The sequence below is a fragment of the Bombina bombina genome, chromosome 7, assembly GCF_027579735.1.
Source record: "Bombina bombina isolate aBomBom1 chromosome 7, aBomBom1.pri, whole genome shotgun sequence".
In the NCBI taxonomy this organism is placed as follows: Eukaryota; Metazoa; Chordata; class Amphibia; order Anura; family Bombinatoridae; genus Bombina; species Bombina bombina.
In genome coordinates, this window is record NC_069505.1 from 523,637,433 (window position 1) to 523,709,521 (window position 72,089).

A 72,089-nucleotide genomic window follows, 5' to 3' on the forward strand; every position below is an offset into this window, starting at 1 on the left:
TTTTCCAATAAATTCAGTTCTTTTTTGTTCCACTTAAATGCTAGTTATTTGGGTGGGGATTGCTGAAATCACTTCTTCTCCGCTACATAGCAGCCCCTTGTCTGGGGGAGGAAGGTATCTCTGGCAGAGCTACCTAGTCGGGGTAGCCGGAGTCTGCCCTGAATACTGGTGCTGTCGGGCATCAGTGGTGGCTAAAGGCTGTGGTCACTTGCCAGCTACATAGCTGCAGTCAGCAGGGAGGAAGCAGGATCCGTTTGGCAGAGCTACCCAGCCGGGGTAATCAGGGTATCCGTCACATTTTCTGGCAGCGGTGGGATCTGCTCACGATTCCTGCTGACAGAGGAGAAGGGCCACAGTAGCCGGTAACTATGGAAGCCAAGTTTCTAAGGAGAGTACTGGACGGTCCTATTTACCTATAGGTCAAGCTGGAACAGAGGGACCTGATCCGCCCGAACCTCTGGTGGGAGGCTCTTTAACAGGAGCGGGACGATGGAAAGGTACTCCCCATGAATGACATGAGGTTCCGGGTTCAGCTGACCTTGCGAGTGCCTTTCCTGGCAAAACAGCCAATGAAGGAATGGCTATCTGTCCTACATAGACTGTTCCAGACAGAGATGTGGGTGGAGGACGGCTACCGGGTCCTCCGATGGCTCGCTATGCAAGTGCAGCCATGGCTGGAGGATGGCTCCCCCACGAGGGCTTTGGCGACCCTGGATTGCTATTTACAAAAAGGACAGAGGACCCACACTTTGGGAGCGAGACGGACCAGGGTCTGGAGGATATCGCTGGGCTCTAAGAGAAACTGCTGGATCTCTTGGAGGAATCCTGGCTACTAGACGATCTGGATTTTATAAGTGACCAGGAAGAGGCACTGGTCAAGGAATACCAGAGGCTGCTAGATCTCATCAAGCAGCGTGCCAAGGCTAAACAGATCTGGGGTGCAGCTGCTAGATCTCGTTAAGCAGCGTGCCGAGGCTAAACAGATCTGGGGTGCAGCACTCTGGGATTCATGGAGCTCAACCTTGGAGGAGTGGCAACAAATAAAAAAGGCCCGATCAGCAGTCTGGCTCCGAGCTTATGGTCTTGGACCAGGGAGCCACCCCAGCAGTAGCACTGGCAACAGGGCAGAGAGCCGTCGGCCACTGCCCAGCACCTGCAACAGGAAACCAGGGAGTGGAGGTCACCGACCTCTCTCCCCACCCACAGGACCCCTTCCCGGGAGAGGAGACAGTCAGTCTCTCTCCCCAGTGGCAGAGCCAAGTGCAGGGAGAGGAGACAGTCAGTCTTTCTCCTCAGCGGCAAAGCAATCCCCTGGGAGCGGAGGTAGTCATCCTCCCTCCCCGTAAGCAGAACCCCTTCCTTGGAGAGGAGACAGTTGGTCTCTCTACCCAGCTGCAGAGCCAGGAGCAGGGAGAGGAGACAGTTGGTCTCTCTCCCCAGTGGCAGAGCCATCCCCTTGGAGCAGAGGTAGTCAGCCTCCCTCCCCTTACACAGAACCCCTTGCAGGGAGAGATGAATGTCAATAACTCTCCCCAGCGGCAGAACACCTTCCTGGATGAGGAGACCATCAGTCTCTCTCCCCAGCGGCAGAGCTAGGAGCAGCGATAGGAGACAGTTGGTCTCTCTCCCCAGTGGCAGAGCCATCCCCTTGGAGCAGAGGTAGTCAGCCTCCCTCCCCTTACACAGAACCCCTTGCAGGGAGAGATGAATGTCAATAACTCTCCCCAGCGGCAGAACACCTTCCTGGATGAGGAGACCATCAGTCTCTCTCCCCAGCGGCAGAGCCAGGAGCAGGGAGAGGAGACAGTTGGTCTCTCTCCCCAGTGGCAGAGCCATCCCCTTGGAGCAGAGGTAGTCAGCCTCCCTCCCCTTACACAGAACCCCTTGCAGGGAGAGATGAATGTCAATAACTCTCCCCAGCGGCAGAACACCTTCCTGGATGAGGAGACCATCAGTCTCTCTCCCCAGCGGCAGAGCTAGGAGCAGCGATAGGAGACAGTCGGTCTCTCTCCCCAGTGGCAGAGCCATCCCCTGGGAGCAGAGGTAGTCGTCCTCCCTCCCCGTAAGCAGAACCCCTTCCTGTGAGGAGAGACAGTTGGTCACTCTCCCCAGCAGCAGAGCCATCCCCTGGGAGCAGAGGTAGTCAGCCTCCCTCCCCTTACACAGAACCCCTTGCAGGCAGCATCCCTTCCAGGGAGCGGAGACAGACAGCCTCCCTCCCCAGCAGCAGCACCCCTTCCAGGGAGTGGAGACAGCCGGTCTCCCTCCCTAGCGGCAGCACAGTTTCTCAGGGAGCGAGGTAGCCAGTCTCCCTCCCCAGCAACAGATCCCCTTCCCAGGAGGAGAGACAGCCCGTCTCTCTCCCTAGTAGCTGGGCATGATCTCTACCCTTTTTCCGCCCAGGAGGATTTCCAACAGGGGGCAGATATGACATTGGACCCAGGGGAGACCCGACCCTGCAGTTTGCCCCAAAAGGAGCAACCTCACCCTCCGGTCTGGGGTGGGAATACAGCCGGGAAAACGGATAACCGGATATGGCTTCGTTTGTGGGTGGGTCAGCCGGTACTCAACCGAGTGTCACAGAGGGAGGCAGTGTGGCCATTGAACTTAAAGACACTGGAACTTGTGGGAGAACAACTGTTTGGGACTTTGCCCAGGGTGCAGGGGATAAATGCCAGCAGGAACCCCCCAGGATGCCCCCAGCCTAGGAGAGATGGGATAATCTTCCCCAGCAACCAAGAAGTGGAGGGCCACCGTCGGACAGCCCCAGGCCAACCCGTTAAAGGTCAAGCCGGGTCTGCCAAACTGGAGGGGGGGAGATTTCACATATACCAGACTGCCAAGGCTGCTGTCACGGACACTGGAGTGCAAGGGATAAAACCCTACTACCTCACCCATGTTGTTCCTCAGCGGTTTTGGGCTCCTCAGAGCAACTGCGATCTCTAGGAGTCTTTGTTTGCTAGTTTATGTGTTCCTACTTTGTCAGAGAGGAACTGGTCTCTGACCGTAAAAACCCTCCTAGGCTGTCTGGGCTCCTGGAACTCACAGTCGGCCGCCTCACAACGGACACCTGCCAAACCCCTCTCAGGCTGGCCGGGCTCCTGGAACTCCCAGTCGGCCACAGAACAGCAGGACACCCGCTAACTTTACCCCTGGTCGCTCCAGCGGCCCTTTGCCCCAGAGCTCCGCTCTTTTGGGGATTGGTAGCCCCTAGGGAGGACAAGAGGTGGGGGAATTACCGAAGTGGAGCTCCTTTGGGAACCGGGGTTTTTGGACACCCCTAACCCCATAACTTACCTAACCTACCCGTAACGAATCATGCCGCTTTTTGGACTGTGGCATCTGGGAACTGAGGCGCCGGTCTGTCTGGAGGGGCAGGAATGGCGGAAAAATTGTGGGATTGTCCAGTGTCTTATCAAGATCAGCTTTGTGTATAAAATGAGTGTGTGTTTTCCAATAAATTCGGTTCTTCTTTGTTCCACCTAAATGCTAGTTGTCTAGTTGTTTGGGTGGGGATTGCTGAAATCACTTCTCCGCTACATAGCGGCCCCTTGTATGGGGGAGGAAGGATCCTCTGGTAGAGCTACCTAGTCGGGGTAGCCAGAGTCTGCCACAGGGTAGGAACCTGAATACTGGTGCTGTCGGGCATCAGGGGTGGCTAAAGGCTGTGGTCACTTGCCAGCTACATAGCTGCAGTCGGCAGGGAGGAAGCAGGACCCGTTTGGTGGAGCTACCCAGTCGGGGTATCCGTCACAACCACCTTCTTGCTCAAACCCATCACAGCCGCCTTCGTAGCTGCCCCAATCCGGAAAGAGTGTGAACCAAACTCAGAAGGAGTCAAACCCAACCTTTCCAATACTTTAACTAGTACTGCTCTAAATTGAAATTGCTACAAGAAACTCCCTTTTAGATGAATTAACAACGGAAACTCCCTTTTAGATGAATTAACAACGTGCCTCCCTGTGTGGCCGTGCTTTCATGAACTGAACTAAACATTTGCAGGAACAAACCGCACGACCACTCGGGAAAAGAACAACACTCTTACCTTTCCCACACTGATCAGTTTTAGTTCTCGTTAGTGACCAAGAGGTCACAAAAAAGAGTACACTTGAAAGCACTCACTCCCTCATCAAATCATAAAGGTGTGGCGTGTTGTGTGTGAAAAAAATGACACGTTAAAAACATAAACACTTTAATAGGATTTATTAAAAACTGGGTATATTTAAAAACACTGAAGAACTGATAGGTAGTATTGTGTAATTCGTCTGAGAGTATCTGACAGACCTTGTAATATTTATAGTTAGTCAGTAATTATGGTTGGCGTCTCACATAAGTAGAGTTAACCAATAAATAGGGAGTATAAATTTGTGGGTACTGAGTTGCGTACTGTTAACCCTGAAGAGTTAATTGTATATAGTTAACGCAGTGCTACCTCTTGTTGTATATCTACTCCTATATAATTGGTTATTAACCGCTGCTCATAGGTTGAGTCTAAATCAAAATATAGAGAAGTGAATGTTCAGTCTTATAGGTTGTCCTGTATAGGTATAGGTTACCCCTATGGAATGAAAATGGTATGTCTGAAGTCTGGTTATTCTTCAGGATTGGAATGTTCCTATGTTATACCATAATGTTATATTCCTCTGTATAGGGGAAATTCAATATACTTGGGTATATATGATTGGGAATAATTACTTAAAAAGCTTGCTCCTATTAGGACTAGTAGTAATGATAGTAATCACTGTAATGGTTATTAGTATCCTTAAACTGACATGGTCCCTGTCCGGAGGTATTGCCTATCTTAAAGTCATTAGCTGGGTTCTACAAGAATCAATAACCTTAAAGGGTATTGCATTAGTCAATAACTGTGATAAGTAATATACACAGAAAGCTTAGTAACACCATAGTAATTCTATAAGGTATGTAAATAAATGTTTTCTGTGATTTAATCTGATCCTAATCATATATTTGATTAAGGATCGTTGTTTGTTTAGCTAAATTGACAATGCTAGGATCGTATAAAATATAAATCTTGTTTTCCAGTATCAATGCCCCCAGTGGTAGTCTATCAAATAATGTAACCACAGAGTATTGTTTGTCAGTTAGTGATGCCGTACAAGATAAATTATATACTATCAAGTAAAATTAGCTTTTGGTTTTAATCTCATTCGTGCAATCCCCAGTCATCCAATAGCGTTATTATAAAAATCCCCAGTATAGTCTGTTAGTAAATTGTAACAGTACATTTACAGCCTATGACCGCAACCATATTATAGTTATAACCTATAACGCAACACTGTTGCTATTTTCAGAGGTGGTTAGACAGACCCAAAAGGGCAGCGGTAACAGCTGTAACCGCTCTCAGAGACGTCAGGTCTCAATATATGGAGTGGTACTCCAAAGATCGTATGGCTGACTAGCTAATCTGAGTATACGTTGATCGTCAGCTCAGATATCATATTTACATAACTAACAGTTCCAGATTTCTAAAAACAGAGGGACCCAATTCCCCCTTCTCCTGACATGTTTCGCCGGACGAATTACACAATACTACCTATCAGTTCTTCAGTGTTTTTAAATATACCCAGTTTTTAATAAATCCTATTAAAGTGTTTATGTTTTTAACGTGTCATTTTTTTCACACACAACACGCCACACCTTTATGATTTGATGAGGGAGTGAGTGCTTTCAAGTGTACTCTTTTTTGTGACCTCTTGGTCACTAACTAGTCATTGTGTTAAGTACATAGCACCCCTTGGGCAGTAAATAATAAATATAAGGCTACTTTTTGATTATTATTAGCCCATCCCTCTTTACCTTAGTAGTGCCATCACACTCTTTCCTTTTGCAGTTTTAGTTCTCCTCATAAATATTTCCACTTTGGATTTAGCCACCAACACATCCACTACCCCCAAACCTCCTGCTCGCACTCACCAATTCCGAAATACGGAATGCCCCTAAAAAAGGCCAACAAGAAGGCTGTGCGGAACAGGCAGGTTTCAAAAGGGGATGAACAAACCTCATACAAAACATTCAAAATCCCCCCCAACAGAGAAAATGTAATGGGTCTTTTATGATCCACATACCTTCCCTTCTTTTTCAAACCTTTCACAACTTGTCTCACCCAAAAAACTTTAGTCACGTCGCCCAGACCTAACAATTTAAACCTAAATCCCAAGGCCGACAATCTCTTATCCAAGGCCGAAGCAGACAAGCCAATACGTCCCCAATGCCACAACCATTCCAACAAACAACCAAAAAGGTCATCAGCCATCTCACAAACACCCTTATCGGACAACCACACCTTCCATTCTTGCCATATTCTCGAATAAGCCCCAAGTACCTGGAGCTAAAGAAGACTTTATCAATTCAGCCAATCCTCCATCCCAAGCTTCCATAACTGCTCCAGGCACTGGCGTCCCACTGTGTCTGCCTGTGGCGCTAACTCTCGAAACCGCTGCCCTCACCAACACATTCATACACAAACACTGTAGTACCAATAACCTCAACAACCTCAACAATGGAGGTGAGGAAGCTGAAAGACTATTCAAAGCAGATACCTCCCCCCCCATGTTATCCGTATGAAAAAGCACCAACCTATTCCCTAATTCCTCCTCCCAAACAAAAAGAGCCACTACAATTGGGAACAGTTCCAGGAAAACAAGATTCCGATGCCTCCGGCCAAGTTGTGGCACAGCAATGACCCTGAAAATATGCACCAAAACCAAACCCCCCAGCAACATTGGTCATCAGTTCCAGTTCCTCATTTGATACCCTGGTACTTTGGATCGAATTTGACGCATAGAACTAATTCAAAAACATCTCCCAAACCCTCAAATCGTCTTTATGTTCCTTGGATAACCTCACAAAATGATGGGACTTAACTACCTTAGCCGTGGCCAAGGATAAACTCCTACAGAACACCCTCCCAATAGGAATAATCCTGCATGCAAAATTAAGTTTACCCAAAAGTGATTGGATGTCTCTCAAAGTCACCTTGGACACCCCTAAGAATCGCCAAATTATTACCACTAAATCAGATACCTTGTCCTGGGAAAGCCTACACTCCATTCTCTCAGAATCAATGGTAATCCCTAGAAAATTCAAAGCCATCACCGGGCCTTCAGATTTTTCATGAGCAATTGGGACACCAAATTCCTTTGCCACCCGATAACAAACATCCCTCAAAGTTAGACAAACTTCAGACCCTGCCGGGCCAACAAACAAAAAATCTTTGAGGTAGTGAACCATCGATTTAAAACCCGCCTGAACCCTCACCACCCATTCCAAAAACATGCTGAAACACTCAAACAGGGAGCACCAGATTGAGCATCCCATGGGCAGGCGAAGGTCCACATAATAGTGACCATTGAAATAGCAGCCCAACAGGTGTTGAGATGATGGGTGAAGCCTACTCCTCTGGGATGCCATCATTCACTGAACCCCCTTTAGAGAAAGATAGATAGTGAATCATTCTAAACTTTCCTGCTTCCTTTTTGGGAACCACACCCAGCGGAGAAATCCGCAGATGGGGAAAAGGGGGTTGCTCAAAAGGACTTGCCTTACGCCCTAGTGCTACCTCTTTATCAAGTTTTTCCTACACCAACCGGACCACTGTCTAGCTGATTTTAAATTACCCTTAAACTGCCCAATCCCACCAGTAGACGGAATCCTGAAATCAAACTCAAACCCATGAAGTAACAGCAAAGCCTTATCCTTACACCCTTGAGCCACCATTCCGTCCTGCTTACCTTCACCGGGGTTGCCCACTTTGTCAGGTAACTCACTGTTCCCACTGGGCTTCCCCTTACGGAAGCATTTAGTGAAGAGGTGTGAACCCCCACACCCGGAACACTCATGCCTAAATTTACATGAATATTCCCATTTGCAAATTCTTTCATTGAAGGCGAAACAGAAACCTTTCTTAATTGTTGCCAACAGAAGAGATGATAGGGAGCGCCCCACCTGACCAATGGGCTGACGGCCTAAGCCCGAAAGGGATGTGAAGTCCTGAGAGGTGTCATAATCTTTAGCCACAGCCCCATATCCCTATCGTCCCACTTCATATCCGGCTTGACCAATAGGCGTTGCCGAAACTGTTCATCGTAGGCTCACCAGGCCATATGTTCTCTGAGCCGCAGCTATCTCTTCGAAATAGCAAAAAAGAGCTGCACCCTGGTCCGAGAATTTGCTATCCAACACACTGGCAATATAACAAATGCCTGGAACCAATTGGTGAAGGTCTTAGGCAACTTCCTGTATCGTCTTTTGAGCTCTTCCTCTTCTTTTTTAGCCGAGTCCTTTTTTGAATCCTCAAAAATTTCAAAAGACTGATCCAAGGGTAATAATGAGAAAAGCTGAACTTTCTTTTAAATATCTTTTCTCTTAATTCGGTCGTCAAATGCATGCCCAACGGGCCAATAGAGCATAGACAAGACCGTGACAATGCGGTGTCCGCTATTTTAAGGGTCTGGTCCTCCGGCCGTTTTCTCCACACCACCACCACCAGCCCCCAACTTGCTGCCTGTCCCTCCAACTGACCCAGCCCCATTAAAACCCTGACTCGTTGCCACAAGCCCCCCAGGTATGCTATCACCCACTGAACTTGCAAAAGGAACCCATGCTCTAGCTACTGTTGGGACCCTCTTGACCCCAGTACCCTCAAGTTTTTTTAACAAGTCACACAAGCCTGCCACGATCGCTCCATACATAGGGTCCCCCACACTCACACACCCCTAAACCACAGTCAAATTATGTCAGGTCACCTGCACAAGCCACTCCTTCTTGCGGTTGCTGGACCATGGAGGCCTCAGCCGTTGACCTGGACACTCACTGGAACCTGCCCCTGCGTGGTTCCGTAATCCCGCGATTTCGGCTACCAACACCGGCAGCAGCACCTCTTCCCGTTGTCCTTGGCTGATGCTGTTGCCTAACCTGAGCCTGTAACAAATGAACATGTGAAACTCCCCCAATTGGAGGAAAAAAACCTTACACGCCCAAATCCCCCTGATAGGCTGGGAGCTTTCAACCGTGGCACCCCTATCCCTTTTCAGAGTCGTAGCGCCAGCTCCCTCCGACCAAACGACCTCTGAACCATAAATAAAAAGAGAGAAGCGCTCAACCTGGGAACAAACAATAGCATAATAGCTTGTTCTATGGCTAGTTACCACCCAAGAAGCAGCCTCTTTTTGCTCAACATGTGCCTTTCACAGAGAAGAACTTTCCTGAAGCATATCAGTCTGATCTTGACTTCACAGTACAGTACAGCCCCGAAATACCAGGCAATCCCTCTCTGAACGAGAGAAACAGCAAAACCCCCGACGTACGTTTCTGGCTATTGTGGGCCCCGTTAGTGAGGTGCAGCCATACCCCTCTAGGCACACTGAGCAATGGGTCCACGTCTGGATTCCTGCACCATATCTCACGATCCTTGCAGGCACAGAGAATCCCCTTCCATGACGTCACCACCAAATCCAGTATCTTGAAGGCCATAATTACTTTCAGACCATGACGCCCCTTCCCCAAGGTCTGAAAAAGAAAAATCAACCCGTAAAGGGGCCTCTATTCATATTCCCACCAACTTTTGAATTGTTAAAACCCCCTTCCCTTAAACCAGAGGCAAACAATCCACTTTTAGATGGCTCTTCCCCTGGATCTCTGCTCCCTCTAAGCGTGCCCCCGGCCTAAGCTGTGGGAGTGGGAGGGACATATTCATCCCCAGAGGAATCCAAAAATAAAGTCATCTCCCCCATATCCTCCCACAAATCCATCTCCTCCCCTGCCCCAGATAGTGTGGCCCCCAAGATAACTGTTCCCACAGAAGCCCAGGGTACTCACATTCAGAATAGCACTTAACAAGTGCCAAACACACAGGCTGGACTGTTAGTAGTGGCCCAGCTCACTATATCAGGCTGTTGAGATGATACCCTGGGCTTCTGTGGGAACTGTTATCTTGGGGGCCCACTATCTTTGGTTTGTCTGCACTAGGAGGCGCCCTTTTCTATTTTCTCTTTATTCTAGATTACTCTACGGACTGATGCCTCCCTGAGCTGCACTAACATCCGCCATGATAAGGGGCTGAGCGGAGCGGGAAAAGCACGCTGCAACAAATGCTAGATGCTGCAACAAATGCAAATTTGTTCAGTGATCTGCTGCTTTTCTCTCTCAACCCCTTATATAGTGCCTACTTACACTCCACCTTTTCCTTAATTTTTTAATTGGTTTCATGCCCTATCTTCCAGAGAGCCTTACATTTCCCTCCCTTCCTGCCTACCTGGGTAGATCACTGCCTACCTAAGTATAGCCCCTAGGTTTTATGCCCTAACTTTCCCAGAGCCTTAAACTCCCCTCCCTGCCTGCCTGCCTGCCTGCCAACCTAACTGGGTAGAGCCTCCAGGTTCAATGCCCTACCTTGCCCGGAGCCTTAGGCTCCCCTTCCTGCCTGCCTAACTGGGTAGAGCCCCTTGGTTTCATGCCCTAATTTCCCCGGAGCCTTAAATTACCCTCCCTTCCTGCCTACCTCGTTAGAGTCCTGCCTACCCGGGTAGAGCCCCCTAGTTTCATGCACTACTTTCCTGGAGCCTTAAGCTCCCCTCCCTGCCTGCCTGCCTGCCTGCCTGGGTAGAACCCCCTTGTTTTCTGCCCTATCTTCCCCAGAGCTTAAAGATTCCCTCCCTTCCAGTCTACCTGGGTAGAGCCCTGTCTACCTAAGTATAGCCCCTGGTTTAATGCCCTAACTTTCCCAGAGCCTTAGGCTCTCCTCTCTACCTACCTGGCACGAGCCCCTTGGTTTAATGCCCTACCTACCCCGGATCCTTAAATTCCCATCCCTGTCTGTCTACCTAGGTAGAGCCCCTTGGTTTCATTCTGTACCTTCCCCAGAGCCTTAAGCTCCCCTCCCTGAATACCTACATGGGTAGAGCCCCTTGGTTTCATGTCCTACATTTCCCAGAACCTTAAGCTCCCCTGCCTGCCTGCCTACCTGGGTAGAACCCCATGGTTCAGTGCCCTATCTTCCCTGGAGCATTAAGCTCCCCTTGCTGCCTTCCTACCTGGGTAGAGCCCTTTGGTTTCATGCCCTAACTTCCCCGGAGCATTAAGCTCCTTAGGATTTCCTCACTGCCTGCCCGGGTTGTGCCTCCTGTTTCCTTGCCCTAACTTCCCTGGAGCCTTCCTGCCTACCTGGGAAGAGCCCCCTGGTTTCATGCCCTTCCTTCCCCATAGCCTTACGCTCCCATCCCTTCCAGCCTTACCTGGGTAGAAGCCCTGCCTTCCTGGGTAGACCCCCCCTGCTTTCATGCTCTACCTTCCCCAGAGCCTTAAGCTCCCCTCTCTGCCTTCCTACCCGGTTAGAGCCCTGCCTACCTTTGCAGAGACCCCTGGTTTCATGCATTATCTTCCCAAATGCCTTAGGCTCCCCCCTGCCTGCCTGCCTAACTGGCTAAAACCCCTGATGTAATGCCCTACCTTTTCTATGAGCTTTAAAGGGACAGTGTACACCAATTTTCATATAACTGCATGTAATAGACACTACAGATGCTGATATACAAATCCAGTATAAAACTGCTTAAAAACTTACTTAGAAGCTCTCAGTTTAGCTCTGTTGAAAAGGTAGCTGGAAAGCCCACTGCAAGTGGGAAATAAGACACTCCCCCTCCCCCTTCTTTTGTATATGAAAAGACCCTTTATACAAACAGCAGCAAGCTAGGGTATGTAGCTGACGGTATTCTCCTAAAACTTTGGGGCTTGGTTAGGAGTCTGAAAATCAGAGCAATGTTATTTAAAAATAAGCAAAACTATAATTTAAAAAACAAAACAAAAACGTTATGGGCTATATAAATAGATCATCTACATAACATTTATGCAAAGAAAAACGAGTGTATAATGTCCCTTTAAGCTTCCCTTTCTGCCTTCCTACCTGTGTAGAGCCTCCTGGTTTAATGCCCTATCTTTACCAGAGCCTTAAAGGGACACTGAACCCAATTTTTTTCTTTCGGGATTCAGATAGAGCATGCAATTTTAATCAACTTTCTAATTTACTCCTATTATCAATTTTTCTTCGTTCTCTTGCTTTCTTTATTTGAAAAAGAAGGCATCTAAGCTATTTATTTTTGGTTCAGAACAATGGAAAGCACTTGTTTATTGGTGGGTGAATTTACCTACCAATTAGCAAGGACAACACAGTTTGTTCAACAAAAATGGGCCGGCATCTAAACTTACATTCTTGCATTTCAAATAAAGATACCAAGAGAATGAAGACAATTTGATAATAAGAGTCAATTAGAAAGTTGATTAAAATGTCATGCTCTATCTGAATCACAAAAGAAAAAATTTGGGTTCAGTGTCCCTTTAAGCTTCCCTCCCTTCTGGCCTACCTGGGTAGAGCCTTGCCTGCCTGGATAGAGCCCCCTATTTTCATGCACTACATTTCCCAGAGCCTTAATCTTCCCTCTCTGCCTGCTTACCTGAGTAGAGTCCCCTGATTCCATGCTCCCTGTTTTATGTCCTACCTTCCCCGGAGCCAGAACTCCACTCTCTGCCTGCTTACTTGAGTAGAGTCCCCTGGTTCCATGCTCTAACTTCCTCAGAGACTAAAGCTCCCCTCCCTGGCTTCCTACCTGGGTAGAGCCTCCTGGTTCAATGCCCTACCGTCCCCTGAGCCTGAAGCTCATCTCCCTGCCTGCTTACCCATGGTTTCATGCTCTACCTTCCCCAGAGCCTTAAGCTCCCCTCCGTGCCTACCTTCACTGTAGCATTAAGCTCCCCTCTCTGCCTTCCTACCTGGGTATAGCCCTGCCTACCTGGGTAGAGCACACTGGTTTCTTTCCTTACCTTCTACTGAGCCTTAAGCTCCGCTCCCTGCCTGCCTTCCTGGATAGAGCCCCCTGGTTCATGCCCAAACTTCCCCGGAGCCTTAAGCTCCCCTCCCTTCCTGCTTACCAGGGTAGAGCCCCCTAATTTAATGTCCTACCTTTCTATGAGCCTTAAGCTCCCCTCACTGCCTGCCTACCTGTGTAGAGCCCCCTGGTGCATGCCCTACCTTTCCCAGAGCCCTAAGCTCCCCTCCCTCCCTACCTGGGTAGAGCCCCCTGATTTCATGCCCTACCTTCCCTGGAGCCTTAAGCACGCCTACCTGGGTAGAGCCCCTTGGTTTTATGCCCTTCTTTACCTGGAGCCTTAAGCTCCCCTCCCTGCCTACCTTGGTATAGCCCCCTGGTTTAATGCCAAACCTTCTCCAGAGCCTTAAGCCCCCCTCCCTTCCTGCCTACTTGAGTAGAGCCTTGACTATCTGGGTAGAGCCCCCAGATTTCATGCCCTACCTTCCCCAGAGCTTTAAGCTCCCCTCCCTTCCTGGCTACCTGGGTAGAGCCCCTTGGTTTCATGCCCTACCTTTCCCAGAGTCTTAATGTCCCCTCCCTACCTGCCTAACTAGGTAGAGTCCCCTAGTTCATAACTTTTGGTATGCAGCTGATCAATTGTCAGTGAGCTGGGACACTGAGATTCCAGCAGACAATTTTAGGCATATCTTATAATAATCTTATAATAATAATCAAAATAAATAAGGAGCTTGTCAGTCTTGTCTACACTAGGGGGCACCCTTCTTTTGTTCTTTATATTTTAGTTTCATAGCCTACCTTCCCCAGAGCCTTAAGCTCCCATCCCTTCATGCCTATCATGGTAGAGCCCCCTGGTTTCATGCCCTATTTTCCCCAGAGCCTTAAATTCCCCTCCCTACCTGGGTAGAGCCTTGTCTATCTGGGTAGAGCCCCCAGATTTCATGCCCTACCTTCCCTAGAGCTTTAAGCTCCCCTCCCTTCCTGCCTATCTGGGTAGAGCCCCTTGGTTTCATGCCCTACCATTCCCAGAGCCTTAAGGTCTCCTCCCTTCATGCCTATCATGGTAGAGCCCCCTGGTTTCATGCCCTATCTTCCCCAGAACCCTCCCTACCTGCCTACCTACCTGGGTAGAGCCTCCATGTTCAATGTCCTACCTTGCCCGGAGCCTTAGGCTCCCCTCCCTGCCTTCCTAACTGGGTAGAGCCTCCTGGTTTCATACCCTACTTTCCCCGGAGCCTTAAGTTACCCTCCCTTCCTGCCTACCCAGGTAGAGCCCCCTAGTTTCATGCACTACTTTACCTGGAGCCTTAAGCTCCCCTCCCTGCCTTCCTACCTGGGTAGAGCCCTTTGGTTTCATGCCCTAACTTCCCTGGAGCATTAAGCTCCCCTCTCTGCCAGCCTACCTGAGTAGGGCCCTTCCTACCTGGTTAGAGCCTACTGTTTCCTCACCCTACCTTCCCCGGATCCTTAGAATTTCCTCCCTGCCTGGGCTGTTCCTCCTGTTTCCTCGCCCTAACTTCACTAGAGCCTTCCTTCCTATCTGGGAAGAGCCCCCTGGTTTCATGCTCTATCTTCCCCAGAGCCTTAATTTCCCACCCCTTCCGGCCTTACCTGAGTAGAAGCCCTGCCTACCTGTGTAGACCCCCCTGCTTTCAAGCTCTACCTTCCCCTATGTGCCTTCCTACCTGGGTAAAGCCCCCTGATTTAATGCCCTATCTTTACCAGAGCCTTAAACTCCCTTCCAGCCTACCTGGGTAGAGATCCCTGCTTTCATATCCTACATTCCCCGGGGCCAGAAGCTCCCCTCCCTGCTTGCTTACCTGAGTAGAGCCCCTTGTTTCCATGCTCTACCTTCCCTGGAGAATAAAGCTCCCCTCACTGGCTTCCTACCTGGGTAGAGCCTCTTGGTTCAATGCGGTTCAATGCCCTACCTTCCCCAGAGCCTTAAAGGGACACTGAACCCAATTTTTTTCTTTTGTGATACAGATAGAGCATGAAATTTTAAGCAACTTTCTAATTTACTCCTTATTATCAAATTGTCTTCATTCTCTTGGTATCTTTATTTAAAATGCAAGAATGTAAGTTTAGATGCCGGCCCATTTTTGGTGAACAACCTGGGTTGTTCGTGCTGATTGGTGGATAAATTCATTCACCAATAAAAAAAGTGCTTTCCAGAGTTCTGAACCAAAAAAAAAAAAAAGCTGATGCCTTCATTTCAAATAAAGATAGCAAGAGAACGAAGAAAAATTGATAATAGGAGTAAATTAGAAAGTTGCTTAAAATTGCTGCTCTATCTGAATCACGAAAGAAAAAATTTGGGTTCAGTGTCCCTTTAAGCTTCCCTCCCTGCCTGCTTACCTGGAGCCTCCTGGTTCAATGCCCTACCTTCCCCAGAGCCTGAAGCTCATCTCCCTGCCTACCTTCAGTGGAGCCTTAAGATCCCCTCTCTGCCTTCCTACCTAGGTATAGCCCTGCCTACCTGGGTAGAGCACACTGGTTTCTTGCCTTGCCTTCCACAGAGCCTTAAGCTCCACTCCCTGCCTACCTGGTTAGAGACCCCTGGTTTCATGTTCTACCTTCCCAGGATCTTAAGCTCCCCTCTCTGCCTGCCAGAGCCCCTGGTTCATGTCCTAACTTCCCTAGAGCCTAAAGCTCCCCTCCCTTCCTGCTTACCAGGATAGAGCCCCCTAATTTAATGTCCTACCTTCCTATGAGCCTTAAAGTGAATGTAAATTTTGATGCTAAAGTGCCCGGTTTTTAAAACTGAGTAAAAACAGGGGCACTTTAATTCATCAAAATTTACATTTCACTCCTGTTGTGACAAAAAAACTTACCTTTTAAACTTCACAGCAGCTTCAGCTTCCTCCGGTCTCACAAGTTATTTCTGATGTCAGAAATGATTGATAGGTCATCCTCCAATCACAGCTTCCCCCCGGGGGATTCAGTGTCTGATTCACTGCTGTGATTGGAGGAAGCCGGATTCCTCATTTTAGACCCAGGAAGAGGCTTTGAAACAGGTGGAGGAAGCTGGAACTGCTGTGAAGATTAAAAGGTAAGTTTTTTTTCACAACAGGAGTGAAATGAAAATTTTGATGAATTAAAGTGCCCCTGTTTTTAATCGAAGTTTTAAAAACCGGGCACTTTAGCATCAAAATTTACATTCACTTTAAGCTCCTCTCGTGGCCTGCCTACCTGGATAAAGCCCCCTAGTTTCATGTCCCACATTCCCTGTAGCCTTAATCTTCCCTCCCTGCATGCCTACCTGGGTAGACCCACCTGGATTAATGCCTAAACGTCCGCAGAGCCTTAAGCTCCCCTCCTTGCCTGCCTAACTCGATAGAGCCCCCTTGGTTTTATGCCCTATCTTCCCCTGAGCCTTTAGCTCCCCTCCTGCTTACCTGGGTAGGACCCTGCCTATCTGGGTAGAGCAATCTGGTTTCATGTTATATCTTACCCACAAGCCTTATGCTCCCCTCCCTTCCTGCCTACCTGTGTAGAGCCCTCTGATTCAGTGCCCTATCTTCCCCGGATCATTAAGCTCCCCTTACTGCCTTCCTACCTGAGTAAAGCCCTTTGGTTTCATGCCCTAACTTCCCTGGAGCATTAAATTCCCCTCTCTGCCAACCTACCTGGTTAAAGCCTACTGGTTCCTCACCCTATCTTCTCCGGATCCTTAGGATTTCCTCCCTGCCTGTGCCTCCTGTTTCCTCGCACTATCTTTCCTGGAGCCTTCCTGTTTACCTTGGTAGAGCCCTGCCAATCTGGGAAGAGCCCCCTGGTTTCATGCCCTACCTTTCTCAGAGACTTAAGATCCCCTTCACATGTCATCCTGGTTTCATGCTCTATCTTCCCCAGAGCCTTAATTTCCTATCCCTTCTGCTCTTACCTGGGTAGACTCCCCCTGCTTTCATGCTCTACCTTTCCAAGAGCCTTAAGCTCCACTCTCTGCCTTACTTCACGGGTAGAGCCGCATGGTTTCATGCCTTCCTTCCCCAGACCTAAGCTCCCCTCCCTGCATGCCTACCTTTTGAGAGCCCCCTGGTTTCATGCCCTATCTTTCCAAAAGCTCCCCCCTGCCTGACTACCTGGGTAAAGCCCCTTGATTTAATGCCCTACCTTCCTATGAGTTTTAAGCTTCCCTTCCTGCCTTCCTACCCTGGTTTAATGCCCTATCTTCACCAGAGCCTTAAGCTCCCCTCCCTTCCGGCCTACCTGGGTAGAGCCCCCTGCTTTCATGCACTACTTTCCCGGAGCCTTAGACTTCCCTCCCTACCTGCCTACCCGTGTAGAGCTTTAAACTCCCCTCCCTGGTTTCATGTCCTACATTCCCCAGAGCCTTAAGCTCCCCTCCCTGCCTGCCTACCTACCTGGGTAGAGCCTCCTGGTTTCATGCCCTTTTATCCACAGAGCCTTAAGCTCCCATCCCTGCCTGCCTACCGACCTGGGAATAGCCCCCTGGTTCCATTCACTAGCTTTCATTGCCTGCCTAACTGGATAGAACCTGCTGCTTTGATGTCATACCTTCCCAGGAGCCTTCAGCTCCCCTCACTTCCTGCCTACCTAGGAAGAGCCCTGCCTATCTGGATAGAGCCCCCTGGTTTTATGCCCTACCTTACCTGGAGCATTAAACTCCCCTCCCTGCCTGCCTGGGTAGAGCCCCCTATTTTCATGCCCTACCTTCCCCGGAGCCTTAAACTCTTTTTTCTATCTGCCTACATGGGTAGAGCCCCTTGGTTTCATTCCGAACCTTCCCCAGAGCCTTAAGCTCCCCTCCCTGTCTACCTGGATAGGGCCCCCTTATTCATGCCCTTATAATCCACAAAGCCTTAGACTCCACTCCCTGCATGCTTAACCAGTTGCAGCCCCCTTGTTTTATTCCCTACCATCCCTGGAGCTTTAAAGGGTTACTAACTTTAAACAAATTTAGTATAAAAACAACACATAAGTTACATGTATAAAATAAAACTTACTGACCTATAACTTTTGCAAATCGAAGCCGCATAACCTTAGAAAATGCATCTTTATTTTTTGACAATTACGTCAGGATATCCAGCCCACAGTTTTCGGCACTACGTGTATGGAATTTACAACCAATCCGATTAGCTGTTTATGCATGTCATTATGACACAAATTAGTCCTCATTCGCATGCGCACACAATCAGCTGAAATAGGGAATGCACATTTGCAATTATTGAAGCCGAAATTACCAGCAGCTAGATTGGAATAACGCTTGCGCATTTAAGACCGAAATCTATACAATCGGTTCTCCAGGCTTTCTATGTAGAATCATAATACTATTAGCCTGCATGTCCTTATTCGAAATTAATCTCATGCAGGGAGTGATGTTGCGCAATCTTGTGCATGCACAGTGAGAATTTTAGGCGCCATATTCCAACTGCAGTTGTCGGCCAAGATTGGATAGGAGAGAAAGATACCCACGGAGTGGGTTTGGAAAAAATTAATTTTCGGAATGAAGATTACGACGATACGGTAAAGATCTCCTAATGAGATCCTATTGAGAAGATGCTTATTTTGGATAGCTAGTTCGTAACAAGCATCGTTAAATCTTACATAGTGTCCCTTTAAGCTCCTCTTCCTTCCTGCCTACTGGGTAGAGCCCTCTGGTTTCATGCCCTACCTTCCCTGGAGCCTTAAAGGGACACTAAACCCAATTTTTTTCTTTCATGATTCAGATAGAGCATGATATTTTAAGCAACTTTCTAATTTACTCCTATTATCAAATTTTCTTCATTCTCTTGGTATCTTTATTTGAAATGCAAGAATGTAAGTTTAGATGCCGGCCCATTTTTGGTGAACAACCTGGGTTGTTCTTGCCGATTGGTGGATAAATTCATCCACCAATAAAAAGTGCTTTCCAGAGTTCTGAACCAAACAAAAAGCTTAGATGCCTTCTTTTTCAAATAAAGATAGCAAGAGAACGAAGAAAAATTGATAATAGGAGTAAATTAGAAAGTTGCTTAAAATTGCTGCTCTATCTGAATCACAAAAGAACATTTTTGGGTTCAGTGTGCCTTTAAGCTCCCCTCCCTTCCTATCTGGGTAGAGCTCCCTGGTTTCATGCCCTACCTTCCCCAGAGATTCAAACTCCCCTACCTCCCTGTCTACCCTGGTTCAATGCCCTACCTTCTCCGGAGCCTTAGGCTACACTTCCCTTCCTATCTAAATGCTCTACCTTACCTGGAGCATTTAGCTCTTCTCCCTGATAGAGCCCCTGGTTTCATGCCCTACCTTCCCCAGAGCCTTAAGCCCCCCACCCTTCCTTCCTGGGTAAAGCCCTGCCTAACTAAATATTCCCCCCTTGTTTCATGCTCTAACTTAACCTTGGCACTCCAGATGTTTTGAAACTACATTTCCCATTATACTTAGGCACTATGAAGTCTAGTATCATGGGAATTGTAGTTCTGAAACATCAGGAGTGCCAAGGTTAACCATCACTGGTATACCTTTATCTTTGCCTTATAGGCGCTCCTGTCTTGTTTGTATATTCGTATATGGCATGACCCTAAGATGAATAATAAAGGTCTTTTATGATTGAAACATTCAGTGCTCCTGGACTTTGCTGTAGAGGGGTTGGCCTGCACAGGAGAGAGGTGCTGCACTTCATTTCTACAATCGGTGAATCAGTCTACATGAAAATGTGTATTGTTTTAAAAGATAGATAATCCCTTTATTACCCATTCCCCAGTTCTGCACAACCAACACAGTTATATTAATACACTTTTTACCTCTGTGATTAGCTTGTATCAAAGCCTCTGCAGACTGCCCCTTATTTCAGTTCTTTTGACAGACTTGCTTTTTAGCCAATCAGTGCTCACTCCACAGGAATGAGCACAATATTATCTATATGGCACACATGAACTAGCACTTTCTAACAGTGAAAAACTGTCAAAAATCACTGAGAGCAGACTATTAAGGTGAAACTAATAGTGAGCCAAAAAGGGACAAAAAGGCACATGAAACCCAATTTTTTCTTTCCTGATTTAGGTAGAACATACAATTCTAAAGAACTTTCCAGTTTACTTCTATTATCAAATTTGCTTCATTCTCTTGGTATCATTTGTTGAAGGAGCAGCAATGCACTACTGGTTTCTAATTGAACACATAGATGAGCCAATGACAATCGAGATAGATAGATAGATAGATATATATATACATACACACACACACACACACACACATATATACACATACATACACATATACAGCCACCAATAAGCAGCTAGGTTATTTGCTGCTCCTGAGCTTTCCTAGATAAACCTTTCAGCAAAGGATACCAAGAGAAGGAAGCACATTAAATAATAAAAGTAAATTGGAAAGTTGATTAAAATTGTATGCTCTGTCTAAATCATGAAAGAATTTTTTTTTTGGAAACTGGAAAAATCTTTGCGATTTGCTACTATTATTAAATGTAATCTTCTGTTGAAGAGCATACCTAGGTAAGTAGTGTGCACATGCTGTGGAGCACTATAAAGCAGCCATCTAATACTCAGAAGTGTTTAACATTGTTTAGAGCAGAGCATTGCATGTTCCCAAGACTAAAAAAAGGGGAAGTAAAGTCAACATTAAACTTCCATGATTCAGAGAGCAGTGATTGGAACTCCAGATGTTTCAGAACTACATTTCCCATGATGCTTAGGAACTCTGAAATCCAAGCATCATGGGAAATGTAGTTCTGAAACATTTGGAGTGCCAAGGTTCGCCATCACTAAGATAGAACATGTGATTTAAAAAAAAACTTTCCAATTTATTTAGCACATTTGCTTTGTTCTCTTGATATCCTTTGTTAAAAATAAAGCTAGGTAGGCTGATAGAAGCTCAGGAGCGTACACCACATATCTATGTATAACATTGCTAGAAATAATGTTGCAAACACTGCTACAAGATGGCTGGAGATACGTGCACACTCCTAAACTCACTTAGGATTGCTCTTTAATAAAGGATACCAAGAAAAATAAGCAAAATTGATAACAGAAGTGAATTGGAAAGTGGTTTAAAATGTCATGCTCTATCTGGTTCATGTAAAAAGGACATGAAACCAATTTTTCATTCATGATTCAGATAGAGAATACATACGTTAAACAACTTTCCAATTTACGTTTACTATCTAAGTTGCTTCATTCTCTTGATATCCTTTGTTGAAAAGCATATCTAGATAGACTAAGTAGCTGCTGATTGGAGGTTGCACATAGAGGCCTTGTGTGACTGGCTCACCCATGTGCATTGCTATTTCTTCAACAAAAGATATCTAAAAAAATGAAGCAAATTAGATATTTATTATTGTTATCGTTATTTGTAGAGCGCCAACTGATTCCGCAGTGCTAATGTGATCACAGAAGTAAATTGGAATGTTGCTTAAAATTGTATTCTCTAGCTGAATCATGAAAGAGAAAAATTTGGGTTTCACGTCCCTTTAAAAGGCCTTTTTAGAAAAAAAAATGACAAGCTCTATCTGTAATTTTAACTATGTTTTTATATTCTGTGAAATTGTATTTCAGCTAATTTTTAATGCTTTATTAGTGTATAACATACAATATTGAAATTAAAGTGAGATTGTGATATTGTAATTTTCAAATATCTGCGTCCTATTAGTTTAAATATGCACATGATATCTATTAAAATTGCGGTGTAAGTTATTTCTCTGTGGAGTCTAATTTTAGATACTTTTTGTTTAGAATATGGAGTCTTAAAATGACGTTTTAATGAGTTAGAGCATTTACTTATTTGGCTGTAATTGAGCTTTAATAAAGAATACCATGAGAACAAAGTAAATTTGATTGAAGTGAAAAAAAAATATTTTAATGTCCCTTAAAGGGATATTAAACACTTTGAGATGGTAATATAAAATGATAAATCTTAAACAGAAAAAAAAAAACCTCTGCAATACGCTTTCATTATTTACTCTCTTCTTTTACTCTAATTCCATTCTGAAACTGTGAGCTTTTCAGTTCCTGTTAGAAATAGAAATGCAGAACACGGTTATATTCCTCACAGCCATTGGCTGTATATTCTAGTGACCCATTTATAACTGTCTCTAATTGGCCACAGCAGAGAAGGTAACCTAAGTTACAACATGGCAGCTCCCATTGTTTTATAGACACTAAAACTTTACACTTATTTTGTCAATATTTAAACAGCTAATGAAACTTTAAAAAAATGCATCTACAGGTTATTCTCAGACTAATCTTTTCTTTGAATGCATCGTTCTATTTATTTAGTGTTTAATGTCGCTTTAATGTACTTATTAAATTTATATATGACACTATATATAATGACTTTAATACACATTTATTAAAATACATGATTTATACAAACATCCTGTTCAAGTTGGCAGCATCTTTAAAATACATCTATTTTTCAGCAAAACAGGCTTGCTTTCAGGCAGATAAAAATAGCCCCTCAGCTGGGACACAAATGTTTTACTATACAAACACAGCACAGCAAATTGAAATGCAAATTTATGATGCTTAATTAAAGGGACAATAATGAAATAGTACTGAACGGGGCGCTAGACACAGGAAACTGAGAAGTACAGATATTTTCGTAAACACCAAAAGCAATTCAAATCATGTATCTACTTAAGTGGGCAAAATTTATTTTTTCTCCTTTTTTTCCTTTTTCTCTTTCTTGTCTTTGGGTTTCTTTTCCTTGTTTAATTTTTTCTCCTTTTTCTTGTGTTCGTGGCCCTCTCCGTGAGGCTTAAAAATAAATAAATAACAGCCAGCTAAGTTGAACAGCAAAAGAAAATCAAGTGTGCACAAAAAGGGTAATGTAACAAAATACATTTTATTTTATGTCTTGTAGCATTTGCCTAGTGTATGAAACGGTACCAGGAGATGGAATTGCTTGTATGTAGAACTTCAAAGTTAACTATGTTTGAATTTAATCTCAACTAAACACAATATTTAAAAGGAAAATATTGTTTTAAATTAGAGATGTGCGATTCGTTTTGGATTGATTCGGAAATTCGGAAAATTCGGATCGATTCGAATTTCCGAATTAAAATACTGCCGAATCTACTGAATAAATCTGAATCAAATTGAATAAATCCGAATCGATTCGGATGTATTCGGTAGATTCGGATTTCCATGTATTACACTAGTATTGTACAGTATATTAGGTTTAACCCATAGCAGAGTGATAAAACCTAATATACAGTACATAATACTAGTGTAATACACAGCATATCCCACCTAACATTTACCAAAATTCCGAATCGATTCGAACCGAACCAAATTTTTTCCGAATCCGAATGAATCCGAAACAAATTAATTCAAATTTTTCCGAATTCGAATAGATCCAAACCAAAATTCGAATCGATCCGAACCGAACCTTTCGAAGCTGCACAAGTCTATTTTAAATGAGAAATTCAGCCATTTTGTTTCTCCCTTAAAGGGATACTAAATACTAAACCCAATTTTTTTTTCTCTTTTGTTATTCAGATGGAGCATGCAATTTTAAGCAACTTTCTAATTTACTCCTATTATCAATATTTTCTTCGTTCTCTTGCTATCTTTATCTGAAAAGCAGGAATTAAGCGCTTAGGAGCCGGCCCATTTTTGGTTCAGCACCTGGGTTTCTCTTGCTGATTGGATGGCTAAGTGTAGCATAGAAGTGTGCAACTATAGCATTTATATGAATGTTTGTATTGTTTTATTTGGGATGATGGATGGACTTGAAAAATTTCCAAATGAGGACCGAAACTTTGACCAAATGTAAAGCTTGAATTTTTTGAGACATATATTCTCCAATGCATTAATTTACCCATTAGGCTTTAGCACAGGGTACTGATTATTTTTCAGACCATAAAAGCAACAAGCAAATTGAGGTGTCCCTGCTCGCGCAGTATATAAATATAATTTGCAGCCATGTGTACACACTGTGAGGTTTGGTCATCGTTCTGTGTTCTTGGCCCAGTTTAGAAGTGTTGGTGGATAGAGAAGAGAGCCTCTTGTAAATAAGTCTTTTGTGTGACCAGTAATAGTCATGGCTGATAATTATACATTTCTGTAGAAATACCAGATAATTATCCAAAATCTCTGTTTTGTGGTTGCTATATACCAGACATCCTCAAAACTTGGCCCTCCAGAGATTTTGGAACTACATGTCCCATGATGCTCAGCCAGCATATCAGCATGATGGGAAATGTAGTTCCTAAAGCTCTGGAAGACCAAGTTTGAGAATGTATGCTATATACAAAGCTCCATGGCACTGCTGTATATATTAATTATTAGGATGGGGGGGAGGCAGATCTAAAGAACTTTAGGATGATTTTGCCTGTGAAAGAAGAGGCATTTATCAAGACCCTGTGATCTGTGCAGTGTCAACCTGCAGAAAACAGGACCGTGTTATCACCCAGTAGTGAGAGGGACAGATATCAAGATCTTTAAACTAGAGAAAAGACACATATATTAAAGGTCTAGTACTGTGTCATTCAGCACTGAAAGTGAAATATTAAAAGGGACGGACTACTCAAGAATTGTTATCGTTTAAAAAGATAGATTATCCCTTTATTACAGATTCCCCAGTTTTGCATAACCAACACCGTTATATTAATACGCCTTTTACCTCTGTGATAACCTTGTATCTAAGCCTCTGCAGACTGCCTGCCCCCTTATTTCAGTTCTTTTGACAAACATGCATTATAGTCATTCAGTGCTGACTCCTAGGTAACTCCAAAAGGCATGAGCACAATGTGATCTATATGGCACACGTGAACTAACGTCCTCTAGCTGTGAACAAACTGTCATATGCATTCATATAAGAGGCAGACCTCAAGGACTTAGAAATTAGCATATGAGCCTACCTAGGTTTATCTTTCAACTAAGGACACCAAAAGAACAAAGCCAATTTGATGATAAAAGTAAATTGGAAAGTTGTTTAAAATTGCATGCCTTATCAGAATCATGAAAGTTTAATTTTGACTAGACTGTTCTTTCAAGATTTCTAGGATTAGTACCTTTCCCTCACAGTCACTTCCACTGGAGCTGCTGGAATCACTAGAGTCATTGGAGTGCCCATCCTGTAATGACAAATGGATCAAATCATTAATCAGGTTGGAAAATGGTGTCGTCTGAAATGTCATTCTCATTAGTACACTTTGGTCCTAGCAGGGACTGAACACATAAAAATGTCACTGTCATTAGTACACTTTAGTCCTAGCAGCAAACTAATTATGAATTAATCATATGGCCACTTTACCTTGTCTCCATGTTTATGGTCCTGTAATGAAAAAATGAAAATTGGAACAAAATAATTAATCATCTGAAATGTCAGTCTGTACACTTTAGTCCTAGCAGGGACTGAGCACAAACATGTTACTGTCATTAGTACACTTTAGTCCTAGCAGCAAACTAATTATGAATTAATCATACAGCCACTTTACCTTGTCTCCATGTTTATGGTCCTGTAATGAAAATTGGAACAAAATAATTAATCATCTGAAATGTCATTCTGTACACTTTAGTCCTAGCAGGGACTGAGCCTATAAACATGTCACTGTCATTAGTACACTTTAGTCCTAGCAGGGACTGAGCCCATAAACATGTCACTGCCATTAATACACTTTAGTCCTAGCAGGTACTGAGCACATAAACATGTCACTGTCATTAGTACACTTTAGTTCTAGCAGGGACTGAACACATAAACATGTTACTGTCATTAGTACACTTTAGTCCTAGCAGGGACTGAGCCTATAAACATGTCACTGTCATTAGTACACTTTATTCCTAGCAGGGACTGAGCACATAAACATGTCACTGTCATTAGTACACTTTAGTCCTAGCAGGGACTGAGCACATAAACATGTCACTGTCATTAGTACACTTTAGTCCTAGCAGGTACTGAGCCTATAAACATGTCACTGTCATTAATACACTTTAGTCCTAGCAGGGACTGAGCACATAAACATGTCACTGTCATTAGTACACTTTAGTCCTAGCAGGGACTGAGCACATAAACATGTCACTGTCATTAGTACACTTTAGTCCTAGCAGGTACTGAGCCTATAAACATGTCACTGTCATTAATACACTTTAGTCCTAGCAGGTACTGAGCACATAAACATGTCACTGTCATTAATACACTTTAGTCCTAGCAGGGATCTCTAATTATGAATTAATCATAGGGTTTACCTTGTGTCCGTGGCAGTGCCCCCCTCCATGTTTATGGTCCTGCAATGACAAATGGATCAAAATCAGGTTGGAGAATGGTATTGGTATTGTCGGAAATGTCCCTGTCATTAGTGCACATTGGCCCTAGCAGGGATTATTATTAGCATTTATTTGTATAGCGCGGCCAAATTCTGTAGCACTGGGTACAATGACAAGGATTTGTGATAAAATACAAAACTAAATAAATCTAGTATAGGAGGAAGAGGGCCCTGCTCCGGAGAGCTCACAGTCTACAGGTTTAGGGTGCAGAGACATAAGGTTGGGGGTAGCTTGTTACATCGGTTGTAGTTACAGCAGTGAGTCAGGCAGTTCATGTATTAGTTTAGTTAGGATGAGAAATGAAGAGATGGTAAAACCTCTCTAAAAAGGTGGGTCGTATTATGAATTTATCATATTGCCACTTTACCTTGTCTCCATGTTTATGGTCCTATAATGACAAACGGATCAAAATCAATTAACCAGGTTGGAGAATCGTCTGAAATGTCATTGTCATTATTGCACTTTGGTCCTAGCAGCAAACTAATTATGAATTAATCATATGGTCACTTTACCTTGTCTCCATGTTTATGGTCCTGTAATGAAAATTGAAACAAAATAATTAATCAGATAGGAGAATGGTATCGCCTGAAATGTCATTCTGTACACTTTAGTCCTAGCAGGTACTGAGCACATAAACATGTTACTGTCATTAGTACACTTTAGTCCTAGCAGGTACTGAGCACATAAACATGTCACTGTCATTCTGTACACTTTAGTCCTAGCAGGTACTGAGCTTATAAACATGTAACTGTCATTCTGTACACTTTAGTCCTAGCAGGTACTGAGCTTATAAACATGTAACTGTCATTCTGTACACTTTAGTCCTAGCAGGTACTGAGCACATAAACATGTTACTGTCATTAGTACACTTTAGTCCTAGCAGGTACTGAGCCCATAAACATGTCACTGTCATTAGTACACTTTAGTCCTAGCAGGGACTGAGCACATAAACAAGTCACTGTCATTAGTACTCTTTAGTCCTAGCAGGGTCAGAACCTATAAACATGTCACTGCCACTAGTACACTTTAGTCCTAGCAGGTACTGAGCACATAACCATGTCACTGTCATTAGTACACTTTAGTCCTAGCAGGTACTGAGCACATAAACATGTCACTGTCATTAGTACACTTTAGTCCTAGCAGGTACTGAGCACATAAACATATCACTGTCATTAGTACACTTTAGTCCTAGCAGGGATTTGAGCACATAAACATGTCACTGTCATTAGTACACTTTAGTCCTAGCAGGTACTGAGCACATAAACATGTCTCTGTCATTAGTACTCTTTAGTCCTAGCAGGGTCAGAACCTATAAACATGTCACTGTCATTAGTACACTTTAGTCCTAGCAGGGTCAGAACCTATAAACATGTCACTGTCATTAGTATACTTTAGTCCTAGCAGGTACTGAGCCCATAAACATGTCACTGCCATTAGTACACTTTAGTCCTAGCAGGGACTGAGCATATAAACATGTCATTTTAGTCCTAGTAGAGATCTCTAAAAATGAATTAAAGGGACAGACTAGTAAAAAAAAAAAAAACTTTCATGATTCAGATAGGGTATGTAATTTTAACCCCTTAATGACCGAGGACGTGCAGGGTACGTCCTCAGAAAAAAGGCAGTTAATGCCTGAGAACGTACCCTGCACGTCCTCGGTGTGGAAAGCAGCTGGAAGCGATCCTGCTCGCTTCCAGCTGCTTTCCGGTTATTGCAGTGATGCCTCGATATGGAGGCATCCTGCAATAACCTTAGATGGCCATCCGATGCAGAGAGAGCCACTCTGTGGCCCTCTCTGCACCGGACATCGATGGCCGGTATCGTTGGTGGGTGGGAGCCGGTGTGGGAGGTGGGTGGCGGCCATCGATGGCCCTTGTCATGTGGAGGGGGGCGGGATCGTGGGCGTGCAAGTCCGGGGGCGCGCCGGGGCAGGGACCGGGTGGGGACCGCTGCACTACAGAAAAAAATGTGTCCCAAAATAAAAGTGGGACGAGTAATTTAAAAAAAAACACCTTATTCGTTATTTAGGTGGTGGGGGTTGGTCCGGGGGGGGGGGGGGGGTGGAAAATAACAAAAATAAAAATGAAATAAATATTTGATTGTGCAAAATGGGTACTGGCAGACCGATGCCAGTACCCAAGATGGCCCCCAATAAGGCAGAGGGGGAGGCTTAGAGAGCTGTTTTGGGGGGGATCAGGGAGGTTGGGGGCTAAGGGGGGATCCTAAACACAGCATATGTAAATATGCTTTTTTTTTTTTTTTAAAATCTTTTATTTTAGTACTGGCAGACTTTCTGCCAGTACTTAAGATGGCGGGGACAATAGTGGGGTGGGGGTGGGAAGGGAGCTGTTTGGGAGGGATCAGGGGGTGGGATGTGTCAGGTGGGAGGCTGAACTCTACACTAAAGCTAAAATTAACCCTGCAAGCTCCCTACACACTACCTAATTAACCCCTTCACTGCTAGCCATAATACACGTGTGATGCGCAGCAGCATTTAGCGACTTTCTAATTACCAAAAAGCAACGCCAAAGTCATATATGTCTGCTATTTCTGAACAAAGGGCATCCCAGAGAAGCATTTACAACCATTTGTGCCATAATTGCACAAGCTGTTTGTAAATAATTTCAGTGAGAAACCTAAAATTGTGAAAAAATTAACGTTTTTTTTAATTTGATCACATTTGGCGGTGAAATGGTGGCATGAAATATACCAAAATGGGCCTATATCAATACTTGGGGTTGTCTACTACACTACACTAAAGCTAAAATTAACCCTAGAAGCTCCCTACATGCTCCCTAATTAACCCCTTCACTGCTGGGCATAATACGCGTATCTTGCGCAGGGGCATTTAGCAGCCTTCTAATTACCAAAAAGCAAAGCCAAAGCCATATATGTCTGCTATTTCTGAACAAAGGGGATCCCAGAGAAGCATTTACAACCATTTATGCTATAATTGCATAAGTTGTTTGTAAATAATTTCAGTGAGAAACCTAAAGTTTGTGAAAATATTTGTGAAAAAGTGAAAAAAAATTTTTTATTTGATCGCATTTGGCGGTGAAATGGTGGCATGAAATATACCAAAATGGGCCTAGATCAATACTTTGGGATGTCTTCTAAAAAAAAAATATATACATGTCAATGGATATTCAGGGATTCCTGAAAGATATTAGTGTTCCAATGTAACTAGCGCTAATTTTGAAAAAAAGTGGTTTGGAAATAGCAAAGTGCTACTTGTATTTATGGCCCTATAACTTGCAAAAAAAGCAAAGAACATGTAAACATTGGGTATTTCTAAACTGAGGACAAAATTTAGAAACTATTTAGCATGGGTGTTTTTTGGTGGTTGTAGATGTGTAACAGATTTTGGGGGTCAAAGTTAGAAAAAATGTGTTTTTTTCCATTTTTTCCTCATATTTTATAATGTTTTTTATAGTAAATTATAAGATATGATGAAAATTATGGTATCTTTTGAAAGTCAATTTAATGGCGAGAAAAATGGTATATAATATGTGTGGGTACAGTAAATGAGTAAGAGGAAAATTACAGCTAAACACAAACACCGCAAAAATGTAAAAATAGCCTTGGTCCCAAACGGACAGAAAATGGAAAAGTGCTGCGGTAATTAAGGGGTTAAACAACTTTCCAATTTACTTTTATCACCAATTTTGCTTTGTTATTCTTAGTTAAAAATTGAAGGCCGCCTCCTACCTGAATGTATTTTGACAGTTTTTCACCACTAGAGGGCGTTAGTTCATGTGTGCCATATAGATAACGTGCTCACACAGTGAATTTACCTAGGAGTCAGCACTGATTGGATAAAATGAAAGTCTGTCAAAAGAACTTAAATAAGGGGTAGTCTGCAGAGGTTTAGATAAAAGCTAATCACAGAGGTAAAAAGTGTATTGTTATAACTGTGTTGCAAAACTGGGAATGGGTAATAAAGGGATTATCTATATTGTTAAACAATAAAAATTCTGGTGTAGACTGTCCCTTTAATCATACGGCCACTTTACCTTGTCTCCATGGCATCCATGTTTATGGTCCTGTAATGAAAAATGGATCAAAATCATTAACCAGGTATATCGTCTGAAATGTCACTGTCATTAGTACACTTTGGCCTTAGCAGGAATCTCTAATTATGAATTTATCATATTGACACTTTACCTTGTCTCCGTGGCTTCCATGTTTATGGTCCTGTAATGAAAAATGGATCAAAATCATTAACCTGGTTGTAGAATGGTATTGTCTGAAATATCACTGTCATGTGCGCACTTTAGTCCTAGCAGGGACTGAGCCCATAAACATGTCACTGTCATGTGCGCACTTTAGTCCTAGCAGGGACTGAGACCATAAACATGTCACTGTCATGTGCGCACTTTAGTCCTAGCAGGTACTGAGCACATAAACATGTCACTGTCATTAGCACACTTTAGTCCTAGCAGGGACTGAGCCTATAAACATGTCACTGTCATTAGTACACTTTAGTCCTAGCAGGGACTGAGCACATAAACATGTCACTGTCATTAGTACACTTTAGTCCTAGCAGGAACTGAGACTATAAACATGTCACTGTCATTAGCACACTTTAGTCCTAGCAGGGACTGAGCACATAAACATGTCACTGTCATTAACACACTTTAGTCCTAGCAGGGACTGAGACTATAAACATGTCACTGTCATTAACACACTTTAGTCCTAGCAGCGACTGGGAACATAAACATGTCACTGTCATTAGTACACTTTAGCCCTAGCAGGGACTGAGAACATAAACATGTCACTGTCATTAGTACACTTTAGTCCTAGCAGGGACTAAGCCCATAAAAATGTCACTGTCATTAGTACACTTTAGTCCTAGCAGGGACTGAGCCTATAAACATGTCACTGTCATTAGTATACTTTAGTCCTAGCAGGGACTGAGCACAAACATGTCACTGTCATTAGTATACTTTAGTCCTAGCAAGCACTGAGCCTATAAACATGTCACGGTCATTAGTACACTTTAGTCCTAGCAGGGACTGAGCACATAAACATGTCACTATCATTAGTACACTTTAGTCCTAGCAGGGACTGAGCACATAAACATGTCACTGTCATTAGTACACTTTAGTCCTAGCAGGGACTGAGCGCATAAACATGTCACTGTCATTAGTACACTTTAGTCCTAGCAGGGACTGAGCACATAAACAAGTCACTGTCATTAGTACACTTTAGTCCTAGCAGGTACTGAGCCTATAAACATGTCACTGTCATTAGTACACTTTAGTCCTAGCAGGGACTGAGCACATAAACAAGTCACTGTCATTAGTACACTTTAGTCCTAGCAGGTACTAAGCCTATAAACATGTCACTGTCATTAGTACACTTTAGTCCTAGCAGGGACTGAGCACATAAATAAATCACTGCCATTAGTACACTTTAGTCCTAGCAGGAACTGAGCCTATAAACATGTCACTGTCATTAGTACACTTTAGTCCTAGCAGGGACTGAGTCTATAAACATGTCACTGTGATTAGTACACTTTAGTCCTAGCAGGGACTGAGCACATAAACATGTCACTGTCATTAGTACACTTTAGTCCTAGCAGGGACTGAGCACATAAATATGTCACTGTCATTAGTACACTTTAGTCCTAGCAGGTACTGAGCCTATTAGCATGTCACTGTCATTAGTACACTTTAGTCCTAGCAGGGACTGAGCACATAAACATGTCACTGTCATTAGTACACTTTAGTCCTAGCAGGGACTGAGCACATAAACATGTCACTGTCATTAGTACACTTTAGTCCTAGCAGGGACTGAGCACATAAACATGTCACTGTCATTAGTACACTTTAGTCCTAGCACCTAGCAGGCACTGAGCACATAAACATGTCACTGTCATAAGTACACTTTAGTCCTAGCAGGGACTGAGCACATAAACATGTCACTGTCATTAGTACACTTTAGTCCTAGCACCTAGCAGGCACTGAGCACATAAACATGTCACTGTCATAAGTACACTTTAGTCCTAGCAGGGACTGAGCACATAAACAAGTCACTGTCATTAGTACACTTTAGTCCTAGCAGGGGCTGAGCACATAAACATGTCACTGTCATTAGTACACTTTAGTCCTAGCAGGGACTGAGCCTATAAACATGTCACTGTCATTAGCACACTTTAGTCCTAGCAGGGACTGAGCCTATAAACATGTCACTGTCATTAGTACACTTTAGTCCTAGCAGGGACTGAGCCTATAAACATGTCACTGTCATTAGCACACTTTAGTCCTAGCAGGGACTGAGCACATAAACATGTCACTGTCATTAGTATACTTTATTCCTAGCAGGGACTGAGCACATAAACATGTCACTGTCATTAGTACACTTTAGTCCTAGCAGTTACTGAGTCCATAAACACGTCACTGTCATTAGTACACTTAAGTCCTAGCAGCGACTGGGAACATAAACATGTCACTGTCATTAGTACACTTTAGCCCTAGCAGGTACTGAGTCCATAAACACGTCACTGTCATTAGTACACTTTAGTCCTAGCAGCGACTGGGAACATAAACATGTCACTGTCATTAGTGCACTTTAGTCCTAGCAGGTACTGAGCCCATAAACATGTCACTGTCATTAGTACACTTTAGTCTTAGCAGGGACTGAGCACATAAACATGTCACTTTCATTAGTACACTTTAGTCCTAGCAGGTACTGAGCACATAAATATGTCACTGTCATTAGTACACTTTAGTCCTAGCAGGGACTGAGCGCATAAACATGTCACTGTCATTAGTACACTTTAGTCCTAGCAGGGACTGAGCACATAAACAAGTCACTGTCATTAGTACACTTTAGTCCTAGCAGGTACTGAGCCTATAAACATGTCACTGTCATTAGTACACTTTAGTCCTAGCAGGGACTAAGCACATAAACATGTCACTGTCATTAGTATTCTTTAGTCCTAGCAGGGACTGAGTCTATAAACATGTCACTGTCATTAGTACACTTTAGTCCTAGCAGGGACTGAGCACATAAACATGTCACTGTCATTAGTACACTTTAGTCCTAGCAGGGACTGAGCACATAAACATGTCACTGTCATTAGTACACTTTAGTCCTAGCAGGGACTGAGCACAAACATGTCACTGTCATTAGTATACTTTAGTCCTAGCAAGCACTGAGCCTATAAACATGTCACGGTCATTAGTACACTTTAGTCCTAGCAGGGACTGAGCACATAAACATGTCACTATCATTAGTACACTTTAGTCCTAGCAGGGACTGAGCACATAAACATGTCACTGTCATTAGTACACTTTAGTCCTAACAGGGACTGAGCGCATAAACATGTCACTGTCATTAGTACACTTTAGTCCTAGCAGGGACTGAGCACATAAACAAGTCACTGTCATTAGTACACTTTAGTCCTAGCAGGTACTGAGCCTATAAACATGTCACTGTCATTAGTACACTTTAGTCCTAGCAGGGACTGAGCACATAAACAAATCACTGCCATTAGTACACTTTAGTCCTAGCAGGAACTGAGCCTATAAACATGTCACTGTCATTAGTACACTTTAGTCCTAGCAGGGACTGAGTCTATAAACATGTCACTGTGATTAGTACACTTTAGTCCTAGCAGGGACTGAGCACATAAACATGTCACTGTCATTAGTACACTTTAGTCCTAGCAGGGACTGAGCACATAAATATGTCACTGTCATTAGTACACTTTAGTCCTAGCAGGTACTGAGCCTATTAGCATGTCACTGTCATTAGTACACTTTAGACCTAGCAGGGACTGAGCACATAAACATGTCACTGTCATTAGTACACTTTAGTCCTAGCAGGGACTGAGTCTATAAACATGTCACTGTGATTAGTACACTTTAGTCCTAGCAGGGACTGAGCACATAAACATGTCACTGTCATTAGTACACTTTAGTCCTAGCACCTAGCAGGCACTGAGCACATAAACATGTCACTGTCATAAGTACACTTTAGTCCTAGCAGGGACTGAGCACATAAACATGTCACTGTCATTAGTACACTTTAGTCCTAGCACCTAGCAGGCACTGAGCACATAAACATGTCACTGTCATAAGTACACTTTAGTCCTAGCAGGGACTGAGCACATAAACAAGTCACTGTCATTAGTACACTTTAGTCCTAGCAGGGGCTGAGCACATAAACATGTCACTGTCATTAGTACACTTTAGTCCTAGCAGGGACTGAGCCTATAAACATGTCACTGTCATTAGCACACTTTAGTCCTAGCAGGGACTGAGCCTATAAACATGTCACTGTCATTAGTACACTTTAGTCCTAGCAGGGACTGAGCCTATAAACATGTCACTGTCATTAGCACACTTTAGTCCTAGCAGGGACTGAGCACATAAACATGTCACTGTCATTAGTATACTTTATTCCTAGCAGGGACTGAGCACATAAACATGTCACTGTCATTAGTACACTTTAGTCCTAGCAGTTACTGAGTCCATAAACACGTCACTGTCATTAGTACACTTAAGTCCTAGCAGCGACTGGGAACATAAACATGTCACTGTCATTAGTACACTTTAGCCCTAGCAGGTACTGAGTCCATAAACACGTCACTGTCATTAGTACACTTTAGTCCTAGCAGCGACTGGGAACATAAACATGTCACTGTCATTAGTGCACTTTAGTCCTAGCAGGTACTGAGCCCATAAACATGTCACTGTCATTAGTACACTTTAGTCTTAGCAGGGACTGAGCACATAAACATGTCACTTTCATTAGTACACTTTAGTCCTAGCAGGTACTGAGCACATAAATATGTCACTGTCATTAGTACACTTTAGTCCTAGCAGGGACTGAGCGCATAAACATGTCACTGTCATTAGTACACTTTAGTCCTAGCAGGGACTGAGCAAATAAACAAGTCACTGTCATTAGTACACTTTAGTCCTAGCAGGTACTGAGCCTATAAACATGTCACTGTCATTAGTACACTTTAGTCCTAGCAGGGACTAAGCACATAAACATGTCACTGTCATTAGTATTCTTTAGTCCTAGCAGGGACTGAGTCTATAAACATGTCACTGTCATTAGTACACTTTAGTCCTAGCAGGGACTGAGCACATAAACATGTCACTGTCATTAGTACACTTTAGTCCTAGCAGGGACTGAGCACATAAACATGTCACTGTCATTAGTACACTTTAGTCCTAGCAGGGACTGAGCACATAAATATGTCACTTTCATTAGTACACTTTAGTCCTAGCAGGGACTGAGCACATAAACATGTCACTGTCATTAGTACACTTTAGTCCTAGCAGGTACTGAGCAAATAAACATATCACTGTCATTAGTACACTTTAGTCCTAGCAGGGACTGAGCACATAAACATGTCACTGTCATTAGTACACTTTAGTCCTAGCAGGGACTGAGCACATAAACATGTCACTGTCATTAGTACACTTTAGTCCTAGCAGGTACTGAGCACATAAACATGTCACTGTCATTAGTATACTTTAGTCCTAGCAGGGACTGAGCACATAAACTTGTCACTGTCATTAGTACACTTTGGTCCTAGCAGGGACTGAGCACATAATCATGTCACTGTCATTAGTACACTTTAGTCCTAGCAGGGACTGAGCACATAAACATGTCACTGTCATTAGTACACTTTAGTCCTAGCAGGGAAGTCTAATTATGAATTTATCACATAGTCCTTTTACCTTGTGTCCGTGGCAGTGTCCCTCTCCATGGCTTCCATGTTTAGGGTCATGTTTCACCTCACCGTGTCCTTCCTTTTTCACGGCTCCTTCATCTTTTTTGGGGTCGCTTTCAAGTGCTAAAAATAATTAATATAAAAAAATAAAGCTGAGGTCTATAAAAACACACAGGCGAGACAAATCAATATACCAATAGCTATTATGGTAACAAATGGTTCATCTTCTCCAGCAGGAAGTTAGACAAAACTAGGCCACACTTATGAACTTAATTACCTGTACAATTAATGCTCTACTGAAGGAAGTTGTGTGCACCCCTTTGTAATAAAGGGAGCATCTTAAATACTAAATATGAGATTAATAATTATATAATAATTGTATTATATCATAGCCTGGGCAAAAATTAATGATACTACCCAAAAATAAAGTAGTGTTCAGTTTAGAGAGTATGAATAGAACTTACTATAAATTGCATGTATTCCAACAGTCCTGAAAAATGCAGGACAGTGCATATAAAACAAGCCACCACACACACATTTTGAATGTGCAATACAACCATCACACACCGTGCATATAAAACAAGCCACCACACACACACATTTTGAATGTGCAATACAGCCACCACACACAGTGCATATAAAACAAGCCACCACACACTTTGAATGTGCAATACAACCACCACACACAGTGCATATAAAACAAGCCACCGCACAGTGCGCACACACACACACACACACACTTTGAATGTGCAATACAACCATCACACACAGTGCATATAAAACAAGCCACCGCACACACACACACTTTGAATGTGCAATACAACCATCACACACAGTGCATATAAAACAAGCAACCACACACTTTGAATGTGCAATACAACCACCACACAACGTGCATATAAAACAAGCCACCACACACACACATTTTGAATGTGCAATACAACCACCACACACCGTGCATATAAAACAAGCTACCACACACACACACATTTTGAATGTGCAATACAACCATCACACACAGTGCATATAAAACAAGCCACCAGACACACATTTTGAATGTGCAATACAACCATCACACACAGTGCATATAAAACAAGCCACCACACACTTTGAATGTGCAATACAACCACCACACACCGTGCATATAAAACAAGCCACCACACACACACACATTTTGAATGGGCAATACAACCACCACACACAGTGCATATAAAACAAGCCACCACACACACACATTTTGAATGTGCAATACAGCTACTACACACCTTGCACATAAAACAAGCCACCAAACATCTTGCCTGTGCTATACAAGCAGCACCCATTTTGGAAAAGGCAAACATTACGTTACTCTCTCGTAACCAGTAAATAAAGGGAAATGAAACCCAGTGTTTTTCTTCTTTATTCAGATTGAACATACAAATTTAAACAACTTCCCACACGAATGATATTATCAGATTTTGCATTCTCTTGGTATCCTTTGTTCAAAGAGAAGCAATGCACTACTGGGAGCTAGCAAAACAGAGATACCAATCAGCAGCTAGCTGTAGCGCATTACTGCTCCCGAGAAGGGATGGGCAAATGTTTTTCAACATTCAAAAAAATGAAAATGCATTTGAACACGTACGTTCGTTAGTTTCAAATTTCAAATCCTTGTACAACCATTCTAACATTCGTTTAATGTAATAGTATTTCTAACGCTCTCTTTGAATGTCATTTTCACTTTGAATTTCTCTTATTCAAATTTTGCATAATTTGAATCAAATTATGCAATATTCGAATTTGAGAAGTTGGAATGGATATGTTTGTAATAGTACTTCTATTGCTCCCATTAAATGTAATATTCAAAATAGAAAAATTCAAATTGATGTGTATCTATTATGTCTGAATTTATTAAATTCCCTCGCACATGAACTATAGAACTTTTGAATAGTATTTGTTGAATCAAATGTTACATTCAAAATTTCGAATGTGAATATTCAAATATAATTATGAACATTTGAAAACTAAAGTAACATTGGAAAACCCGGAAATAACGTTTGATTACCGAATTTTAATGGATTTTTCGTTATTTCTTAGTTGCCCAAAACGAATGTCCCCAGGACTATTCATTCTACCAAGCAAATTGTACTTTCACCACATCCGCCCATCCCTAGTCTGAGCCTACCTATGCGTTTCGGCAAAGAAAATGAGATAATAGTAGAAGATTGGATAGTTGTTTAAAATTACATATGTGAGTTTAATTTAGACTTAAAGGGACAGTCTACACCTTAGTCATCTTAAAAGTCTTACCGTAGATAAGGATGCAAATATCCTCCTTCACCTTTTCTATATTATGCAGCAGGAACAGTAAAAAAGTTATTTTAAAATGAATATGGATTCTGGTCACTTTAAAATGGCTGCCAAGCTCCGCCCCTGACAACAAAACAATCTGGGCTACATCTAGGCCAGTGATGGTGAACCTCAGCACTCCAGATGTTTTAGATCTACATTTCCCATGATGCTTGACTGGACTTCAAAGTGCCTAAGCATCATGAGAAATGTAGTTCTGAAACATCTGGAGTGCCAAGGTTCGCTATCACTGATCTAGGCAATCTGCTAAATAGCATTGACAGTCTGTTGAATCTAACTTGTGAGCCTTTTGTGATTGGATGCCATATGCAGCCCAGAGTGTGATGTCATCAGTGGGTGGAGCTTGGCAGCCATTTCATAGTGGACAGAAATAATATTCATTTTAAAATAACTTTTTTTTTACCATTTTACTGCATAATATAGAAAAGGTCCAGGGGGTTATTTGCAGCTTAAAGGAACACGAAACCCACATTTTTTCTTTCATGATTCAGATACAGAATACGATTTTAAACAACTTTCTAATTTACGTCTATTATCTAATTTGTTTAATTCTCTTGGTATCATTTGTTGAAGGAGCAGCAATGCATTACTGGTTTCTAACTGAACACATGGATGAGCCAATGACAAATATATATTATATATATATATATCCACCAATCAGCAGCTAGAACCTAGGTTCTTTGCTGCTCCTGAGCTTACATAGAGAAACCTTTCAGCAAAGGATAACAATATAGGGAAGCAAATTGAATAATAGAAGTAAATTGGAAAGTTGTTTCAAATAGTTTTGTCTGAATCATGAATGTTTAATTATGACTTTACTGTCCCTTTAATCTAAGGTAAGACTTTAAGATGACTAAGGTGTAGACTGTCCCTTTAACATGAGGTAGTATGCCATACATCATACAGTGATCACATTCCATGGCCCATGTAAAGCGCTCACACAATTGGTTCGTTCCTGTTTGCTAAATAGCTTTACCTAAGACAGTAAACCTGATTCTACAAGACCTTTACCTACACTTGTAATAGGACACACAAGGATGATCACCTTGCCTGAGGCTGCAAATGTACTCTAAACTCAGAATTGTTTTTGTTTTTATAACCAGCATTCAGCACTGACATTTTCTAATTGGAAACATATAGGGTTGTCAGCTGTTATATAGGGTTGCCAGCTGTTCTCCACTAAAATACAGAACAACCTGTAGGTGATTTGGTAGGTGGAGTTACATATAGGCCCCTCCCAAAAGCTCTAACATAGGCCCCCACCTTTCACCTAATTATACATATTTTACAGTTGCTCAGTGATTTATCCCCTTGGCTATTAGTTGCATAAAAATAAATAACTGTACCTATTGTTCTGCCAGTAAGACACACACAGCAGTGATTTAACCCTCCCTTGACTGCACACTGTCACTAACACAGAATGGTCTATGGGCAGTGTCACTTCTTTATGGGGCATGATTTAAACATAAAGCATAAGATACCTTTCAATTTTAGCTGACATAAAAAAATAAATGCATCTTTTGTTGACTGTGATTCTGACTGTTCAAATACTATTATATGATAGTAGTGAGTGCATGGTAACAATCTTATATATATATATATATATATATATATATATATATATATATATATATATATATACACACACATATACATACACACACATCCCTCTCTCTGTATATATATATACATACACAAACATCCCTCTCTCTGTCTACATATACACAAATTTTATATATATATATATATATATATATATATATATATATATATATATATATATATATATATATATTATAATATTGCTCTCTCCTTTTCTCCCCCCATCTCCCTCCATCTCTCTCCCCCCATGTCCCTCTAACTACATCTCTCTCCCCCATGTCCCTCTAACTACATCTCTCTCTCCCCCATCTCCCTCTAACTACATCTCTCTCTCCCCCATCTCCCTCTAACTACATCTCTCTCTCCCCCATCTCCCTCTAACTACATCTCTCTCTCTATAATATATATATATATATATATATATATATATATATATATATATATATATATATATATATATATCACTATAAAATTACATTTAAAGCATTTACAAACATTGCAAGAATAAATATATATTTCACTGTTATAAATTCTTCAGTATAGGAATAACCCATATGCTATAAAATAATGTGTACCTGCAGATAATGAGAAATCCATGGTGCTGCGTAGCTAGAGTTGAGTGTTGTGTGACTGGGGATGGGTCCTGTCGTTGCTATGAAGGCATTGGTATAGCAGAAGGTGTGTCAGTACACAGATAGGTGTGTCTTGGACTATGATCGTTTTATTACAATACAGCTCAGCTGAAAGAGGGGAGGAGACATGGTTCTGGTTTCTCACATGCAAAGGATGACCGTCTGCTGCAAGAAATGTTTTTATAACAGCCAAAAATATCAGTACAGCAAACACAGGAAGCTTAATGTGGGCCAGGAATTCTATGCAAACCTAATATTTGTTGTAAAAAATGTCTATGGGCAGCAATTATTTTTTATACAGGATTCCTTATAAATATGGGGACAAATCATCTCTTGTAGGTTGTCTTATAAAAGTCTAAAGGGACAAACTATTTCTTGTAGGGGATCCAATAAAAGTCTAAAGGTACAAACTATTTCTTGTAGGGGATCCAATAAAAGTCTAAAGGGACAAACTATTTCTTGTTGATGTGTCCAATAAAAGTCTAGGGGGGGTTGGCAAATTATTTCTTGTAGGGGGTCCCATGAAAGTCTAGAAAGGCAGATTATTTGTTATAAAATCTGTGGGGACAAACCATATCTTGTAGGGGTCCCTTGAAAATCTAAAGGGACAAACTATTTCTTGTAAAGGAGTTCCCTTGTAGAGGGGTCCCATGAAAGTTTATGGTGGAAAATAATTTATTTTAGAGGGGGGTCCCATAAAAAGGCTAGGGGAGCAAATGGTACAGTCGTCAATACCCTGTTGCTCATCTGGCACCTGGTCCAAGAAAAAAGAACGGGGTTGGAATTATTTTCAGTGCAAAAATGCCATTTCAACTTTCACAGCCTTATGGGGATCCAGAGGGCAGATACTTGATACTCACAGGTTCCCTATTTGGTAGGCCCATCACACTAGCTAATGTATACTGTCCTAACGTATCGCAGCACCTCTTTCTCCAGAAGGTCATCTGTAAAATTCTTAAAATGCAGACAGGTGTGTTGTTCCTGGGAGGGGACTTTAACGCACCCCTTAATCCCTCTCTTGACACTTCCAATGGCGTCTCCAGCACTCCACATAAAACCCTGAAACGTATGACTACCTCACTTACTGACCTTGTGGTACATGATATATGGCGCACACATCATCCATTGGCTAAAAACTATACCTTTTATTCGCATCCGCACAGAAAATATTCCAGGATAGATTACCTGTTCACTGACTCAACGGGTCTAATAGTCACTAAGAGCAGCAAAATCTATGCGATTTCATGGTCTGATCATGCCCCAGTTGGTTGCTCCATTCAATGGCCCAGTGTGCCTGTCACTCCCTTTGTTTGGAGACTTGATGATACGCTCCTTGACGATCCGGGGTGTTTAGCTCTGATATCCGGAAGTCATTATCTGAATTCTTCCGCCTTAATGCAGACGATCGGATGAGAGACACTACCATATGGGAGGCGCATAAATGCACTATAAGAGGCCTACTAATCAGGCAGAGAGCGAGGCTTAAAAGAGCGAGAAGAGAACGCTATAATAATCTTTTATTACAAGTTGAAAAAACAGAACAATTTCACAAAAAACACCTGTGTGATGATATAGGGTTGGGGCACTTGAATTTGGCTAGAAAAAACCTGTTAAAGTTTCTACAGGAAGACTATCAAAAACAAGATCTTATCTTAAGGCAGGTTTACTTCGAACAGGGCGTCAAGCCTGGAAAGATCCTTGCTAGAGCTATAGCGAGAAAAAAACTGAAGGCCTACGTGCATCATATGATAGACAGGGAGGGAACAACTAGGGCAGATGGAGATTCTATAGCAGTAATCTTTAGGACTTACTATGAGTCCCTTTACAACTTAAAAAGCCCCACTAGAACCGAGGAGGGTGCTCCCGTACCGCGTCAGGAGGACAAAGGCATCCTCGAATACCTTGAGAGTGTTGACCTCCCTAAGCTCACAAGTGAAGAGGTGCAGTCTCTGGACACCCCGGTCACAAAAGAGGAAGTATATAAAGCCATCAAAGATCTTCCATTGGGTAAAAGCCCTGGACCTGATGGCTTTGGCCTAAAATATTACAAACTATATGCGGACATTAGTGTCCCCAAATTAACGAACATATTTAACTCCCTATCAGAAAATCCCAATCTCCCGAGCTCCATTTTGGAAGCTTATATTACAGTAATCCCTAAACCTGGGAAATCCCCTGATAAGCCCGAGAATTTTAGACCCATATCCCTATTAAATTCGGATGTGAAGATCCTTGCAAAGGTGATGGCTACTCGTCTGAATAGATACCTCCCCGGATTGGTCTCCACTGATCAAGTGGGGTTTATCCCCGCCCGAGAGGCCAGAGATAATACTCTGAAGGTTCAACAGCTGATATTCCATGCTCACATAAACAAGCTATCGCTCTCTTTGGTTACAACAGATGCGGAAAAAGCATTTGATCGAGTTAACTTGTCATTCATCCGACTAACGCTGAAGAAGTTCGATTTCGAGCTTAACTTTATAAATAGTGTCATGTCATTATACTCAGCCCCGAATGCATGGGTTAGAGTTAATGGTACCCTCTCAGAAACTTTCATGATTAAAAACGGCACGAGACAGGGGTGTCCCCTTTCGCTACTCTTGTTTGCCCTCACCATTGAGGTCCTAGCAAGTAGAATCAGAGCTAATCTAGTGGTGAGGGGATTTTCCATTGGCAATGTTGAACACAAATTGTCAATGTATGCTGATGACGTCCTCCTCACGCTTTCAGACTCTGCTACTTCTTTGGGGGCGGCCCTAACGGAGTTTAAAGCATATGGAACGGTTTCAAACTTTCTTCTTAACCCCCTGAAATCTGAAATTTTAAATATCTCGGAGTCTCCTGAAGTTTTCGCAGCCCTCACCGCTAACTGACCGATAAAAATAGCCAAACACAATATAAAATACTTAGGAATCACTATTTCGTCTAACACATCAGAGATCGTGGATCTCAATTACAAAAATATTCGCGATGAGGTCCTCAAGGACTTATCTAACTGGAAAAAGAAAACAATTTCATGGATGGGCTGAATCGGGGTAGTGAAGATGAACGTGCTACCAAGAGTCTTATATATCATGTAGACGGTTCCGGCTGTGTCGGCTTCTCATTATCTCCAGCAAATCCAAATGGCTATTGAGGCATACATTTGGAATGGGATTAGGCCTAGAGTCAGAAGGTCCACCATATATCTGCCTAGAGACAGGGGAGGTTTGTGAGTCCGCCTCTTGAGGGAATATCAAAGAGCTATCTTTCTTCAAAAGGTCGTGGAGTGGAACTGAAACTCCTGTAATAAACTTTGGATAAAAATTGACAATGAAGTCTTGAAGCGAGGAAATGTGGGGGTGTTGGCTTGGATTTCAGCAAGCAATCGCCCGGTATCTATCCTATCATATCCTATGATAGCTGAAACTCTTAAGACATGGGACAGGATACTGGAAGAGGGCACATATGTGTCGGCTCCCGCCTCGCCAAATATCCCGATACGGGAGAACCGGGATCTGGGAATGGAATTTGCACCGCATATTCAGGGGGAAACTTATACTCTTGCAGAAGCTGCTATTTCCCATAACTTACAGCAAGACAAAATCAAAACGCAAGCGGAACTGGCCGAATGGGACCAGACCATCTTTGCATCTTGGTACAGAGTCGTGCAAATGACACATTATCTTAACCAGTGTTCCCTCTAAGGCCAGTTTTGTGTGCGGCCCAGCAGTAAAACAGTTAATTTGGTGACCACACCCTGCAATTAGCAAACACTGCACAATGCAGATGGCAAGGTATGGTTCTCTTGTTAACTGTTTCACTGCTGGGCTGCACACAAAACTGTCCTTAGAGGGAACACTGATCTTAACATTCACGGGGAGCGGGGGGTATTGACTAGACATAGAACACCCTACTACTTTGTACTATGCAACAGACACCAACACATCTAATATCTCACTTATATCAGCTCCTACTGACTAGGGGGGGATCTGTTCTCCCGACATATGCCTCTATGTGGCAGACTGAACTTGGGCAGGAGATATCGACAAAAGACTGGAAAAAGATTTTCATGAGAACTAGAAAGGCCTCGATCTCTGCGAGAGTCCAGGAGATGCACTACAAACTGCTCAGTAGGTGGTACTTAACGCCCCATAGACTTCAAAGAATTTACCCACACACAAGTGGGGGGTGCTGGAGAGGCTGTGGAGAGGAGGGAACTTTCCTCCATATTTGGTGGACATGTTCACGGATAAGACCTTTCTGGGAAGGGGTGCTGGGAGAAATGAGTAAAATTCTTAAAATCATTATCCCCCCAAAGCCTACATATCTGATATACCATGAGCTAAAGTAATCGGGGAGGATAAGTACTTACTCCTTCTGCTGATGCTAAATGGAGCAAAAGGGCTCATCCCGGCGCACTGGAAAAGCCCTCAGATTCCTAGTGTTCAGGAATGGAAGGCCAAAGTTGGGGACCTGCTTAAGCTAGAACGATATCACTTTCTTAAAACTGGCAGGCTAGCCACACACGAGCAGTGTTAATTTTGACGACAAATTTCAATTTAGTCTTAGTTTTAGTCTTTTGACTAAAATGCCATTTTAGTTTTAGTCGTATTTTAGTCATCTGAATTGTTTTAGTTTTAGTCTAGTTTTAGTCGACTGAATCTCCAGTAGATTTTAGTCGATTAAATCTCTAGTATCTACTGGAGATTTAGTCGACTAAAATCTACTGGAGATACAGAAGTGCAACTTTAAAATATAAAAAAAACAAAACTGTAAACTGTATTGGCTGTATTGCACATATTACCCAATATAAAATCTTTAACAGTTCTCTGTTAATAATTAAAACAAGTATCAAGTAACTCAACATAACAAAAAGTTTCTGCAGCTAGCACAGGCACAGCATAACTTAAATCCATACTCATGGGTTATGCTTATTTCTATAGGAAGAATCAATTTATTGTTCACAGATTCGAAACATTTTCGGCAACAAAATTATCACTGCTCTAGAACTTTGAAACAAATTATATAGTCCTGGAGTAAAGGTTTATTAACCTGATTTGATTTATGGTATTAAGGTTTGAACATGCAATACAGATTTAACAGATTTAACTGTTGTGGTATATAACGTCTTTATTTATCTTAAAATTTAATAAAATTAAGTTTAGTAAATTTTACAAAAGAGCAGTAATTGGATAGGGATTGATTAACACCTTGCATAAAATGTTTTTGTCAGCAAATTTTGATTTAGTTTTAGTCATAGTCTTTTGACTAAAATGTCATTTTGATTTAGTTTTAGTCATAGTCTTTTGACTAAAATGTCATTTTGATTTAGTTTTAGTCATAGTCTTTTGACTAAAATGTCATTTTAGTTTTAGTCGTATTTTAGTCATCAGAATTTCTTTAGTTTTATAGTCATTTTAGTCTAGTTTTAGTCGACGAAATTAACACTGCACACGAGATGATGACATTAACATGGGAGGGTAAAGGGCTTTAATTCTTCATTTCCTGTCACAACCCCTTTTTGACCTGTTTCTTCCCCCTCTCCTACTTCCCCCTCCCCCCCCCTTTTTTTTTCTACTCCCCTCCCCCTCGTAGCAGTTGCCTCACACCTTTTTCCCCTTTCTCCTCTACTTCTTTTCCTTTGATTCTTTAACTCTGCACCCATTAGGGTGGTAACATTAGGCATTATGATAACTTCAGCTGTATGATGTAAGCATGCTGAGTACCAACATCAATGTTTCTGTTTAATCACCTGATGTTAAACTTAGAAGAATATGTTTAGATTGTTTATATTGACTCACTATCACTACAAGCAATTCAACTCGGTAAAACAAGCTCTAGAACAATGGACTATGAATAAGTTATAATTCGACGAAAGGATGAATAGTTTTTTAATTGCTATATATATTTATTTATACTTATATAATAACAGAAGTGTAAACTTTTTCAGGAATATAACTAAGATTGCCACCTTTCATGGAAGAAAATACCGGCCATGCTAATTAACATAAATTTAATAACATAAACAGCATAACTCAAAAGCTAAAGTTGATAGGACTGATTGTAAATGCTGATTTGTTTATAACTAGTATTCATCACACTCAGAAGCAGTTTCACTTTGACAGGGGCTTTCTTTCAATATTTATTCTTTATTTTCTACATTGACATGAACCTTAAAAATACCGGCCATGTCGGTAAAATACCGGCTGGGTGGCAACCCTAAATATAACAGGATGTTTTAACTTGTGTTTCAATCTGTTTCTACTGTAATGCCTACTATAATGCAATTTTTGTCATTAATAAAGCTATTCAAAAAAAAAAAAAAAAAAAAGGCTAGGGGAGCAAATGGTTATTTGGAAATTGATCTTTTATCCAGTGAAATACTACAAGGACAAAATATTGTGGGAGGGTCCCATAAAAGTATTTATGAAATATGACATGAAAGTTTATAGGGATAAAAATATATATATATATATTTTAAAGGGGTCCCATGAAAGTCTATGCTCAAACCATTTCTTGTAGAGGGGTTTCTTAAAAGTCCATTGGGACACACCATTTCTTATAGAGGGGTTCTATGAAAGTCTATGGGTCAAATAAATTGTATAGAAGTTCCATGGAATTCTAGGGGGACAGACCATTTTTTTTGTAGTGGGGTTCTATAAAAGTCTAGAGGACAAACCATTTTGTAGAGGGGTTCCATGAAAATCTATGGAGACAAATCATTTCTGGCAGAGGTAGGGTTACCACCTCAGCCATGTTTTCCTGGACACTTATAAGTTACACATGCTGCAGGGTGTGCAGGGAGGAACGTGTATTGTGTTTTTGGACAGCACTATTCATATTCCACCCTGCAGCATGTGTAACTTATAAGTGTTCTGTATTTTAAGGGACGGGTGGCAACCCTAGAGAGGTCCCATGAAAGACTATGGGGACAAACCATTTCTTGTAGAGGAGTTTCATGAAAGTTTATGCGGACTAATACATTTTGTATATGGATCCCATTAAAGGGACAGTCATGTCAAAATTAAATTTTCATGATTCATATAGGGCATACAATTGTAAACAACTTTCCAGTTTACTTTTGTCATCAAATGTGCTTAGTTCTCTTGGTGTTCTTTGTTGAAAGCTAAACCTAGGTAGGCTCATATGCTAATTTATAAGCCCTTGAAGACCACCTATTATCTCAGTGCATTTTGTCAGCTAGACAGCACTAGTTCATGTGTGCCCTATAGATAACATTGTGCTCACTCATGTGGAATTATTTATGAGTCAGCACTGATTGGCTAAAATGCAAGTCTGTCAAAAGAACTGAGATAAAGAGGCAGTCTGCAGAAGCTTAAAGGGACAGTCAACACCAGAATTTTTGTTGTTTTAAAAGATAGATAATCCCTTAATTTCCAATTCCCTAGTTTTGCATAACCAACACAGTTATAATTATACATGTTTTACCTCTTTAATTACCTTGTATCTAAGCCTCAGCAGACTGGCCCCTTATTTCAGTTCTTTTGACAGACTTGCATTTTAGCCAATCAGAACTGTCTCCATGGTAAATTCACATGCATGAGCTCAATGTTATCTATATGAAACATGTGAACCTCTAGTGGTGAAAAACTATCAAAATGTATTTAGATTAGAGGCGGCCTTCAAGGTCTAAGAAATTAGCATATGAACCTACTAGGTTTAGATTTCAACTAAGAATATCAAGAAAACAAAGCAAAATTGGTGATAAAAGTAAATTGGAAAGTTGTTTAAAATTACATGTCCTATTTGAAACATAAAAGCTTTTTTGGACTTGACTGTCCCTTTAAACACAAGGTAATCACAGAGGTAAGATGTATATTAATATAACCGTGTTGGCAGGGGTAAAGTCCAGTGGGAACGCATGGGAACGGAGTTCCTGCACTATTTTTGCAGGAGGAACTAAGTTCCCCCTGGAAAGAGAACATAAAGCTTCAGTAAACACTGCTGTTGTTAGTGGGAGGAGCTGGAGCACAGTCTGGTTAGAGGGATAGTGAGATTTTTTAGTAATGGGCAGTAACACTTCCTACAAAACACTAAATGCAAGCCGGTCAGTGGCCCTGCTGTGTGATCACCCTGCAATGTGTGTTACACATGGTGCTTACATTTCTGTGTGGTTTGCTCTGGGGTTATTTAGCTCCCCTCAGCAGAAATAGGACTATTGCACCTTAAGTGATAGAGGAGGAGTCTCAGGCCCCAAGGCAACCATTCAACCCTTCATTGGTTTTCATTTGCTTTTGTTAAGCAAAGTGTATAGATTATATACATATAAATACAGTGTGTGTTTGTGTGTATTTGTAAGTGTGTGTGTGTATAAAAAATATTAATTGTGAGGGGGGTGGAGGTCTTGGTGAGTTTCCACACTTTTGTTTGTAGGACTTGACCCCTGCATGTTGGTTATGCAAAACTGGGGAATGGGTAATAAAGGGATTGTCTATCTTTTTGAGCAATCAACATTCTCTTTATTAAGTTAAAGGGACACTGAACTCAAATTTTTCTTTAGTGATGCAGATAGAGCATGCAATTTTAAGCAACTTTCTAATTTACTCCTATTATCAATTTTTCTTCATTCTCTTTCTATCTTTATTTGAAAAAGAAGGCATCTAAGCTATTTGTTTGGTTCAGAACCCTGGAAAACACTTGTTCATTGGTGGATGAATTTATCCACCAATCAGCAAGAACAACCCAGGTTGTTCAACAAAAATGGGCCGACATCTAACCTTACATTCTTGCATTTGAAATAAATATACCAAGAGAATGAAGAAAATATGATAATAGGAGTAAATTAGAAAGTTGCTTAAAATTTCATGCTCTATCTGAATCACAAAAGAAAAAATTTGGGTTCAGTGCCCCTTTATTAAGGATTAATAATGTATTGTATTTCTAGACTACAGGGACAAAGTATTTGTTGCAGAAGAGTCCCATGGTAGACTTTAGACCCCTTGCCTGCAGCCCAGCATAGTATCTCTCTGTGTTTACAAAGCCAGGAGCCAAACTGCATAAAGTTTTATACTTTCTAATTAATCTTTACCTATTTGCAAATGTCATATGCAGAACGATCTTATCTCTTAACTGGTATCTTAATCACACAGTGAGTCATCTTACCTTTCAAGGAATGGAAAAAGGGCAAGTTTTTGACGGCATTTATATGTAATATGGCAGGATCCCCTGACTGCATTTTATCAGGACAGGCTCAGACAGGGTTGGGTGTGTAATGTAGGGGTAAGGGCCTGATTGCACATTATCAGGGCAGGATCAGACAGTGATGACTGTGTAATGTAGCAGAACCCTTTGATTGTACATTTAAAGGTCAAAATTTAAATTTGCAATATACTACTGTTTTTCAATGGCATATGCACATATCCTGTGAGGGGCGTGCACCAGTATTCAAACACCACACCTTTCAGAGAGTAAGAAGAGGCTTGTATGACACAAATTAAGTCTTCACGTGCACAGAACACACCACCACCAACTCTCTGAGCTTCAATACGGGTGCACGGGCCTGCATAGCATATGTGCATATGCCACTTAAAAACGGTAGTAACTTTTACTAGAAGCATTTTTGCTAATGGAAGTATATTGCAAAAATAGTTAGATTTAAAATTGCATTTTTCAATTTTGACCTTTGTATTTTTTTTTAAGGAATATTAAACAGTGCTACTTTGGTAAAAACAAATATGTTAAATCAAAGTAAAAATAAAAAGAAACAGATTGTGTAAAAAACAAAACATACAAAAAACAGCAAACAACTTACTTGTTTTATTGCATAATGGGCACTTAGACATGCTCAATGTAGCCTCTGCCCTCACTGTGATATGGGAGCTGACATGTTTGAAACTTAGGTTACATTCTGACTGATCTGAGCATGAGCAATTCTGACTTAGTCTTTGTGTCTAGTCTATTCACTTTATAGTAAACCATCTCATGATATTCTAGAAGATTTATTAAATCAGGCTAAGATAAACCTTCCTGCTGAGGCCACATCCTCCTTGTAGGGCTGTGACAGGAATTAATGGACACTGCACAAAATTAAATAGATGAATAATACATATTGTGATGGTTTCTATTAAAGGGACAGTCTACACCAGTGATTTCCAAATTGTGTGTCGTGACACATTAGTGTGTCGGCAGCAGTGTGTAGGTGTGTCCCTGCTTCAACACCAATTTTTTTTTTACATTTTTTTTTGGTTTCCGACTTTCCGCCTGCTTGCTACGCATATCACATGGTTGACTCGTGATTGATACCTAGTGGGTCACAGATCATCTTAACCTATTGGCACAGCTCAATGGGAACTGAAACTATTCCCATTGGCGGCTTTGACGGCACATTGGCTCCTGACTGCATGTGTAGTCTCCTCAATCGGCTCGTGACTGCATGTGTAGTCAGTGAGTGGGATAGCAGTGTGTTTGCAGTATGGGCAGTAATCAGTGCAACTTGCAGAGCTCTGAGGGCGGCAGCTTAAACGCTGAGCTGAAGTCAGAAGTCAAATTAGTTTTTTTTTTCTGCAGCTAGCTCCCAGTAGTGCATTGCTACTCTTGCTCTTGATAAATGGATGGGAAGTGGAAGCTTGAAAATGCTTGCTGATGAAATGCGAGTGTCTTTATCTAATATTCCACTAAATATTCAGAAATTGTTTTCATCCCATCAACCTCATACATCCCATTAAAATAGTAAGTAGCTATTGGTGGTATTACATTTTTTTTTTAATTCTTGCACATACATACAGTTGCTTCTAAATACATTTCGTTATTATATATAATTTATGTATGTGTCTGTATCTCTTAAAACAAGTTAGTTTAACCTCCTGTTTGCTAGTACATCTGAATTACTGTGTAGCAAAATTATGTAGGTTTAAAAAGTGTGTCATCAACAAGAAAAGTTTGGAAATCTCTGGTCTACACCTTAGTTATCTTTACCCCTTAACGACCACCACCGTACCCTATACGACGCTGCCGTCCTGGGCTTCTCTCTGCCTTGATCTCGCTAAAAATAGAGAGATTGTGCTATTTCTGCATGCCCCACGAGTGGGCCACTTCTGAAATAGAGTTGCAGAGTTACCGATGCAGAGAGGAGCGGGTGAGACCGCTACGCCACGCTACAGGCAAGGGAAAAAAAAGCTGTGTCAGTGAGGGGGAAGGAGGGGCAATGAAGGGGATCCTATGTGGAATCTGTTGAGGGAAAGAGATCTGGGAGGGGTATGGTAATGAGGGGGCAGCTACACTACAGAACAGAAAAATTGGCGAAATAAATAAAAATTAGGTCAAACTAGGTACTGGCAGACAGCTGCCAGTACCTTAGATGGTGGCTAATAGGTAGAGGGGGAGGGTTAGAGAGCTGTTTGGGGGGATCCTACACTGCAGAAAATATATTTAAATTTTTTTTTTTTATATATATACAGGTGGCCCTCGTTTTACAACGGTTCAATTTACACCGTTTCAGAATAACAACCTTTTTTTCCAGTCATGACTGCTATTGAGAAGCAGTGCATTTATTAAAATAGCCAATAGGTGGAGCTGTCTGCTTGTGTTGCAGCAAAGCCAAGCAAGCTGAAAAGATCAGTTTAACCAGACCTGAGCTATCGAGCAGATTTCAAAGGAACAAGATCTTCCTGTCTATAAAACAGTCCAGATTGGAATGCATAGAAAGAACTGTTTGCAGAAAAATGCAAGTGAAGTCTGTGTTATGTGATTATTTTATTTGGTTTATAATGCCGTTTAGTAAATGTTTTTGTTCATTTAACTTAGTTTAATTATATATTCTGTGTTGTATGATTCTTTTATTAGGTTTACGATGCTGTTTAGCATTTAAAGTCTTCATTTCAAAGCTTTAAAAATAAATGTATTAGGTGTTACTTATGCCAATTTTGAGAGGGGCCTGGAACCTATCTTCCTCACTTCCCATTGACTTACATTATAAACTGGGTTTCAATTTACAACGGTTTCGATTTACAACTATTCCTTCTGGAACCTAACCCCGGCGTAAACTGAGGGCTACCTGTATACAGTATATATAAAATAAAATCCTTTTTTTTTAGTACTGGCAGACAGGGGTGACTATTGTGGGGTGGGGAGGGAAGAGGGGGTCAGGGAGGGATCAGGGGGTGGGATGTGTCAGGTGGGAGGCAATACATTTATTTGGGCCACGGTAGTTTCTAACCGATACTCTGTCACAAAGAACAAATTCTGAAACGCTAGAAGTGTTCAACTCTTGTTTGGAATGTTCTGGTCTAACTTTATCCAGTGGAGTTCTCAGGCGTCTTCCAAACATTAACATTGCAGGTGATAGCCCAGTAGTGGCATGGGGTGTGTTTCGATAGTTAAACAAATAGTTAGAAAGGGAGTTTGGATTAAATTTTGATTTGTGAGAGACAGCGTTTTAAAGTTTGTACAAATCTTTCAGCCTGTCCATTAGAGGCTGGAAAATATGGAGCTGTCTTACAGTGTTTGATGTTATTTGTATCTAGAAATGTTTCAAATTCATGTGATATGAACTGTGGACCATTGTCTGAGACTAAAGTTTGTGGCAGTCCAAATCTTGCAAACATACTGGAAAGAACGACAATGGTTTGTTGTGTTGTAGTACTTGACATTTGAACTTCTTCTGGCCACTTGGAATGAGCATCCACAGCCACCAAATACATTCGTCCATCCACTGGCCCTGCAAAATCAACATGGATTCTTGTCCAAGGTTCATTTAGCCATGGACAAGTTTTTGAGGTGTCCCTGCTGGGATTCCGCTGTGTCTGTGCACATGCATTGCAAGCAGCTACATAAGAAGCAATATCTGTATCCAATTTAGGCCACCACATGCTCTTTGCTTCATTTTTACTACACCCTGATGTGAGCTGTGTAGTAACTTTAATGCTAATGTTTGCAGTAAGTTCCGAATTATCACTCGTGACCCCCATAACAGACAGCCTGTAATAATCTTGAACAAATTTGATCAGTAGTATCAGTCAGTGATATTCCTTATGACAATATACAAGTAAACTTAGTAAGGCATATGAATTCTTAGTAAGGCGATTTTCCTTTAAAGTTTAAATATAGTTTTGTGTCACACGAACAACCCTGCTAATATAAATATTATCTTGGTTGTCACTGTGACTTCATATGGCCTTCCTATTATCAGCTGTAGTCAGGTTTATGGCTAAATACAGGGAGATAATTGTAGGCAAGGAAACAGTAATAATTCGTACCTTGTCCGCTCTAATATTTAGGAAGATAACAGTTCATACCTTGTCCCTTGAAGTTAATAAGGGTTTTACCGGGGATATTGCTGAGGGAAAATCCTCCTTGTCAGAGCTTGAATCAGATCACCCGGTGTCAGCTTGACACACACGCTGAGACTGGCGGCGGCGGTAGCTGATGACGTCACTATGGCTCCGCTAGCTGAGGCGGTATCGCTGAGAAAGTAGTTCAACGGAACTTACAGCACAGAGCTGGATTTCAGAATGTATGAATCAAGTAAGTCTGTAGTACAGGAATGAATCCTAGGTAAGGCTAGTCAATTGTTGCTGAAGGAACAACTTCAATAATCCAGCAACAGGTAAAGGCAGGCTGTGAGTTTTATAGGGAGTAGGAGGAGGATCCTTAAAGAGACAGTGCAAAGCAAGTAAGTTCCTTACACAGCCCCCCCCCCCCAAGGAAACCACAGCGAGGTTTCAAGGACGCGGTCGGTCGGGGTGCCTCTGATGGAACTGTGACACCAATCTGGGAGCAGAAAGATTAGAGACAGGTTCCCACGAATCCTCCTCTGGACCATAACCCAACCAACGAACCAGGTAGAACAACTGGCCGCGGACAAGTCGGGAGTCGATTATACTGTGCACTTGGAATTCTTGCTGATCAGGTGAAGCAGAGGAGAGTGGAAGATGAGTAAGAGGAGGCACATCCGAATTACATGGCTTGACCAGAGATATATGGAACGTAGGATGCACCTTCATGGTAGGTGGTAAATCCAGAGTGACAGTGAGTGGGTTCGAAATACTGGAGATGACAAATGGCCCAATATAAGTCCGTCCCAATTTCTCACAAGGGTAACGCAAATTCAAATTCTTAGTGGACAACCATACCCGTTGACCAACCGAATAACAAGGTCCCGTCCTATGCCGTAGATTGTAGTACTTGCTTTGAGTGGCTTGAGCATCCAGGATGTGAGCTCTTACAGAAGAAAAAATTCGAGAGATGTCATTCATGGTATCGTTCACGAGAGGACATGGTGTATCCACTTTAGGTAGAAGATCAGATCGTGGATGCAATCCATAATTAATAAAAAAAGGAGTAAAACCTGTGGAGGAGTTAACATGGTTATTGTGAGCGAACTCTGCTAGATGAAGATACGTTGCCCATGAATGTTGCTCTTGAGAGCAAAAACAGCGTAAGTACTGTTCAATGCTTTGGTTCACCCTCTCTGTTTGTCCGTTGGACTGTGGGTGAAATGAAGTCGTCAAGCACTGTTCAATGTGAAGGGATTTACAGAGGTTTCTCCAAAATCTGGAAGTGAACTGTGTTCCACGATCACTTATAACAGTCTTGGGAATACCATGCAACCGTATAATTTCTCTTATGAACAAGTCAGAAGTTAGTTTAGAGTTGGGTAAGGCAGTAGTGGGAATAAAATGAGCCATTTTGGAAAATAGGTCTGTTACAACAAAAATAGTGTTAAATCCATTGGATCTAGGAAGGTCAACAATGAAATCCATGGAGATTTTCTCCCATGGTCTGTTAGGTACTGGAACAGGTTGTAAGAATCCGAAAGGTCGTTGTTTAGCGTGTTTAGAGGTAGCACAGGTAACACAGTTAGACACGTAAGACTGTACAGATTTCCTGAGACCAGGCCACCAGTAGTATCGAAGGAGTAGTTCGGTAGTCTTTTCTGTACCCATATGTCCAGCTAGTGGTGAATCATGGACCTGTTTTAGAACAACTTGGCGATGTTCAGGGGGAATATATAATTTGTCTTCTTTGTAGTATAATCCATCTGGTTGTAAGGTAAGATCCTCCAATGGTTTCTCAGTATTAGCGAGTTGATCTGCTTTGATTTGAGTAGTGAGTAACCCGATGAAACAATCTCGAGGGATGACCGTGGAAGGAGAGTTTTCTGGAGTATTTCTAGTAGGCATTCGGGACAATGCATCCGCTTTACCATTCTTTTCTCCAGGCCTGTAGGAGATGTTGTAGCGGAATCTTGAGAAGTATAGACTCCAACGCAATTGCCTGGATGAAAGAGTCCTGTTTGTTTGTAGGTACTGTAAATTCTTGTGGTCAGTTAGTATTATTATGGGATGTACAGCTCCTTCCAGGAGATGACGCCAGTGGTCAAACGAACTTTTAATCGCCAGCAGCTCCTTTTCTCCCACAGGATAATTCATCTCTGCCGGTTGTAGAACCCTGGAGAAGTAAGCCACTGGATGAAGGGGTTCCTTACATGAAGGTCTTTGGGAGAGGATAGCACCTATGGCATAATCCGAAGCATCAACTTCCAGGACAAACTGATGCTGCATATCTGGAAATCTGAGTATGGGTTCAGATGAAAACTTCTTTTTAAGGAAATCAAATGCCTCTTGAGCTTGTGGAGTCCAGTAAAATGTATCATGCAGTTTAGTAAGATCAGTGAGAGGTTTGCTGATGTTAGCGAAACCTGGGACAAACTTCCTATAAAAGTTGGAAAACCCCAGGAAGCGCTGTACATCTTTCTTAGAGGTGGGGGTAGGCCAGTCAAGTATTGCTTGAACCTTTTTAGTATCCATTGATATACCTTGTTCAGAAATGTGGTACCCTAAAAAGGTGATGTTTTTTGTTTCAAAGGTACACTTTTCAGGTTTTGCATACAATTTGTTCTGTCTTAGCCTGAGTAAAACTTCCTTGACATGAAGTCTGTGTTGGAAGAGATCAGAGGAGTAAATTAGAATGTCATCAAGATAGACTATGACGTAAACATCCAGTATGTCCCTGAAAATGTCATTAATGAAACATTGGAATGTAGCTGGGGCATTGCATAAACCGAATGGCATTACAGTGTATTCATAAAGACCATATCTAGTCCTGAATGCTGTAAGCCATTCGTCCCCAGGTCTTATTCTGATTAAGTTGTAGGCTCCTCTGAGATCCAACTTAGTGAAAAACGAGGATCCTCGTAATCTTTCTATTAATTCTGGGATCAATGGGAAGGGGTATCTGTTTTTTCTAGTACGTTTGTTCAACTCTCTGTAATCTATTATAGGTCTAAGGGTACCATCCTTATTGGTAACGAAAAACATACCAGCACCCGCAGGGGATGTACTAGGTCTTATGAACCCCTTTCTGAGGTTCTCATCAATATAGACCTTTAAATGTTCTAATTCTGGTTTAGAGAGTGGGTAGAGATGGCCAAAAGGTATAGATACCCCTGGTAGCAGATATATGGGGCAATCATAGGCCCTGTGGGGTGGAAGAGATTCTGCTTCAGTTTTATCAAACACATCTCTAAATTCATGGTATTCTAAGGGTATGTTGTTGTCAGTGTTAGTTACAGAGAGGAGAATAGATTCATTGGATGAATGTTTTACCCCTGGATGGTCAGGGAATGAAATAGTTAAATGTGCCTAATCAATAAGAGGTCTGTGTGAACTTAACCATTTTATACCCAGAATTACACTGAACATAGGAGAAGAGATAACATCCAAGGAAATAAGATCTAAATTGTGATTGGTTGAATGAAGGTGTAGGGGTATAGTCTGATGTGTGAGAGGACCACTAGATAAAATACTACCATCAATGACTTTTACTGAGACAGGAGTTTGCTTTTCAATCACAGGTATTTTATTAAGTTTCACAAACGTCATGTCAATGAAGTTTCCACATGATCCGGTGTCAATTAGCGCCTTCGTCTGGATCTTGCAGGCATCCCACTGTAAATAGATAGGAATAGTGAGATAAGACGTAGAAACTAACTTAGAGAAAAAGTTAAGTTGAAGTTCTGGTTTCTTACCGAACTTTTGTTTTGCAAGTTGGGGGCAATCTTTCACCTCATGTTTTGGTGATGCACAATACAAACAGAGGTTTAGATTCTTCCTTCTGGTCTTTTCCTGCATAGATAAAGGGCCTTTAATACAACCGATCTCCATGGGCTGTGGTAGGTCCTTTGGAGCAGTAGCAGGTGACATAGGTAATCTCTTGGTACCACCCATTCTCTCGCAACGTCTCTCTCTGAGACGCCTATCTATAGAGATAGAAACTGTATAAAATTCCTCCAGGGTTTCAGGTACCCCTATACGTGATATCTCATCCTTGAGCTCTTCACTTAAACCCAAACAAAATTGATTTTTCAGTGATATTTCGTTCCACATAGCATCTCTAGCAAAAATTTTGAATTGAGTGATGTATGTTTCAACTGGGTTTTTATTTTGTTTTAAAGCACGCAAATTATTTTCTGATGATATCTGTTTGTAGGGATCGTCATATAGTGTAGACATTTCAGAGAAAAAAGCTTCCAATGATCCCAGAATAGGGTCCTCTTTCTCAAAGAAAGCATCCGCCCATGCCCTGGGCTCACCCCTAAGGTAAGAGATTACCGTTAGCACTCTGGTTCTCTCTGTAGCATATGTCTTAGGTTTCAGCTGAAACATTAGCAGACAGGAATTCCTGAATTCTCTGAATTGTGCTCTGTTACCAGAGAACCTTTCAGGAGTAGATACAGCAGGTTCAGGTGTGTGCTCAGAATTAGTAGGTTTGGCTGCTAAGGTTTCTCTGAGACAGGCTTTTAGGGCCTGATTCTCAATTTGTAATTCTCGGAAAGAATTGGCTAAGAGATCAACCCTGTCAGACAGGCTTTTTAAATGATCTGCCATAGTGTTAGGTTCCATCTTTAGGTAATTGAAAAAGTATCTGGGACTAGGAAAAGCTGTGCAGATCCTTTTTATGGCTGGATTATTATGTAATAATCTTGAACAATTTTGATCAGTAGTATCAGTCAGTGATATTCCTTATGACAATATACAAGTAAACTTAGTAAGGCATATGAATTCTTAGTAAGGCGATTTTCCTTTAAAGTTTAAATATAGTTTTGTGTCACACGAACAACCCTGCTAATATAAATATTATCTTGGTTGTCACTGTGACTTGATATGGCCTTCCTATTATCAGCTGTAGTCAGGTTTATGGCTAAATACAGGGAGATAATTGTAGGCAAGGAAACAGTAATAATTCGTACCTTGTCCGCTCTAATATTTAGGAAGATAACAGTTCATACCTTGTCCCTTGAAGTTAATAAGGGTTTTACCGGGGATATTGCTGAGGGAAAATCCTCCTTGTCAGAGCTTGAATCAGATCACCCGGTGTCAGCTTGGCACACACGCTGAGACTGGCGGCGGCGGTAGCTGATGACGTCACTATGGCTCCGCTAGCTGAGGCGGTATCGCTGAGAAAGTAGTTCAACGGAACTTACAGCACAGAGCTGGATTTCAGAATGTATGAATCAAGTAAGTCTGTAGTACAGGAATGAATCCTAGGTAAGGCTAGTCAATTGTTGCTGAAGGAACAACTTCAATAATCCAGCAACAGGTAAAGGCAGGCTGTGAGTTTTATAGGGAGTAGGAGGAGGATCCTTAAAGAGACAGTGCAAAGCAAGTAAGTTCCTTACACAGCCTGAGTCATGCACAATTTCCTTCTTCCTTGTAAAATATGGCTGAAGGTCAGAGCGAACTACTTTAGGCCACCCATGTTGAACAAAAGACTTAATTTCCTGTAAGGTAGAATCAGAGCATGTATAAGTAGCAATCACTTTGGAATTTAGATTTACAGGCTGTGGAGGGGTTTCTATGATTTTAGAAGATGCTGTCATGTGATGTACCATTGGTAATCTTGAAAACATATCCACATTCGTATAATCACTGTGGCATCGATATTTGATGGAGTAGTTGTAAGCCGCCAGCTGAAGTGCATAGCGCTGAAGTCGAGCAGCTGTTGTGCTGGAGATACCCTTCTGAGGGTGCAGAATGGACAAAAGTGGTTTATGATCCGTGATCAGAGTAAAAGGTCTGCCATATATATAAATGTGGAATTTCTTCACAGCCCAAATTATTGCTAAAGCTTCCCGATCAATCTGGGCATAATTTCTCGCAGATGGAGTTAAAGATCTGGATGCAAAAGACACAGGACGTTCAGAACCATTGGGCATAATGTGTGAAAGTACTGCACCTAAACCATATGGTGAAGCATCTCAGGCTATTACCAAAGGCTTCTTAAGGTCATAGTGGACAAGGAGTCTTGATTCCAGAAGAAGTTGCTTAGAGCGTTCAAATGCTCGTGTACATAAGTCAGTCCTGGCCCACTGGTTTTTACTATCTAAAAGGCGGTGTAGTGGATATAGTAAATGAGCCAAATTTGGTAAAAATCTGTGATAGTAATTGAGCAACCCCAAATAAGAACGTAGCTGAGATACATTAACAGGGGTGGGAGCATGAACCAGCGCTTTCACTTTTTCAGCAGTTGTGTGGAGACCAGTCTTGTCCACTAAATGTGCGCAATATTCTAAACTCTTGCAGAAGAACTCACACTTTTCCATGTTAACTTTCAGTCCGAATTCCTGTAGGTGCTGTAAAACAACTTCAACATTGGCTTTATGAGCAGCATCATTTTCACCAGTGATAAGCATTTCATCTAACATACAGTGGGTATGTGGAATACCTGCCAAGATCTCATCCATTATCCGTTGCCACACTGCAGGTGCTGGGGCAATGCCAAACACCATCCGCGTATACTGAAAAAGTTCTTTGTGAGTGTTGATAGTTAACAGGTGTCTGGAGTCTGGATGCACCTCTAATTGTAAGTATGCTTGATGCAAGTCAATTTTTGTAAATTTTTCACCCCCTGCCAGAGAACTAAACAATTCTTCAATCCGTGGTAAAGGATACTGATCCACAAGTAATTGAGGGTTATGGCCCACTCTGAAATCTCCACAGATGCGAATGTCCCCATTTTTTTTTCTGACAGGAACTATTGGGGAAGCCCATTCACTGCTAGAAACTGGAACAATAATCCCCTGATTTCGTAGTCTTTCTAGTTCTGCTTCAATTTTAGGTTTAAGTGCAAATGGTACAACTCTTGGTTTACAAAATTTTGGAATAGCATTTTCTTTTAGGTGAAGCTGAATCTGCTTGTCTTTCACTAAACCTAGGTTCCCATCAAATACAGTCTTATATTTGTGCTTTAGTGAATTAATCCAAGAAGAATTTGAATTGCCACTTTGGTCCAGCAGTTTGTTAAGCAGTAACTGTTGTGGTAACTTTGGCATGCCCAATGCTTGGATCCAGGATCTACCAAACAAAGGTGGTCCTCCTTTAGGTAAAATGTAGAGGCGTAGCTTTTTAGTTATCCCATTAAATGTCACTGTAGGTGATACACACCCAATAGGCTTTATTATTTCATTTGAATATGTTTGCATGGTGACAGCTGTTGGAACAATTGGTTGCCTTAGTCCCAGGCGGTTCCAATCAGCACCTGTGATAATAGAGACTGCTGCTCCTGTATCAACTTCCATAATGAGATGTCTACCATCTATATTCACCTTTGCTTGCAGTTCTGGAATTTTATTTTCAAGGCTGTAGATCTGTAATGTGTATAATGGTTTGTCTTCCTCTGAATCAGTGTGTGGTGTATTTGACTTGCTGCCTTTCTTACTTTTATCTCTGTCCAAGGAACTTCTGCACACTCTCTTTGTATGACCAATCTTCCCACACCCATAGCAGGTGCTGTTCCTAAACCTGCAGGCATTTGCTGTGTGATTTGTGTCACCACATCTATAACAGGCTGTCTGTGAGCCTTGTCTAGCTGGATACTTTTTATTTAGGTGCATACTTGTATGAAAAACATCTTTGTCCTTATCACAAACTGCCTGTGCTGGGGCCTGGAGCATTTGTGCATCTTTAGCAGCAAGTTCCATGACTGTACCTATCTCTATAGCACGCTTTAGTGTTAAATCATCCTCTGATAATAGTCTCTTTTGTACTGTACAGTCCATGAGTCCAATAACAAACATATCACGTAAAGCAGTGTTTAAATAATCACCAAATCTGCAGCTACTTGCTAGTTTCTTTAAACTGATCACATAAGTTTTAATGTCCTCATGCTGCAATTGCTTGCGTGTGTAAAACTTAAAGCGTTCTGCTATCTCTAGAGGCTTAGGTAGGTAGTGGTCAGATAACAGGCAGATCAGGTCAGACAGAGGTTTAGCATTAGGTTTATCTGGTGAGAGAATGTCCCTTAATGTAGTGTAAGCTGCTGAGCCTATAGTTGTCAGAAACACAGCCACTTGCTTATCAGCTCCTATGTTATTTGCTGTACAATATAGCTCAAACTGTTCAACCCATGTGTCCCATCTGTCTGTGCCTGGTGCAAACACAGGTAAGGTGCCAATAAGTGCCATTATAGGGTCAGACCACAAATCCTCGTCGCCAGCTGTTATGTTCTCTGTGTAGTCAGGATTAGAACATTCAGTTGTGTGCTGTTACCTTGTGTCTGATGTGTCTTGCACATATCATGAAGACTCTGCAGCAGGAACTTTAGATAACTTTTATTCAGCTACAACCACATGGCTTAATCACTCACAGGTTCATCAGTAAAACTAACATGGCTTCTGATGATTTCACAGAGACCCAGGCACACCCAGAGGGTGTGGTGAGCTGAGCTTAAAGCTGCAGCACTTCTAACATATAATAATGAGACAAGGTTAGTGCAAAGATACAGTAAAAGCTGCAGTAATCTTAACACTAACCTCTACACTAAAGCTAAAATTAACCCTACAAGCTATCTAATTAACCCCTTCACTGCTGGGCATAATACAAGTGTGGTGCGCAGCTGCATTTAGCGCCCTTCTAATTACCAAAAAGCTGATTCTGAACAAAGGGGATTCCAGAGAAGAATTTGCAACCATGTGTGCCATGATTGCACAAGGTGTTTGTAAATAATTTCAGTGAGAAACCTAAAGTTTGTGAAAAAGTTAATGATTTTTGTTTTATTTGATCGCATTTGGCAAGGAAATGGTGACATGATAATACCAAAATGGGCCTAGATCAATATTTTGTGGTTGTCTAATAAAAAAAAAAATATAGTTTTGATAGGTAAATATAAAAAAGGCTCTATTTCTGTTTAAATGTAGTGATAGGAAAAAATTTAAAAATGCTCGATCTATTGGGGAAGTTTTTGTCTGAAATGCCCGGTCCTTAAGGGGTTAAAGGAATAGTCTAGTCAAAATTAAACTTTCATGATTCAGATAGAACAAGCCATTTTAAGCAACTTTCTAATTTTCTCCTATTATCAATTTTTCTTCGTTCTCTTGGTATCTTTATTTAAAAGAGCAAGAATGTAAGCATAGGAGACAGCCCATCTTTGGTTCAGCACCTGGGTAGCATTTTCTGATTGGTGTCTAAATTTAGCCACCAATCAGCCAGTGCTACCCAGGACCTGAACCAAAAATGGGCCAGCTCTTAAGCTTACATTCAAATAAAGATACCAAGAGAACGAAGAAAAATTGATAATAGGAGTAAATTAGAAAGTTACTTAAACTTGCATGCACTATCTGAATCATGAAACTTTAATTTTGACTAGACTATTCCTTTAAAGTCTTACCTTAGATTAAGCTGCAAATAGCCTCCTGCACCACTTTCTATATCATGCAGCAGGAATGTTAAAAAAGTTATTTTAAAATTAATATTGTTTCTGGCCAGTTTGAAATGGCTGCCAAGCTCCGCCCACTGATGACATCACGATCTGGGCTGCATCTATGCACTCTGCTGAATAGCATTGACAGTCTGTTGAATCCAACTAGTGAGCCTTTTGTGATCGGAAGCAATATGCAGCACAGATCGTGATGTCATTGGTGGGTGGAGCTTGGCACCAATTTCAAACTGGCCAGAAACAATAGATTGTGGTATAGTTAATAGCCCCCTGATAGCTCTTTATCAGAACAGGCTTAGACAGGGCTGGGTATGTAATGTAATAAGAACCCTCACTGCAGATTATCAGGACAAGCTCAGAAAGTGCTCAGTGTCTAATGTAGGGTGAACCTCTGAGTGCAAATTATAAGGACAGGCTTAGACAGTGATGGGTGTCTAATACAGGTTGATTCTCTGACCACATATTAAGAAGACAGGTTAAGACAGTGCTGGGTGCAATGCAGGGTAACCTCCTAACTGCACATTATCAGGACAGGTTCAGCAATGCTGAGTGTGTATTCAAGGGTGACCCACTGACTGTACATTATCAGCACAGGCTCAAACATTGCAGAGTTTCTGTCTAACATAAGATCACCCACCTGCACAGGCGGTGTCTAATAAAAAAGACATTTTTGTCAGGTCTATAAATACCATTATTGAATTAAAGGGACAGTCAACTCCAAAAATTGGATTCCTTAATCCCTCTATTACTCATTCCCCAGTTTTATATAACCAACATGGTTATATTAATATACTTTTTTCCTCTGTGATTACCTTGTATCTACGGCTCTTCTGACAGCCCCCTGATCACATGGCTATTTATTTATTATATTTTGACTTGCATTTTAGCCAATTAGTGCAGTGTCAGTCACAACTCCACAGGAGAGAGCACACTGTTATCTATATGCTATATGGTCTACATGAACTAGCAGTCTCCTGTTGTAAAAAGCAAATAAAAAAGCATGTGATAAGATATTGTCTGTAGTGGCTTAGAAACAGGCAGAAATTTAGAGGTTTAAATGTTTAAAAATATTTTAATATAACAATGTTGGTTGGGCAAAACTGGGGAATGGGTAGTAAGGCATTATCTATCTTTTTAAACAATAACAATTTTGGTGTTGACTGTCCCTTTAAAGGGACATAATACCCATACACTAAAACACCTGAAAGTGATGTAGCATAGCTGAAAAGAAGTGACAAGAAAATATCACCTGGACATCTCTCAACTTTGGTGTTGACTGTCCCTTTAACTGAAACCAACTTTACTTATTACCTACGGCAGCCCCACAACTGTTAAGTGACACCGTGACTGTGCAACAAGGGCGTGACTGACACATAAAACCATTCAGGGTACACAAACTTCAATAGGCAGGAGCAGGCACACTAATAAATAATTAGGAAGATACAGCATAGCTTTAATATTGCATAATCAAATGAAAAAACAGTAACAAGTGCCCACAAAAAAAATAAGTAAGGTGTTTTTGCTGAGCTCCTTGAATTATTGCATATAAAACCTAATATTGCGACCTTATCAAACTTTTTAACTTAAGGAAAAGTGTTGACTATATGGCAGAAACCACCTAACTATAATTTGAAACTATAATTTGAAAGCAGCCAGAAGTTTTCGAAGTTCAGCGCTTGTGAGCGCGACAGTTAACCAGGAGCTGGGAGGCAGGCTGACACCGGACCGCAACAGACACCCCTCAACAGCGATCCGGAGGGTCGGGGACCCGATCCGGTATCGCAATACAAGTACCTTTACCTCGGACCGGGACACAAGCTACTGAGGCAGTTACGGAGGGGAATGCTGCACTTGCCGCCTGAAGTGAAAGCTGAGGCCTTACGGCGTAGACACATCACGCAGCAGATTTAACCCGGAGAGGGGTAAGAGCATTAACCCAGGTCTGAGAGGAGGAAAGAAAGTGAGAGGTGGGGTAGTCTTACTGGAGAAGCTGGGGAGCGGTCCCTGATATTTAGGCTGCCTGAAGCCACGTGGGTAGAATAAGTGCGCAACACAGCGCGGCCATCTTTCCACTATATTTCTTTGTAAATTACAGTGGGACATTGCATGTGGAAAGGTGCGGTCTGAACTCTCACCAAAAGAAAAATAGACACAAGAAGCTGAACCCTGTTTGCTCTGTGAGAAATAAATTTAACTACTGAGACATTTGATTAATACCAGTTTGCTCTCCCTCCCCTCCATTTCCTGCTGAACAGCGTGTCAGCAGGTCATATCCCAGACTCCCTAACCGTCTCTGTCCAGTGTGGACACATACCCTGGGGAGAGGAGAGCTCACTATTCCTTTCATTACCTACTTGCTATGTGATAATTATTTGGTGAATAGCTGTATATGCTCAGATAAAAGTAGGCAACTGATACAAGTTATGGAGTGATAATTTGATGAGGTTCACCTTTGCAGCCTGACATGATTGCTTTGTAAAGAGCCCATAAAATCTCTGACTGCTAACAAAAATGTAAATCGCTCTATTTGTTTATTATGACTAATACATATGCTAAGACAGAAGCCTGATAAGATCTCCAAATGGGCAGATAAATAAAGTGAAGTGAGAAACCCAGATGAGCATAACAAGATAGTGTGTTGGTGGCAGGGGAAGGCCTCACTTAGCTCCTGAGCGGGGGTCCTGCAGGACTTGGGACCTTTAAAAAGATAACTTTGAGATATTGGAACTGCTTTGTTGATTTGATACTCATTAACTAAGATTATTGCAAGAGTTAACCATCTACTACTGCACGCATTATGGCAGCCAGAAAAGGGTCTAAGGGGGACAAGGGGGGAAAACCCTTGTCTATGGACACATTTTTCAAAGCCACGAAAACGCCCAAATCACAAGAACAGATCTTAGCTGAAACTGAAGAGGAAATGGATTCAGAAAATGAGGAGAACTCTGCGGATTTCACCCCTGCAACTAAAGCAGATTTGCAAACCCTGGTGTCTAAACAGGACATATCCTCCAACTTTGAAAAGTTGTGGGGGAAAATGGACAGCTTCCAGACCATGGTTACTAACAGTCTAACAGACATCAAAGCTGAGATTCTGGAACTAGGAGGCCGAGTAGACTCGCTGGAATCAACTACTGAGGAATTGGGTGAAGAAGTAGCAATGGTGTCACAGTCCCTGACCTCTCAGAACCAAACCATAATGGAACTCGAGGAAAAGATAGAGGATATGGAGAATAGGAGCAGGCGGTCAAACATCAGACTAAAAGGAATACCCGAAACAGTGGGAGCTGAAGATCTGCCTAACTATCTACAACAGCTTTTCCATGCCATTCTGGGGGAGTCGGCGGACTCTGAATATCTCATAGAAAGAGCACACAGAGCTCTTCGAGCTAAGCCTAAGCCGGACCAACCCCCAAGAGATGTCATCATCAAGCTACTGAGGTTTCCTGACAGGGAAAAAATTCTATCAGCTGCAAGACAAAATCCCACGTTCAAATTCCAAGGCAATATAGTCCAGTTCTTCCAAGACCTGTGTATTAAAACACTACAGAGACGCTTTGCACTTAGACCCCTCACCCTCTTGCTAAGGAAAAATAATATACCCTACAGATGGGGCTTCCCCTTTGCACTACATGTGTTGCGAAATGGTAAAACATCTACAATCAAAACAGTGGAGGAAATACCAGATCTTTGCAAATTTCTGAACCTAGAACCTCCGGAGCACCTGTCAGAAGAACCCCCACCACACACATCTGGTCTTCCCCAGCCCCGTGCAAAATCCCAGAGATCTAAATGGCAGAAAGTAACCAAGAAGAAGGCTAAAACCTGAAGTCTTTAGAATGTAGAAAACTGCCTTAAACAGATAACACTGGGATGGACTCACTTCAAGTTGTTTCCTGTCCCTCTCGGATAGGCTGAAACCTGAGAGGTTGACGGGAGACAAGATCTGGGGATCTACTATGAGTTTCCTCACTCCTTAGGAGTAAAGTAATGTTAGCAATTTGTGTTAGGATAGCATTTAAGGTTTACCTAACTCCTGGTTGGCTATATGTTCAATCGAAATGTTTGTTTTTATAAGTTACTGTTCTTTATGTTATGTTTTATTTTTTTCTCAAATAGATGTACGAATCACTGTACAAGGGTTATAGTCTCATCTACTAAAGCTGTCTTACAAAGGGATTGGAACCCTGAAGGGTCGAGAAGGTTCTCTGAGCAGAGGTGGGAGTATTTCACATATACAGGTACAAGAGTTCCCTGGGGCGGTATGACTCAACCACATGACCTCCATACATATAGCGCTAAGATAAACACGCACTTACAGATAATTCCTTGTTATGTCATTACCTAAAATAGTCTTACTCTCGCACAACGCGAGAGGTTTAAACACCGATGTGAAAAGGCGAACAGCGATGTCAAATTATAGAAAGTTGAGGGCCACTATTATCTATCTTCAAGAAACCCATTTTTTAAAAACCACTATCCCCAAATATTGGGCAAGAGATTATCCAATGCAATTTCATTCTGCATTAGATGCAAAGAAAAGAGGAGTCTCTATCCTAATTCATTCCTCGATCCCATTCATACATAAGGAAACAATATCGGATAAGGAGGGCAGATACCTGTTGGTTTTGGGGCAGCTGGGGGGGGAGGAGGTGCTTTTGTGCAACGTGTATGCCCCTAATGAACAGCAAGATAAATTCTTTAACATGATCTCTAATCTGTTGACGGGTTGGTCTAGAAGGAGAATTATATTGGCAGGGGACTTTAACATTGACTTGCAGACACTGACTAAACAGACTCTTACTCTACATTCCAAAAAAAAACAGAGACAAGGAGTAACAGCAAAAAATATCTTAGATTCACTAAACCAACACACGCTGCAGGACACTTGGAGATTGATGAATAGAGGGAGGGAAGAAACCACTTATTACTCAGCAGCCCACAACAGCTACTCAAAAATTGACTATGTTTTTACAAGCCAAATTATTCAGCCGACACTACACTCAGTAGATATCCTGCCCTGTGTATGGTCAGACCACTCGATGACTATACTTTGTTTTGGTGACTTAACTGACCCGAGAAGGATCAAAACGTGGACCTATGACCCAACCTGTATTAAAATCCCACATATAAAAGACAAAGTATTACAAAATTTAAAAGAATATTGGCAGATTAATATAGACACGACAGTAAATCCTATTATACCCTGGGCGGCACATAAGGCAGTAATCAGGGGGATGCTAATTAAGGAGAAAGCAACGTATAAAAAACAAAAAGAGACTACAATTAGAAGATTAAATGCTGAGATTGCTAAACTCGAACAAACTCATAAAGCAACTAACTCAAAAATAGCCTTACATAAACTTACCAATAAAAAGCAAGAATTACATAATATTCTTAATGACCAATCTATTAGGGCAGCACAGAAACTGAAAACTAACTACTTTATTTTTGCTAATAAGCCCGATAGATATCTTGCTAAAAAGATCAGGGATAACTACCAAATCCTCTCCATACCAACTATTCAGACTACGTCTGGCAGATTAACCTCCCATCCCCAAGAAATTGTTAACGCCTTTGCCCAGTTTTATAGAGATCTATATGATGGCACGAAGGTGCAACAGACGCTGGAAACAAGAGAGCTGTTTAGGTCTTTCCTACTAAAAGCAAATTTACAACCACTCACTGACGAAGATAATACAATTCTGAATTCCAAAATTACAAAGGCAGAGGTGATCAGTGCCATTAAGGACCTTAAGCCGGGTAAGGCTCCGGGGCCTGATGGATTCTCTGGAGAATATTATAAAGCGTTCAAAGACATCTTAATCCCCCACTTATTGGTGTTTGCGAATCACATAATGGAAGGAGGAGAGATACCCCCAGAATTGCTACGAGCTAAGATAGTGGTCATCCCAAAACAAGGGAAGGACCCTACTCTTTGTTCTAGCTACCGTCCAATCTCCCTAATCAACCAAGATCTTAAAGTAGTAACGAAAATTTTGGCCAACAGATTGAAACATATATTACCCAGAATAATACACCCCGATCAGGTAGGATTTATTAAGGATAGGGAAGCCCCAGACAATATTCGTAGAATGGTATCTGTTATAGACTTTCTGTGGGACCACAAAGTGCCTTCTCTGATCCTTTCGTTGGATGCGGAGAAGGCATTTGATAGGGTTGACTGGAGGTATATGATAACACTGCTGACAGAACTAGGCTTTAAAGATAGATTTCTACAAGCTATTAAAGGATTATACTCATCACCTACAGCACATATCAGGGCAATTGGACACCAATCAGATAATATACCCATCCTAAATGGTACAAGACAGGGATGCCCACTCTCACCTTTATTATTCGCAATCTGTATTGAGCCATTGGCGGCCTATATTCGCAACTGCCCAGATATAACTGGCCTAGAGGTAGGTACTTTTAATCACAAAATCACTCTATTTGCGGACGATGTGTTGCTCACTATCTCCAGGCCATTGGTATCGCTCCCTCATGTCTACCAAGCAATACACTCATTCTCCCAGATATCAGGCTACAAAATTAATGCAGAGAAGTGTGAGGCACTCCCACTATCATTACCAAAACACACTATAAAACTAATTGAGGCCAATTTTGATTTCAGATGGGTACCGAACGGGCTTAACTACTTAGGTATAAAACTGACAACACACTCGTCTAAGTTATATGAGGCAAACTACGCCCCGATGCTTAAAACCATGAGATCAGATTTGAGAAAATGGAGTAAGATGGGTTTCTCATGGTATGGTAGATTATCCGCGGTTAAGATGACGATTCTACCCAGAATTCTTTATTTGTTCAGGGTGCTTCCAATTAAGATTGTGACCCCAGATATAGTAAATTTACAGAGAGACATTCATAGTTTCCTGAGAGACAACAAGCACCCGAGAATCCCTCGTCAAATTCTAAACAGACATAGGCAATTGGGAGGAGTGGGGGCCCCAAACTTACTAGATTATTATAAAGCAGCAAGGTTAGCCCAAGACTCAATCCTAAGTAGAAAGCAAAATGAAGTGCTCTGGCCTATCTTAGAAGCAAAACTGGCGGGGCAGGAGAACCCAGATGACATACTCTGGCGAGATGAAACCTATAGCGACCGCAAGTTAATTCAGAACAGGATCACGCAATATTCTAGACACCAGTGGAAACAATTGAGTCACACAGAGATATTACTCCCTGCACACACAGTGATTAGGCCCTTAAAGAACATCATACATAAGGAATTTAGGCATCATATTAAGAAATTGGAGAACAAGGGGTTGTACAGGGTGGCTGACATGCAACTTCAGGGTAAGATAATGACTTTCACCCAGCTACAGCAGAGACTGGATCCTCTTCCACTCCAGTGGTTTCTATACCTTCAGGTAACCTCAGCCATAAGGACTTACCTCTCACAGCACACAGTTTGTTATCGGCTAACTGAGTTAGAACAACTATGCACTTCAACTACTAGGTCCAAAAGAGCGATATCTAGACTCTACATCTCCATCCAAGAAACGAGAGCCAACACCAAAACTAGGTTAATGTTACAGTGGGAAACAGACTTAGATAAGGAACTGGACCTAGATAAATGGACACAGACTCTGCACCAGGCTAGTAAGGGACTTATTAGTGCTGATCTCAGAGAAAATGTGCTTAAAACATCCTACAGATGGTACTTGACCCCTACTAAGACGGCCCGTATGGGAATTGTGAGCTCTAACTTTTGCTATAGAGGCTGTGGGATACGGGGATCATATATCCACATGTGGTGGGAGTGTCCAAAAGTTAGGGATGTATGGAACGAATTGTCCTCTTTGCTGAGTAGGGTATTAGATGAAAGAATCTCTCTCACCTCTGCTCAGGCCCTGCTACATGAAAACATACCGAGACTTAACAAACATATCAACACCTTCATTAGAATTTTATGCACCACAACGAGAATAGCCATAGCTAAGTATTGGAAGGTTGATACTCCATCGTGGTCAGAAGTGTTAGCTAGAATCCACTCGGTATATCTGATGTATGAGTCAGCTGCATTTATACAGAATACAGAAACCCAATTTCAGAAGATCTGGTATTATTGGATAATGGAGAGTAATATATACAAGAGATCTAGAGCAGTTGAGAATGCAGCAAGTTGAAGGAAGGGCAAACAAGGCCAAGATAGAGGTGATAAAAGGATAATTGACAGCTCTGAATAGGATATTATAAAATGAGGCTAGATGAGTAAGATATCTCTAGATAACATAAGAGATAAAGGTACAGTGACGACACACTACTTTCCTTGACTTTTTTTTTGTTTTTATTTTTATTATCTTTTTTTTTTCTTTTTATTACTCTTATTATTTATGTTCCAGGTTATTAGTAGAATTAACGGTTATGGTTAAGTTACAATAGTTGATGTGATCAAAAACGTTTAACATTGTTACCCCCAATATAAAGATGCTCCCTGGTGAGAATATATCACTATCTGAGAAAAAGATAAGAAACCTTAAGGGAGCATGTGTCGAAAACCAATTGCCCAATCAATAGCTAAACAGACAATGATAAAGCTTGTGCTGGCATGGGTCCTCGATGGTTAAGTTATGGACCTTTATGTAAAGCTTCTTGGGACACTATGCTTTTGGACACTTAAGAGACTTTACAATGAGAGATCTCCCCTACAATGAATCATTTTTCCAACTGTTATATGTTTATATATCTTGTGAAATTTGAAAATCTTAACATGTTTGGCCTGTGTAATTTGACATAAGTTTTTCTCTCTGTCACAGTATTATTGTTGATGTTTTATGGGCAATAATAAAAAAACTATTTAAATTAAATAGTTTATAATAGTTAAAAAATAAGTAAATTGATTTTATACTCAGGAAAGTGACAAAATAACAATAATATTTTTACATTTGACTCTTTATCTCTCTCAGCATCACAAAGTGGTTGTTGGTAGTGTAACATTATATGAATAAAGTTGCAATATTCAAAATAAAATTGATAAATGGATAATTATCTTAAACAGTATCCTTAATTCCTCAAACTTTGACAAAGGGTGCAGCTGGTTCAGATGTTTACCTTGGCACAT

General features: G+C 41.7%; 1 protein-coding gene across 5 annotated transcripts; it reads right to left on the reverse strand.

Annotated features, from left to right (window-relative positions):
- Positions 1-22,123: 22,123 nt before the first annotated feature.
- LOC128666970 (protein catecholamines up) lies at positions 22,124-40,443 on the reverse strand. 5 transcript variants are annotated; one of them, XM_053721809.1, is made up of 11 exons: positions 40,289-40,443; positions 35,770-35,885; positions 30,230-30,259; positions 30,079-30,108; positions 26,578-26,598; positions 26,433-26,453; positions 25,988-26,026; positions 25,240-25,260; positions 25,056-25,076; positions 24,814-24,876; positions 22,124-22,552 (listed from the first exon to the last, which is right to left on the reverse strand). In XM_053721809.1, the coding sequence occupies exons 1-11, from the start codon at positions 40,308-40,310 to the stop codon at positions 22,448-22,450; spliced, it is 489 nt and encodes a 162-aa protein (XP_053577784.1). In that variant the 5' UTR covers positions 40,311-40,443; the 3' UTR covers positions 22,124-22,447. The 5 variants fall into 5 exon arrangements, with proteins under 5 accessions (XP_053577784.1, XP_053577786.1, XP_053577785.1 ...); XM_053721811.1 differs by lacking the exon at positions 26,578-26,598; XM_053721810.1 differs by lacking the exon at positions 26,433-26,453.
- Positions 40,444-72,089: the final 31,646 nt, after the last annotated feature.

Excerpts from the sequence above, each read along its gene's own strand:
- LOC128666970 (XM_053721809.1), bottom strand. The coding sequence starts at position 40,310 with ATGGATTTCTCATTATCTGCAG. Across the intron at positions 35,886-40,288 it reads GGATTTCTCATTATCTGCAG|CACTTGAAAGCGACCCCAAA; the intron begins GTACACATTATT and ends AATTATTTTTAG. Across the intron at positions 22,553-24,813 it reads GAAGTGACTGTGAGGGAAAG|CCTCACGGAGAGGGCCACGA; the intron begins GTACTAATCCTA and ends TTTATTTTTAAG.